This window comes from Vanellus vanellus (assembly GCF_965231255.1).
Source record: "Vanellus vanellus genome assembly, chromosome: 2".
In the NCBI taxonomy this organism is placed as follows: domain Eukaryota; kingdom Metazoa; phylum Chordata; class Aves; order Charadriiformes; family Charadriidae; genus Vanellus; species Vanellus vanellus.
The window spans coordinates 35,497,387-35,569,475 of NC_138906.1; the positions used below are offsets into that span (position 1 = coordinate 35,497,387).

Below are 72,089 nucleotides of genomic sequence, written 5' to 3' on the forward strand. Positions count from 1 at the left end.
GAACTCTTGTTTCTGTGAAAATGTCAGATTGTGCTAGTTTATTTTTTATTTAGGCGCAAATTAGTTAGCTAGACTACAAGGTCATGTTTCTCAGTAGGTTAAATCAGAAATCTTTTTCTAGGAGACTATTTCTTACTCCTTCTTTTATTCATTTTCTTTTTTAATCTGTTTGTTTATGGTTTTGGTTTGTTGTGTCCCCCATGCCTTGGAGATGCTCATTAACCTGCATAGAGTACAGCATCACTCCCAAAGGAAGAAAGGGGAAGGAAGGCAACAACTTTCTTCTCAACACCACACGCTTCCCTTTTCTGTGCTATCAGTTCTTTGCCCTGCTGATCTCGCACCCACTTTTTGGACGGTCTTTTCTATGCAAGGGAACTCTGAGACTTTTTCTTACCAGGCATGCAGTGCATAGAGCAACACGTCTGAATGCTTATTGGCACTTTATTTCTACTGTGTGTGAATAACTGATAATGAAGTTTTGAGAAGTGTACGTGTTTCAGAGGTATCAAACACTCCCTAGCTGCCAGTAATCCCAGTGAAGACGCTCAGGTACTTAACAGCTCTGAAAAGTGGTCCAAGAGGTTTTTGGGCACGTACTACCATCGTTCCTCCACTTTGCTATCTGTGTGCTCTGTCAGTCCCACACCAATCATAAAACCCAGGCATTTGCTTTCTAAGTGGGATGTCCCTATGTTTAGAGTTTTATATGTGATGATAGTTTCTTCTGAAAATAACTGTTAATCACCTGTTTTGAGGAAACCTGAGACACGGTGAGTTGTTGTTCTTGCTCCTGTTGAATAAGAACAAAACCTGTTGCCTTCAGTGAAGGAAATGCTGCACACAGCTGTGAACCTCGGGGCTGGGACAGTGAAGTACTTCAGCTTGCTCTTCTGTCTCCGCTAAAATCTGCAAATGCAGATTCTTCATTGCTGCAGAAGCCAAACCTCTGCATAAATTTTTCTGGAACAGGGAATGCAGCAGCTAATGTGCATTATGCAGGTTTAATGTTGAGTCTGTAATATAAACCCTGGGTAACGCTAATGGGATAAGAAAGTACTTAAAAAAAGAATAGGTCCATCATGTAGGAGTTTGAATTGAAGTGAGTGTATAGGGTCCCAGAGGGCAGGAGACAACGATGCTTAATAATGCCTTTTCTTCTGAGATTCTTTCAGAGCATCATAACCAATATGTAAAATGTAATCTGAATCCTGTGGGGAAGGCAGAAAAGGGAAGCTTAAATTAGGCTGAGTCCTGAACTTGTTACTTGAGAATAACTTCAGCTGAGTAACTGGTTCAATTACCCGGGACTTGGCTTTGGGATAATGGCATTTGAGTGGATGGGAAAATAACTAGGAGTTTATTTTTCATAAACACTTTTAAAGTGTTTAATAAAGGCATTACTGGAAGCAAATGATAGAGATGCCAATATGTGTGGGTGGGGAAGCTGACGAAATGTTATTTTTAGGGTTGTGCAGAAAATCTAATTTGTTTACCTGATTTCTTCGGGGGGGGGGGGGGGGGGGGGATAAAAACCCACCCTCTGAGCTAACCCAAAACAAGAAACAGTCTTACTTTTGCCAAAACAATACCCCACACGAATTGTGGGGAGGAGGTGAGAATTAAATGAGCAAAACGTGATGTTTAGCTTCTGCAAAATCAATAGTTTAGCTAGCCTTGAGCTTCACAACTACCTGAGGGGAGGTTGTAGCAAGGTGGGGGTCGGTCTCTTCTCCCGAGTAACAAGCCAAAGGACAAGAGGAAACGGCCTCAAGTTGCGCCAGGGGAGGTTTAGGATGGATATTAGGAAAATTTCTTCACTGAAAGGGTTATCAAACATTGGGACAGGCTGCCCAGGAAAGTGAGTGAGTCCCTATCCCCGGAGGTATTTTAAAAACAGGTAGACGTGGTGCTTAGGGATGTGGTTTAGTAGTGGTTTTGGCAGTGTTAGGTGGATGGTTGGATTCAACGATCCTGAAGATCCTTTCCAACCCAGATGATTCAATGATTCTATGTCATTTAGAAGTGGGAAATGAAAACACTTCTTTTAATAACATTTCTTAGTTCAAAATCACCAGTGTATCTTTACTTTCAGCTGAAATTCATCAAATGCAGCAAAGCAATTCCCCAAAGCCGTTATTATGACCTCGCAGATCCCTCTCACAAGCCTGCATTTTACACCGGGCAAGTGACGACTCTTCCAATCCCCCCTCACCTCTGCTTATCAGCAGAGCTTTCCAAACCAAAATTCTTCTCGTTTTTAGTAAAGGTGAGACTCAGGGCGGATAGCGATACTCCGATAAGGGGGGCCCGGGGCGGCTCTCCGTGTGCGGTTTCCGAGGGGATGCTGTTCGGGGGCGGGAGCCCACCGACCGAAATCGCCCACCCGAGGTCTCTCCGCGGGCCCCCGGGCTCCTGCCCGGCTGCGCCACCGACCTTCACCTGAAACCCGAGCCGAGGGAGGGAGGGAGGGACGGACGGACGGCGGGCGGGAGGCAGCCGCCGCTATAAAGCCGGTGCCGGTGCCGCGGCGGGGCCCGGGGGCAGCGCACCCGGTGGCCGTAGAGGGCCGTAGTCACCCACGCGTATGGGCACAGCGTGGGTTGTGAAGGTAAGCTGAAATAACACGAAAGGGAAAAAAAAAAAAAATGCAACCAGAAATCTATCGAAAAGGGCGCTTTAAAAAGGAAAAAAAAAAAAAAAACCCACAACTTTTTTTTGTGTTCAAGTTGACTATGCATTTTGTTATCGTTATTATTTTAGCCTACATCAATTCATGTGTGGGTTTTTTGCCTTTTTTTTCTTAAAACCTGTGTATGTGATACATCAAGAAGAAGAGCCTAGGGAAACGTGGAGCATCAGTCCTCTGAATCTTGCTTAGCTGGCGTATGGCATAATGCATACGTGTATCTTTAGGCTTTATTATAATTATGATCCTGTTACAACTGTTCAATAAGTTTTAATCAAATACAAGATCATAAGAGAAATCCTCTCTTCTGTCATAGGTCATCCATAATAGTTTGTGTATGAATGATCTAGGGATTTAGCAGAAATGACTACTAAAAAAGGCTACTCAGTTAGGTTCCATTGTTATAGTTTACACTGTTCTTAATATCTTATTCAAAGCAGTTCTTTGTCATGCTGTTACATATTTCTTTTAGTCATTATATTTAAGTAGGACAATGCTGAGATCAAAAATGTAATGACTCATGGAAAAACCCACAAATATTTTTATGTGAACTCTTTAAATATCGACTATTTCTAAATGTTTTGTTGTTTTTTTTAATGTAGGTTTTGATTAATGTGACTTTATCTCACAAGTGTACAACAAAGAACAATGAAGGATTGTTTTGTAAATTCCACAGAAAAGGACCTCTCCGATGCTGGTAAGCCACAGGCATGAAAGCGGTGTATGTGTTTGAGGAATATATTCCATGGCTCCAAATCTAAAGGTGCATTATAAGTCTTTCCTGATTGCTTTAATGGTTTTATAGGAGGTACCACAATGAGTTTCTAGTGAGATAAAGCCACCACCTAGAAAACATTTGTGTATGAATCATTCCACCAAGTTCAACAAAATTCATTCACATGGGTAAAACTATTTAGGTGGGTCCTAGCCTGGCCATGAAAATGTTCCTAAAATAAACTCAGTAAGGTGGAAGCACATTATTGCCTTCAAATGGTTATGTAAACCAGTCTCTATAGACTGACTTACATTAAAAACAGTGTGTGGATAATTCTATTCATAGCGAGTCAGCAGTTAAGGTAAATGTAAATTGGGGATGGCTGGTGTGTGGGGCCCTTTTATCCCTGTGCAATTCACAGCTGGCTCCCTACTGTGGTTGCTCATCAGTTTCTTTATCCATTTATTACATCTCACTTCATGGATTTAGAATCATAACCTTTCTGGGGTACGACTCCTCTTTTGTCTAGGTTTCTAAAGCCCCCAGCATAAAGGAATTGGGACGCATGGCAACTGCTGCCATACAAAGAAATAATGAAGATGGTTCTTACAGGCAAAGACATGATTCTTCGGTTAACTCGCATCTATTGTGTTACCTACAGCAATTATAACCTTCACTATAAGCAATTCTACTTACTTCAGTAGGGCTTCTCCTCTTTGCATTCAGTTGTGTAGGTGTTTGCAGAATGATTAATTCTGGCTTTTAGTTTTTGATAGCCTTTCTGGATAAATACATTTTAATTGTAAAAATGAAGTTGGTTTCCATCTTGGAAATGGAGCTGGAGGCTTTTTTTCTGGAGTAGAGGAGATGAACTGAATTGAAAGGAAGTTTCAAGAAAAACTCACCAGGCTGTTCCATGAACATGAGGAAAAACTAGTCTTTAAGCTTTGATGCGAAAGACTCAGCAGTGAGAGTTGCATGAAACCGGTTCAAAAGATGGGATATTATGTTTAAAAAGTCTGGGTTTTATTTCACAGACCCTGCAAGCAAGGGGTATGACAACCCTTCTTTCCAACATGATGAAAATCTTGAACAAAGTGACCAGTTAAAGCATGGGAAAAAAACGTAGGTATTTTTTGAACTTAACACATTGGCCACTGGTGTACTGGGGGTGGGGGAGGGGGTTAATACAGCATTGCTGGGAAAAGCTCATCCTAATTAGTCTCTTGTATTTTCCTCTAGGAAGGAAAATGTGAAGCCAGAGAAAAAGGTGGTTGGCATTTTTGAATTGGTTAGTGTCCAGTTTGATGGTCAGCTTTATATTTCCTTTTCCTTATTTGCGAGTTGTTTATTTATGAATTGCAATTGATAAGTAATCAAAACTGCGGAAGAAGCCTGAGACCTACGAAATACTACTGCTGGTGGTAGGCCTCTTTAAAATTTGACCTCTTAGGTCAGATTCCCACCTCGGTGTACCGGTAGCACTTAGAGCCATCCGACCTTAGTGCCATTGGAGGCTGAAGCTCACCCCTGCTGAGGCTGATCTAGGATGTATATACTGCGCAGGCCCTTGCTCTATTTATAATGAATTTATTCTGTTTTTGACCTCTGAGGCATCTGCTGTCTGACAGAAACACTGGTAGGGTTTTGTGTCAGTTTTCTATACAACAGCTATTCCCAAATAACTCGTACATGTGGACTTGCTTGTTCTGGAATAAGAACTTCTATTCTTCTCTGGCTTATTCCATGTCCATTTACACTTTGGAAGAGAGTTAGGACAACCAGGAATAAAATGTTCTGATTTCAGATTAACGACATCCAGAAATAGCTATGGCAGTTTAAATTCACATCCTTCTTTAAACCAAACAAATGTTCAAGAATAGACAAGCCTTAAGATACGATCTCTACTGCAAACATTTTCTACTGGTAGATATAACGCAGGTGCTCACTCTTGTTTACATTTCAAAGGCATTATCTTAGCAAATATGTAACTTACTGGAACACAAAATGCAATATATTGTACAGAGAAGGCCATCGCTTAGAAACAAGTAGGACATACGTTTTGGGGTTTTTTTCCTGCTGAGTTGGGGAAGAACCGTGTGTCCTGCCAATATTCCCTTAGCAGCCTTACTGAGTATTGATTTAAAGATGTATGGGGCCTACTACAAAATTCTTATGTTCTGAGTTTACCTTCAGTTAGAGTGTTGTTGCTACTTAGAACATATAGGTAGAAACAAAGTGTGTTCTGTAAGTAAAGCTTTTTTTTTTTTTCCCCCCCTCTCTTTTTTTTTTTTTTTTTTTTAATGCTCACATAGTTTTGCTATGCTGATTGGGTGGATGTTCTTTTGATGGTAGTTGGTTTGATGGCAGCTGTTGCAAATGGTACTGGATTGCCACTGATGATCATTGTCTTTGGAGAGATGACAAACAGCTTTGTGCTAAGCGGCGTGAAATCAAACATGTCAGAAGGTAAAAAGTTAAAATTAGCCTTCTCTACGTACCAGTTATGATTTGCTACTGGAGCTAAGATTTTATTCTTTATTTTTCCCCAGACTGTGCACTGGTGCACATCTGAACAAGTATATACAATGAGGACAATTCATCCTGCTGCAAACTAACCGATTGTTTTAATCAGTCTTTGATGGCTTGAACAGGACAAAAGCAGTGCATTGGCTGTGCTCTTTATGAATGAACATCAACTTTGGCGAGATAGTAAGGAGCATGACCGCCTTCCATGTTATCAGGCACTGTAATTACTAGAAGTTAAAAAAAAAACTAACCGTGTATTTGCCAAATTATTTTGTATTTTGCAAAACCCCTCTTGCAAAATACTAAACATTCCAAAAACTGATGACCCTAGATTGCCATGCTTTATTTGTGCAAGTATTATACGTAGAAGATATTACTGCTTTTTCCTTTTGCCTTCACAGATACTTCAGTAAATAGTTCCAGCTGCCTGCCAATTCCAGGCATAGATATAGAAGCTGAAATGACAAAGTAAGAGTCTTTGTAGTAATTTTCTTTTACTGTGTTATCCCTTTGAGCAGAAGCCAAACGTTTGCCTTCTCAAAAAGGCTTCCCAATAATGTATCACGGGCTTCAGTATTTACTTTGATGGGGTAAATGAAGACTAGTTGTTGCTCTGTGTGTTTAACTTCTCTCACAAGATGCAGTGGGGTCATACAGCCTTTTGTTCCCTTATCACAGGTTTGCTTACTACTACGTGGGAATTGGCTGTGCTGTGTTGATCCTGAGCACCATCCAAGTATGGACGTTTTTGATTGCTGCTACGAGGCAGACAGCCAGGATCCGGCAGAAGTTCTTTTTTGCAGTGCTCCATCAGGAGATGGCTTGGTTTGATACTACCCAGATAGGCACGCTGAACACCAGACTGACAGAGTGAGGGCTCTGTTCCTTTTTAACCCCCCTAAGTATGACATTTAAAAGAAAACTGTCATTTATCTTCTATGGAATAGCCTAGAGAGAGTTTAGAGGAGGGGGAAAAAAAAACCCACACAAACAAATCCAAACCTAAAGTGTGAAATATTACAACTCTGAGGGAGAAATTCATCATCCTTTCCAGCTTCATTTGTGCAGTTTCTGTGATACATGCATGGGAAGGATTTTTGCTGTGAAATGCCTGACATTGGCTTTCTAATGTCCATGAAGTACATGGCAGACAGTACTAGATAAACAGCTCTGCTGTCTCCAGCTAGTTTACAAACACTGAAAGCTCTGACACTTTATTGAATGGAAATGAGCTTGCATTTACATCCAGCCAGATCTTAGACTGGACTCCGTCCAGTCAGTTAGTCTTTGGAGCTTTTCCATAGACTTAAATAGATTTATGGATGAGGACTGTATGCCCCAAGATGCAATGGGACTATATGCATGAACACAGATTTTTTTTTTTTTTTTTTTTTTTTTTTTTCTGGATTTTAAGGTAGCTTTGGACAGAGCTGTGTCCTGAAAGGTGTAAAAGAAGCTTAAATGAGACCACTCTCAGCTCCAATGACTGTATGTGCTGGGAAGGGAAAATGGGGAAGGAAATTTTTATGAAAAACAGAGGTTCTTCCAAGTAATGTTTGTTCTGACAGAATGGAGATAACCCTTGATCTGAGTGGGACCGTAGCCAAAATTAAGAACATCAAATGCATCAGAAAGCTGAGCGGAAGGATTCGTTTGGAGATGGTCGCGGGAGGCGAGGAGGCTGTTTGGCTGTTTGCTGGTGTTGCTCCATTTGGAAGCTGGATAAAGAAACTAGGTCACTTGTGACCTAGTGACAGGGCATAGAAACAGCAGAGAACGATGGAAAGTACAGAAAATGAGTCCTAAAAAATAGGAGGTTTCTGCTGTGTTTTGGCCACACAAGAGACTAATGGTACCGTTCAGTAGCTGTGGTTAGAAATTTCACTGTGCCAGTTAGGAAATGGCAAAGCTTCTGACATTAGGCCACACAGCGTGAAATAGAGGGGGAGGGAGGCAGAATGAAAGGCATTCAAAGCTAACAAATCTTTTTTTTATTATTATTGTTATTTAAAGTGACATCAACACCATCCACGAAGGCATCGGAGACAAGATCTGTATATTTGTACAGTTTTTTGCCACATTTCTGGCAGGGATTATTATAGGATTCATCCACGGGTGGAAGCTGACACTGGTGATTTTGTCAGTCAGCCCTCTGCTTGCTGCATCAGCAGCAGTTTGGTCAACTGTAAGTGTGTGGGGATTAATAAACAAAGCAAACCAGAAAAAAACATTACAGCTCTTATGCGCAGGAAAGGAGGAGAGAATGGGAGAAACCTAGAGTGGTTTCTAAGTTGGGAGGTTGGCCCCGTGCTTACTTTATGATTTCCATTCCTCCTGTAGCTTTGCTCTGGGTTCCTCAGCACATAGTTCCATGTCATATTCCCTTCTGTCCACATACTCTGTCCTCGTGCCATGTGGCAGAGGATAATCTGCATCAGACCATCTTCCTCGCGCAGCGCTTTCCTCGTGCAGAGCACTGGGGAAGCCTGGGCACGCGCTCATGACCCTCGCTCTTAACACAAATGCCCTCCAAGCTCTTTCCATCTGCACGCAGACGATACCCCATCTCTTGCAAATAACTTACCAAGTCTCATGCTGCGCACGGAGTAGACACCAGGACACATCTACAGCTACTGCAGACCGGAGTGATACAAATTAGTGAAACAGCCAGAGAGGTTTTCCGTTCAGATAGGAAGATATTTTCCCCTGGTGATCTGTTGTAGCCACATTAATGGGTACGGCTTGTATTCCCACATGGTTACTTACATATGATGCTAAGGATTTATTTTCTACTTAAGACATTTAAAATAAGCTAGGAAGAAGAGCATTAGAAGCTGTAATGTGACAGCCTTTCTTACTTCAATGTCTACTCTTGCCTAAGCTTCTGAATACCTCAGAGACCCCCCAGCGCAGGCACTGCACACCTCCCTGAGCCCACAGGCATCATAGTGCCGTTCATAGGCTGTCCTCGGCTTGGGAGGAAAGTGGGTGAGTCACGAAGCTCATCTGACGTAGCCTTTCGCTTTAATGAGGATGCAATGAGAGAGACTGAGCTGAATTTGGGGGAAATTCCGGGTACAGTTGACCCTGTCTTTCCTGAAACCTCATCTCGTGCCTTGAACATTGATCATTCTTATTCACCAGTACAGTGTGCGTACCCTTTCAAGTAGGCTGCAATAACATCTGGTTTTCAACTTTCCAGCTCCTGGCATCCCTTACTGCTAAAGAGCTGTCTGCTTATGCCAAAGCAGGAGCTGTGGCAGAAGAAATTTTGACAGCAATCAGGACTGTTGTGGCTTTCAATGGCCAGCAAAAGGCATTAGCAAAGTAAGTTTTTGGAATAATAATAATATTCTAAATATGGAAAAGGAGTTTGGCTGTGGGTTGGGTTTTTGGTTTGTGGGGTGGTTCGTTGTTGGTTTTTGTTGTTTTGTTGTTGTTTTTTTTCTTGGAGGGGTGGGGGAAAGGGATTTTGCTCAGTGTCATTTTATCCTTCTATAAGTGGACAGCTGACCTGAAAATAAAGATCTGTAAATAGACCTAGTCAGTGAATATAGACTATTTTGTGTTATCACTCAGCATAGACTCAAATTTCTCCTCTGACTGAGATCTGGAGTTGAATTTAAAGAGAAAATGGTGAGAAGGTGATCTTTACCTAGTAGTCAAATGCAGAAAAGCATGTGATTAATTGCTTAACTTCTAGAACATGTGCATTGCTGTTCTGATCTTTGATTAATGAGCTTGTATTTAAGCTTCACTGGATAACAGCCTTAAGTAAAATCGCATCACTGGCTTTTATTACTTTAGTGATTGGCACGTAAGATTACTAGTCCACCTAATCCAGTCTTGGCCCTAGTCACATGTAAAAGGTGAGGTAGATATGGCTGACCACAAATTTATTCACATATCATAAACAATGACATTCGGTATACAAGTACAGGGCATCACCAATCCCGTGCAGTTGGGAAAGGCAAACCAGCAGACCTGATCCATGCGATCCATAAATCTCTTCTATCTTTTTCAAGTCTTAGGTGTGCCCTGGTCTTGTGCGAATTTTCAAAGGTGGCGTTAGCCTTAGATCAGGGTCCTACAGCCTGCTCCTGCATTTGTGTGCTTCCAAGGGCTGAGCTCTATCTTATAGCACTGTACTCTGCTTACTGGGGTTTGTCCTTAAGTTGAAACAATATTAAGACTCTGCTTACACAGTAAAGGTAAAAAAAGTCCTAAGATGGCCTAGATCAGTTGTCCCTCCTTCCTTCATCTTCTTCTTGATCCCTGCAAATACCAGTGTCTAAAAATCCAGTGGTAGGGGCTGCTTCAAACTACTTTTTCTTCTTTTTTTTTTTTTTTTTTTTTTTTTGAGGCCTAGAGACAAAATAACTGATACTCAGGTAACTACATGCCAATAAGACCTTTTCTTTCCTCCATGGCTCACCAGGCGGCCTCTTCCACAGCTCCATGTCCATTTAATGTAAAAAAAAAAAAAAAAGGCATGGAACTGTTTGTTGGCTCTCCTAGGAACATCTTCCACTAAGGACAAACGGCTCCCAGGGTCTGACTAGGGCACTTTGCAAACCACGGATTGTCACTCTTACACAGCTCTTGAAAGATGGCCTCAGAGTTAGGAAAAGCAACCTTTTGCTGCACAGTGCCTCCACTGACCCCAAGTGTTTCCACTTGCAAGGGACCTTCGGTCATCCGCTTCGGGCAGTGGCTTGGCTCTTCCTCTGTAGTTGGGTGATCCCGTGTACTTGCTACAATGCTTAAATCCAGTTCTCATTTCCCTGGAGGTCCTATGATGCTGCTGACTTGAAGGTAGGGCTTGGGTTTTAAGAACACAACCAAGCCAGAATGTTTAAATGTATTTGAGTGGCAAATACAACATTGGTAGCACGTACGAAACTCACACAAACAAAACTAATGCACGTTGTCTTAAGATTCCTACACAGCTGACTGAATTTCGTGTCTTCCTACTATGGGGAAGTTTTGTATAGAAAATATGTATTAGGAAAAAAGTGCAAGCTGCTCAGTGTGTTGCTAACAAGTAAACAGATACACTGTTCCTAGTCTATACTTTCCATAATGAGCTTGAGTAAGGGCAAGCTATTAGCTGGAAACTGTAGATGAATGAATGTGAACTATCCTTAGAAGGAATAATTCTCTCCTTGAACTCGTGAGACTTTATACTGGTCTTCTGTATTCACTTGTTTGCTATATTGCCATATTAATCAGTAAACTAAGGGAAAGATTCCTGACTTCCCAGAACGGCCAGTAAGAGAATAACTCTGATGTCAGAGGAAGCTCTGGCTTTTGTTCATTTACCAGCCTTCATCCATAGTTCAGTTTTGGTTTTGCCTTTTTTTAAATGTGGAAGACTAAACCTTGCCTTTGATAGGTAACGTTTGTAAAACTTTTTCAAGGTTTCCTTTCTGGACTAAGGCAAACAAATGGCTCAAGAGTGGTATCTTGTCTTACATGATGACAATGAAGTTATGCTAACTCAATTGTTTTCTAAATATGTCTTCCATAGTGATATGAGAATATTGTCAGCATATGTCAGAGCATATTTATTCAAATGAATTCTATCCTTACTAGTCCTCTGTTTAAAAAAAAAAAAAAAATCTATTCTCTTTGTGAGACTTGAATTGTGTTTAAGGCAAAAAAAAATTTAATTAAAAGAGGGTACTGGGAAATATCAAAAAGAATGGCATGTGGTACCTGTCAAATTAATGGTTTCCTTATCTACTTTCAGATATGATGCTAACTTAGAGATGGCTAGAAGTGTTGGAGTGAAAAAATCCATTACCACCAACACATCTCTAGGTGTTTCACAATTTCTTATCTTTGGATCCTATGCACTTGCATTCTGGTATGGAACTAAGCTCACTGCTGAGGAAGAAAATTATGACATTGGCCGTGTGTTAATTGTAAGTACAGCAGTGCAGCTTTGAAAAACGCTCTGTAATTTCAAGAAAATAATTATGTAAGTGGTGTATACAATTATCTCTATTTTCTGCCCAGTGCTTGCGAAATCAGCTGTTGAAGACTTGTTTGGTATAAAAGAACAGAAAAGAAGGCATTCGCGTACTCTAGTTTTTGATATAACAAGTTTGAACAGGGCACCTTGAATTCCCACTCTCATCAATGCAGAGGCAAAAGTATCTGCAGAGGATTACTTTCCTCACTTGTCTTGGACCCTCTTGTAGGGCAGGATGAATAACCTAGAGCTGGAGCTTAGGGAGCAAAGACAAGTAAGCTGGACTGCCAGCAAAATTCTAGCTAGCCACTAGGATTAATGAATCCCACTGGTGTGCTGAATATGTCCTGGGAAGTCCTCAACATCTCATTTAGCCGCAACATCATCTCTGCAATTTTTTTGTTTATTTGCAAACATTTACTGTACATTACCAATATGTCTAAGCTGGTGTTGGTTTGAGGATATTCTGCTATCTTGCTGTGAAAAGTTTGGCTACATGCTTAACTTTCGTACTCGAGTGACTTCTGATGTCTGACTCCTCAGTATAGTTCCTCACAGCGTGTCAAGTTAATTGTGTGTTGGTCCCACTGGAGGGATTTCAGCTGAGAAACTCTGGACTAAGTTTTGCAAGCCTCTTAACTTTGGGAACATCTGGAAAGCAATAGAGAAAGATTTTTGTTCTATTTGTAGATGATAGAATATGCAAAAACATCAAAAAGAAAAGCCATTCATGCCACAAAAGCACATGTCAGTAGTTACCACTCACCTCAGGAAAATGGGGAGAGGATGGGAGTGACTTGGAACTGTATCTTTCGCTTCTGTATTTAATTCTCCTGGGAAGGGTGCGCATTTAACAGACGGGCACTGGTGGCTCTGTAATCACTGTTAACTGTGATGCTTCCCTCTGTCTCCCACAGGTCTTCTTCTCTGTGCTCATCGGAGCCTTCTCCCTGGGCCAGGCAGCTCCCAACCTGGAGAGTGTGGCTAATGCACGTGGGGCTGCCTATGAAGTATATCAGATTATCAATAAGGTAAGTATCTAAGTAAGTATAAAAGAAGCCTTTCTACCACACTTAATTTCCCCCCCTTCTTTTTTTTCCTCGAGAGATATAACAAAACCACTCAAAAGACCCTAAACCATAAAATCTATAGATGTCTATCGCTGAAACCCATAATATTTCCAAGAAAACTGCCTCTTTATTCGTTACAATGAATGTTGGGAAACCTGGCATGTGTATCTGAGATTTATGGATGAGGTCTTTCTCTAATATTAGACTTGCAATTCCGGAGGGAAAGCAGTAAGGCATTACGCTATTTTTTTTTAAAAATGCACGTATGCACAATTTGAGCTGAGCTGTTTTTTAGGGGGCGGGGGGAGTTGGTGAGAAGGTGATTAAAAGTGCTATTGAAAGCTATAATAATATACATCTATAGTGCTGATGTTGCTATGAAAAAGAGTTTCCACATTGTTATTATCTTGGTCATGCTGTGTTATGGAGCAATTGGATATCTGTGTATATAAAATATTCTAAACAAGTAGGACTAGAAAGACCACGCAGAAACGGTTATATCGTTCTTCTTGATGCAAGTATGAAATCCTCCTATATGGATATGAGGGCTGTGTTTTTGCTGCAAGACAGTACAATTAAGTTCTGCAATTACACATTTTCTGCTGTGGATTTTGTTGCGTTTGAAAACGTATTCAACTTGTCAAAGTAGAATTCTGAGTTAGATGTTCCCCCACATTCAGTATCCTGCGAGTAAAATGCAGCAGCTCTGCAATGGTGTACTGCGGTGTAAACCAGCAGCTCAGAAAGTAAAGGAGAGAACAATGTACCTAGCTGAGTTAACAATTTCAAAAGTGTAATAACCAGCAATATATTTCAAAAACCTCTTTCCAGAAACGGCTCATAGACAGCAGTTCTAAAGAAGGCTACAAACCAGACAAACTCATAGGAGAAATTGAATTCAGAAACATCCATTTCAGTTACCCATCCAGACCTGATGTTAAAGTAAGTGTTCGTTTTAATCTACTGCGCTGAAATTCTGCTGCCTAGGTCTATATTTTTTGTCTAATCTTGTTCTTTAATGCAAAATGCATTCCTGTCTTGGGAGATGAGACATTATTTTTTCCCCCCAATATTGCACAAAGACAAAGCTCTAGACCTTCTGCTACCTGCTCACCATTCTCCTCCGCTAGAGAAAGCTGAGTATGTGTTGCTCCTAGTGTAAATTGCTGTGAACAAGAGCTCTGATAAACCAAATCAGATTTTTTTTTTTTTTTTCAAGATCTGTCGTTAAAACTTCTAGACTTTACGCAGTTAAACCAGGAAGTTTCTCTTTCCAGCCCCTTGGTTGTTCTGAGTTGCTGTGATATCCCTTGTGAAAAATGACCAGTGAGATAGGCTTTACAGCAATGTGCCATCAAATGGATTGAAGCATGTCATCCTAAATATACATTTGGAAGTCAAATGTTATTTCGGGTAGATGTTAAAACTGCTGTTCAACAAAGAGATGTCCCTATTCTTTGCCAGTTGAACTTCCTTTAGTACCCTTATGGTGCAGTGTTCTGTACGTCATGTCGTGGTGATTATTTTTGTGGTGATACAGTTGGTTTGACCTCTACCATATTCAACAGTTCATAATCTTCTGAAGACCTTCATAAAGGGGAAAGGAAAAAGGGATTTGCTGATCTTGTTGCTTGAGGAAGAAAAAGGTAGAAACAGAGATTTCAAATGTCAACAATTAAAAGCTGGACGCGCCAATTAAGTGGTGAGAATGGGAAAGTGGCTCTTTCTTCAGACAGCTCTTCCCACCTCAGTCATCTGATGTCCTTCCCATCATGCATCAAAGCTGCTTCTAGGACACTGGGGCTGCTGAGGGACAGACCAAGCCAGGCTTTCTGCCTCACTGAAGTCAGTGCAATGCACCTTCTTTCACTCTTGGCTCAGCAATCACAAGTGACAAAGCTGACTCTTCATCCTTCTTCCTAAAAATGCTATTCAGGCTGATGAGCTATGTTATGGGTCTGCACGCCAAATGGGAGGGAAATAAGAAATATTTTGTCATGCTTCCCTAATCTACTGAGTCAGCAGCTCTCCCTACTGAGAGTATCAATGCTATTTTATAGAGCCAAAAAGGAGTCAGCAAAGATATGTAGAAGTTACCCCCAGTCTCTCAAGCAATTGATGTAACACAGTGTAATCTCCTCTGTCTAGCCTAAACCAAATCAAAGAGATCTAACAAGTCTAGTTATTGTCAGTTTTAATCTTGACAACACCTTGCCCTATAAAAGAGAGTTAGAAATAGCCTATTAGGTGGTTGTGACTATTTGCATCTGGAGAAGTTACGGTATCCAGAATATAGTTCTTGCTTGATAATGCAGGCACCAGGATATCAGCTTCTTGGAGATACAAAGCCTGCTGGATGTAACACATGGAGAGGAGAGCAATATTGCAACTATTTTAATCTCTCATTGCAAAAACATGTGTAGGCAAAATTATAAATCAGCCTGGTATAAACAAGAAGAGTTCCCATAGCAGCCAAATATCTTGGCAACTATGCAGCATTACTCGGATATGACATGAACATCTTTTGAGGTAAAATGTTCCTAAATGTGAAAATGGTAACAAAGATACCATTAATCTGTAACTACCCCCCAAGTTGCTGAGGCTGGTAACAATAAGGATTGGGATTTATTAAGGGCTTTCCAGCAGTTACATTGTCAAAACAGCCATTTATATTCTAAAAATAGAAGCAAGCAAGCTTGTTTCTCAGCAATAATATTTAGCACCGTAGAAGTGTTTTTCTGTGAGATTTCATGACTAAGTGTTACGCCGTTGTCTAAGCAGTGGAAAACAGAGGACAGCAGGAGAACTTAAAACCCTGAGCCTGCTACCACATCAGACAAATTGGAGAAAATGAGCTATCAAGTTTAGAGTACTGTGGCTGTGTCTATATTAGCTGATCTGAGCGTGCTGGGGAATTTTCCCAGGCACTGGAATGCGATGGCCTATGCAAGGGAACTCTTAAAATGTTTCTTGGCATGAACTTGGCCTGTTCCAGTTATCAATCTTCTCAAATAATTCCCAGGCTTGGTTTGGTAGCCAGAAGGATCCAGGGACCATTCCCAAAAGGCAGGTTGCATGTAGCCATCCTGTTTCCAAAGCCTAATACACTTCACAAGCATGGATGCAGTATCATCATATCATCATTTTGTATCAGTGCCCCAGAATGTTCCCAGGTACCCTTAACTTACTACCATACCTTCAGAGTGCGCCCCTTACTATTGCCTTGATTATGGCTACAGTTACCTTGACAGACTGTTCTCTAATCAAACTTGTCAAACTAAGATTATTAATTTTTATTATTTTTTTTTTCCTCCAGATCCTCAAAGGTCTGAATTTGAAAGTTCAAACCGGGAAGACCATTGCTTTAGTTGGTGCCAGTGGCTGTGGAAAAAGCACTACTGTTCAGTTGCTGCAGAGATTCTATGATCCTGTCCAGGGAGAAGTGAGTGTCTGCAAGTGAACTGTAAAAACTGAGAGCTTTTAGGATAAGCACAAGTTTCCCATATTGACTGAACCTTGATTTTTATTTCCTATTGAATTTGAGCATACCTCTGCATAGTTCAGTATTTCCACAATTTAAATTTCAAATGAACTATCTTCTCCTGTTGGCTTGACTTCATTATTCTCCCTCTTGCAGTACTATGCCAGAAGTAGTAAATACCACAAATCTTTGAATAGATGCAAAATCTGAATTTGAAATTATTTTCATTAACAGTTGGCTTTTAAGGTTTTGTAAACTTTTTAAATCAAACAGTGCTCTGCTGTATTTTGCTTCATTTTCACTGAATGTAAACGAAAACCTGGAGAGTGTTTTCTTATTTTAAACGGTTGTTTTCTTGGCTTATTTTTCTCTATCTGCTAACCTGCAGCAAAAGTTTCCTTTGTTACACATTGTATGTCTGCTCTACTACTAAACGCTTGATCCAGTCAGTAAATGGTAAATACTTCTCACAAGAAATTTCCAAAGGAAAACAGGAGGAAAATAAACAATTTTTAAGGAAAAAGAAAAAATTTTTAAGGAAAATAATATTTTTATGCTTAATATTTGAAGATTGCTACTTAGTAGTTGTTACTACTAGTTGGAACTAGATAAGCATTTCAAATATTAAACACTGAACTATCACTACGTAATGTATCAAGGTGGTTATCCATTATCAACACAGTTGTTTCTTAAATTTCTTGTTTCTGTGGCTGTTCATCCCTGCCCCCCTCCTTCAGTTTGCTGTTCCTCTCCTGTGATGATGTCAGTGTTCATAGGACCACGTTGCAAATTATCTAGGTTAAAAATAACTTTCCCTTCCTTTTTAGTCATCCTGGATTATTGCTTTGATCTGGTGTGAAGCGCAGCCATAGATGCAATTGTGTAGCTGCAATTGTGAGGGCAGCAAACTGGCACAGGGGCATGAGAACAGGGTAAAAAGTATGCATGGCTATTGAAGGAGGGGGGGAACCAACAAAAAAAACCTCCTGATGTCTTGTCTGTTTATGCTGCTTCTTGCCATTTCCTAGCTTATGCAGTGGATGGAAAAACTGCAGTTGTAACTTCTCCCCCAACATAGTTTTCTACTAAAGACAACACATTTTTCTTCTTTTCTTTTTTTTTTTTTTTGTTTTTGTCCTTGTAGCTGATACTTAAGTCAAGTAATAGTAATTAATTGATCTATTACTAACAGAATGCATTTCCTCAGTTTTGATATACGTTTTTCCTCTCAGATTACCTTAGATGGTCGGGATATTCGGACACTTAATGTAAAGTGGCTACGAGAAAATATCGGTATTGTGAGCCAGGAGCCTGTCTTGTTTGCAACGACAATAGCTGAGAACATTCGCTACGGCCGAGAAGATATTTCTGATGCTGAAATTGAGCAAGCAGCCAAGGAAGCCAATGCTCTCGACTTCATATCTAGACTGCCTGATGTGAGTTCATGAACTTCTTTTGAGTGGAAGAACGAAAGGTCCATTTAGTCTGGTGTCCTGTTTCTGAGAGGGAGAGCATGGGAATTCAAGTTGTACTATAACTTCCCAAAATACTCTTATAGCCTCCAGCAGCTTTCAGTTCAGGGACTTTCGGGACTAGATATTGTGCCTTTGTTTGGTTGCCCTCAAAGGATTTTTGCCTAAGTCTAGAAAAAATGTCAATGCCTTAACTCAGCAGAAAGGAAGCTTCAAAGCTGTATTACCATCCCTACCCATCTTATGAGGCATAGGAAGAGTTGGGCTTTTAAAGAGAAGATCCAGAAATCCAAAATCCTTTCTCAGGAGCTGTCTGCACATTCAATAGGAAATGCAGGGTGGAAGTAAATAAGTATGCCCTAAACCAAAGCCATTTTTAGCAGCTGGGAGCTTGAGGTTTCCCTCTGCCTTAGGTTCACAGCTTTGAGCCCTCTCCTAGTAGTAGATGTCTTACTCCTTTCAGGGTGGGGGTGGGAAGTGAGACAAGTCATTCAAAACACATCCTCAGGAATGGATGATGATACATCCTTCCACTTGGTTCTGCAGTTAAAAAGATGTGGACAAAGTGCCCACCTGGGATTTGATTTCAAATTCTTCTACTACCGCAGAGAACTCGACCCCCACCTCACACGTGTGCCATTTCTAGCATGTCAGTATTTTCCAAGGTTCCTTCTTCTCAGGAAGAGTTATTTGATCATATTTACTCTTAAACAGCTATATAATAAAAGACTACAGTAGACTGAGGCTTGCCACTTTGGAGTGCGTGACATAGTCAGTAAGAACCAAGCCATGGCTCCAAGGAGGGTGTCTCTGGTTTAGAGGAGGCAACATTAGAGGTCCTGGTGGATCCCTATGATCACAACCCTGTTGAAAAGCTAGGTAGTCATCAGTAAATACAGAGATGTCTTTTGCGGATTTGTCTTGAGAAAATCCAGCGTTTGGAGCACTCTCTGAGCCAGCAGTAAAGATTTCAAAGAACCGTACATTCAAAGTTAGGCATGTAAAGTACGTAATGGGGGTAGGAGGGCTTCGCTAAGGACTAGATGGATGGACGTAGTTGCATGTTTGCTCTGCCCATGCTCAATTCAGTCAGATAAATCTACCTTTTGTCTGGAAGCTGAGTACTTACGATCTCATAGAGAAGCAAGGATTTCATTTGAGGTATTCCACAACTTCAGTTTTGTGTTCTCCTTTCTCAGAAATTTAACACCATGGTAGGGGAAAGAGGGGCTCAGCTGAGTGGGGGACAGAAGCAGCGAATAGCTATTGCCCGTGCCCTGGCAAGAAATCCCAAGATTCTTCTTCTGGATGAAGCTACATCTGCACTAGATACGCAGAGTGAATCCATAGTGCAAGCAGCTCTCGATAAGGTAGGAGTCATGTTATTCAAGCTACCAGTCACCATGAAAAGATGCACCAGCACTTAAGGAAAATTAACATACAATTTTCAGTGCAGGTTTTCATTGGAATAAAGAGCACTGGAAAATAAAATTTGGATGGATGCTTCAATATCGGTGATTTAACAAGGAGTTCAAATAATCAAAATCTTACTTTATCTGTTTGGTTGGTTTAGTGTTATTACTAACTACCAAGGTACTTACAGTCATGTGTAACTGTAATTTGGGTCTCCTGCACTCTCTTCCTATAATCATAATTGTTCATTTGCTGGTGAAACATGGGTGGTATCTTATCAAGGCAAGGTATGAGAACTGAATGGTCTTTTTCAGGTAGTTTAATAGGAAAATATAGCATAAAATTCCTAGCACTTGTTCTTCATTGAACAGTTGGTTCAAGGTTTTCAGAAATCTCCTGGGATTTAGCTGTTTTCTTTCTTTACAGAGACTGAATGCAAATCACAAAACAAAAGCAGTGTCAGTTACAAATACTGAGTCTCTGCCCCTCTCGTGTTTTTCATCAGCCCCACAGCTCTAGAGTGGGCACTGCTGAGGAGCAGAGCTGTCGGAGCTCGTACCCATGCTTCTGTCCCACCAGCTTACGGTCCCTTCCTCGCAGCCTTCCTTTGTCAGCAGTTTCCACCAAGATGTAGTGGAGCCTAGAGGCGGCTTTGATTAAAAAAGAAATTCATGGTTGGGCTGGAATGTTTTCTCATTTATCTAATATTTATTTTAATGTATTTTTAAAAGCTAAGTGAAAAATCCCGCCTTTCATTTCAGTAGTTATGCACAGAGAGATATGAGTTACAAGTATGGCTCCGGGGAAATACAAAATTTACCACCTTCATTGCCAGTCAGTTTAAATCTGAGGCAAAATGTAGCTGTGGGTTATATTCACATGACTGTACTGATATTATTAGTATTGAGGTAGCATGTGGATGCAAAAATAATAATCATCTAATCTAATTTGTGTATAAATGATATTATTGCTGCAAAGTTAAGCACTAAAAGATTGCCACTTCAGCCATAATTTAGCCTTCTTCTGCATGTTCTTTAATTCCATGATCAAATACTAACCTTTTCCAGAAGCTTATTGCTTCATTTAGTGTATAACATAGAGGGAAATCGCTCAATTAAGCGGACTGTTCTATATACTCTTCCTCATCCTTCAGCATGTTCCCACAACACACCAAAATTTGAATCATAATTTATTCATCTTTTCACAGCTTTTTGATGTCCGTCAATATAGTCCCCAAATGGAATTTACAAATTTCCTCTCAACATCCCTGAGTGGAAAAAGCAGTGCTAATAGGGCTGGTTATTTTCGCAGCTGAGGAGCAGAGATATTAACCTCACAGATGCACCCTGTTTCTGAGCAGTGATACGCAGATGCTTGTAGTCTGCTGTTTTTCAGATAACTTTGCGTCTTTTAAAGCATTTGGCTTGTTCTGATCTCAGCTCTCAGCTGCAGTGGCGAAGGCCCTGCACCTCTGCGCGTCAGGGCACAGGCATGAAAATGGCACTGAGACAGACCACCTGTGACAAGCTTTGAGTGACTCCGATCTGTGAGAACATGATGGCAAGCGTAGGGGAAGAATCCAAATCCCCATGGAAGCATTCATCTACTGAAACGGTCCTCATCTTCTCCGCGCCCCTGTTCCTGTGCCCATATGATGTACAACTTCTCTAGCAAGTAGCTTCCAGCAGGCTCCTTGACTGAAGAAAGTATAGGCTGTGTGAGGTCCCCTTGGATTTCTCCTCCTGTCCCCAAGCCACCGTCTGCTCCAGGTGCCAGCAAGGAGGCAAGCAGCTCCCTCCAGCAGCTGCAAGCCTGCGTGTGCCTATTTGCTGCATGAGGACGATGCGCGCCACTGCTCTGCGTGTGGGAGCTGGGGAAGGATGCAGCATGCAACCTGCAGACTGAGGCTTTGGCGGCTCTCGCTGCTAAATCCCAGCAGGCCCCTGCGAAGAATGTATTCGTTCACAATTTGAGTTGTAGCTTATTGCAAAAAAAACTGGGAGAGAGCGTCAGGGAGTGGCTAAAACCCATTTCTGATCCCAGATGTGCTCCACTGCTCGACGCTTTCCTGCTAAGTCTTGTCAGAAGTCGTGCTAATGTTGTATTTCCAAAAATATGCAGGGACAGCGTATAAAGGAAAATATCCTTTCTTTATATACTTGCTATGCTAGCTTTATTTTGAGAGAGATCTAACTAGGCTCGCTGCATTTCCCTCCCATGCGTGGATACACATGGAAATATTTTCTGGCCAACTTCAGCTCAAACGGTTCAAGTTCGGTAAAATGTCAAGTAACCTTAATTATAGACTGTAATACCTGCGTTGCCTGTCTAATAAGATTAATGTGGTATACTCTGCCTAAATTATGCACGTGAAAGTGTCCTTAGAGTGGTAAACAAGAGATGTGAAACCAGGAAAAAAGAAAACTTTGCTTTTAGAGAAAGAACTCTTTTTAAGGTTTGGATTGATTTTCTGTTATAAACGCCTACAATAACTTTGTTTTATTTCTGTGCTGGTTTCTCGCCCATTTTAATGTAAACTGCTTTTGTTGTTTTTCCATAAGGCTCGGACTGGACGTACCACCATTGTGATTGCTCACAGACTGTCTACCATCAGGACTGCTGACACTATTGCTGGATTTGAGAAAGGCGTCGTGGTTGAACAAGGAACACACAGTGAACTCATGTTGCAGAAGGGAGTCTACTATTCTCTTGTAATGCAGCAGGTAAGAGCAAATGTCTTTCTTTCCTTTCTCTGTTTCACGAATTTGTGACGTGCTGGTGCGTGGAGCCATTCTCTCTCTGTAGTTCCTGCGTGTTGTCCAGCTGGCAGCTGCTCAGTCGCTCTAGTCTGGGCAGGGACACAGCCTTGGAATTCTTGGGGGTTTTACCCGTAAAAGTGTTTCACATGTACGCAATCCAATATGTCAAAAACATAACGGAGTTGAAGGCACAAGCTACGTAATTATGGCATAACCACAGAATTGTTAGATTCCAGGTGGATTCCATAGACTGCTTAAAGAAAAAGAGGGGGAATCAGGACCAAATAGTCTACTGCTCTGCCATTACAGACTGAAATAAGTGACCTATAGGCAACAGTGATCGTATGATTGAAACAGTAATACTCACAAGAAAAAAATTTTACTTACTTCTCCCCGCTCAAAACGCCTTGTGATTGTATGTCCTGAATTCTCACTAGGGATGTAGCAATAATGTTCAAGACGATGGGACATCAGAAGAAAGCGAAGACACAGGGGCTGAGGAATATGAGGAAAACAGCAGGAATGATCTTGTGGAGGAGCTGACTCTTCAAGATCATTTTGAAGAATCAGTGATCTCTGGGAGGGGCAGAGTTCGAAGAAGATCCAGCAGATATAAGAGCAAGAGAAGTTCTTCTAAGAAAAAGTCCTCAGGGAAAAAGAAAAAAAAAGAGCTGGAGGTTTGTATTAAAACTTTAGTTTAGAATTTTAGTGAAAACATTATAAGCATAAACACAAAGTACATAATTTTAACTACTTTTACATAGCTGGCTGCCATGCAAACTTTACTCTGGTGCTATTACAGTCAGTATTCACCAGGCTGAGTATTTGTCCTAGGAATACGGGGACAATCATATATGTCTTACCAAAAAACTTCTTTTTAACACTATTGACTTAGTGTGGAGCTGGAAAAAACTTGTGCTGTTGATTTGTCGTGCTTCATAAAATTAAGTGTATTATTTCAGTGTTACTGTCGTTTTAATTCTAATTAAAACGAGTTGTGAGATTTCATTTGTAGGATTCTTTACTTCCTGGTACTCACTGTTGCAAATACTGGTGGATAATGTAATCCCTGGGGTGTGCGTACAAAGTTTTAAGGCACTTTGGAATATCGTAGGACAAACAAAAATAATATATTGAAACCCTAACATTTTAAAGTGTATTCTAAATAAAAGAACCATTATATTCTCTCTCCCTGCCTTAGTATAGGCTTTAAAACATCCACTTCTGGAGGTTTTTTATTCAGATAAAACACTTCAGTTGACAAATGTCATGTTAGAAATAAAAGTCATACAGGAAGTTCAGGTTTTAGAAACAGAACTTTGTCAAAGTTGAGTAAAACGTGCTCATGGCAATCAATAAGAGCAGATTTCTAGTGGGCTGTGGATCAGACTTCGGATATGCAGCTCAATAGAAACTTGATTTTTTTATTTTTTTTTTTTCCTATTTTGTGCTGCTTGAACTTCAGCATTTTTTGCATGAAATGTATTGGAAGAGTTGTTTGGCATTGTTTGGGTTTGGTTTGGTTTTTTAGCTGACTTCAGGACCCATGAAGTGAAGAAATAAAATGCAAATTCTGAAGTAAAACCAGAGATCTTTTTAAATCCATGGAAGTTAGGATCTCATCTTATGGAAGCTTTAGCGTAACTTGTATCTATTGATACTCCTTCTCACTAAAATATAGCTTCCAGCTAATACATATTTCAAATAGTATGAAGGAGCTGGATCCATTGCTATTATCACAAAAAAGTTACGCAACTTCAAAAGATACTTTTTGTCTGTATATTAATACTGCCTAAGACCTCAGAGGAAGTGGTGGGTGTTCGTGCTCAAGACTTCAGTGTTCATCGCATTCACAAAAAATTAAGAAATCAAGCATTCAGCAGTTGTAGATATTTCGGAAAGCTCAGGCCACTTTTATGGTTGAGGCTTAGCCACCCTTATTCTTCATCTGAAACATGGGATAAAATAACCAGGAAGCAAGAGCAATTTACTCTTAATCCTGCCTAATATGTTGTCTCATTTCCAGTGTTTTCATTTTTTGCTTTTCCAGAACTCCCCCCGTGGAAGCATAGGCACTCGAATAAATTAGTAAAGCAGAACAGGGCATTTTTTGTACTTTCAAAGGAGGCGCAGGCTCACTGACTGTTACATATGCTTATTTCACGCTCTTGGTAATGATGCATAGGCTATAGTTTGCCAAAGAGAAAGATGACCTCTCTACCCAGTTGTATCACTGCCAGCCCACTCGCATTTAGCTGAACCGGAGGGATCTTTTCTGTGCTTTGAACAGTGAGACTTTTAGTTCTTAATAAAGATTCAAGTGTTAGTTGACATCCATGGTGACCAGTCCTATCTGACTCTCAATGAACTGTCCTGGCCCTTCTCCCCTCATGACTTAGCCTTTTGTTAAGTTTTCTGCCCCCAAACTTTTACAGGGCGGTTGAAGTTCTAGGATGCGAAACAGCAAAGCTGCAGATGCCCAGCATGATCGCTCACTCCGAGTGCACAGAGAGGGCTTTCAGTAGTTTACCAAGACAGTTCACTACTCAAAGCCTAATGAACACCCACTGTCTGGGGAATTTCATGATCTGCAACTTTCCAAGGAAAACTTGCAGCTTTCCCTTTCCTGTAGGAAGAAAATCTCCCTGCTGTGCCTTACTCAAGAATCTTGGCTCTGAACAAACCTGAGTGGCTGTATGTACTGCTGGGAGTGATTGCTGCTGCCATCTCAGGTGGGGTCCATCCTGCATTCGCTGTTATATTTGGAAAAATCATTGGGGTAAGGTTTCTCTAGGTTGTGGGGTTTTTTTTGGTTTGTTTGCGAATGGACGCTGCAGTCATGAGCCTCCCTCGTTCTCAGACAGTTCTCCCCATGTAAGACTCCAGGTAGGACTTACTTGTATAAATGGATCCAATAAAAAATGGATAAAAGTTGGTGAAGTGACCCTCTAGAGGCAGAGCCCAGTGGAACTGCATCTGACCAGCAGAGGAAAAAAGGAACAATAGTTGGAGCCAGGGGAACAAACTAGCAAGATGTAGGTTAAATGGAAAGCTGGACTATAACTTCTGGCCCTCAACAAAAAGTTGACTGCAGATTTATTTGGGGATCCAGGATGCTTGCTAAGAGAAATTGAAGTAGACAAACTTGTTGAGATGAAGGCTGGTTTATGTAACTGGCACTTATTGTCTACGTACTCATTTTTGTGTTTTTTCTTGCATAGGCTTTTCAAGAAACAGATCCAGAGAAGAGGAATAAAAACACTTTGGTGCTTTCTTTAATGTTTCTTTTACTTGGAGTGATTGCCTTAGCAGCATATATAATCCAAGTAAGTGTCACTACACTGAAATGTTAGAAGTTCTTAACTCCCGGCAGGCTGCAGGTGTAACTTGTATCAATGCAGTCCGGGAAGCAAAACATCAGTCAGTGCTTACAAAAACACACAGAAGTGCCAGTGTTCTTCCTGTGATACGTCAGGTTTATGGATGCTTTTGCTCAAAGACATAGGTCCATATTTGTCGTTGGTTTAAAAACACCACTGAAAGCAATGCGGATTCAGCGTGGTTGAAATGAAATTTCAGGGTCTGGCCTTAAAAGTCAAAGTTGAGACTGACATTTCTCATTGACAGTCTATAGGCTCTTGCCAAAGTAAGTATAAAATAGACTCTTTCCGTGGCAGACGATGTTTTTCACACCATCAAGCAAACTCCATCGTCTGCTGTCCCCTTGTGACTGCTCCAAAGCTGGCAGGAGACGGTTACTGCACATTGTCCATATCGTGAAATCCATTGATGCGACTGCTGTGAGTGAACATCTCTTGTAGCAGTCAGATTAGGGAGGCCAATGACTAGATACGTTGATTGATCTTATAGTGCTGCTGAGGCATACGAATAAAGCCTTACAACGAAGCTCCTGCCTTCTTTGCTATGTTGCTTCCTTTCCCAGGGAAAATAGAGCTTCAGGTTCCAGGAACGAGAACGGCATTTTTCCCCAGACTTATATATGCACCCGGGGTTGTAGGAGACTTTTTTTTTTTTTTTTTGGTGTTGTTGCCTTTGTTGTGCAGCTTTGAAAACAGAGTTAAAGCATCAGTTGAGAATGTGACTCTCTTTCCTCCCCCAGGGATTCATGTTTGGGAAGTCTGGGGAAATACTAACAATGAGACTGCGCTCTTTGTCCTTCAGAGCATTACTTCAGCAGGTATGAATTATGCATCTAGGGTATCATGAGAGCCAGATGGCTTTTGCAGACTGTTACAAGGTACACATTGGGTTTTAATTGTGTGGTCTGGAGAAAAGAAAACAAAATATGTCTTTTCTACCGCTAGTTTAGGAAAAAGTACAACTTTTCTGAAAATCTCTTAATCCATGTGCAATTTGGCTTAATGCTGCTCCTGCAAATAGTCTAATTTCGAAGGGGTGTCATTGCGAATGTGCATATTTCTGGCATGTTATAATATGCGCACACTTTGCAGCTGTCTGTGGGTGCAAGGATGACCAAAAAAGTTTAATCTCCTCCTGCTTGGGTGGCCATGATGTAAGTATGTAATATATAGATTTAAGTCTAATCGGTTAAGATACCTGTAGATTTAAATCCAGATACTGCAATCCATAGCAAATAGACCATCTGATAATTTTTTTACTGCAAAATTGCCCTATTGCATCAAGAATTACCCATGAGAAGAATAAAGTTACTTATATTAAACCATTTCTGTTAATTTGTGTGACTTCACGTTACTTGCACAGGAGTTTTGAGAATGCATAACTCGGCACCCCCACACCCAATGGGGACAAGAACCTGTGTGTTCATAGAAACATCTGAAAGGAACTAGGAGAGGGAAAATTAGAGATTTAAAAAAAAAAAAAAAAAAAAAAAACATAGCCTTTGGATGTAAAAGGGCCTAATTTCCTTTCTGTATGTACAAACATAGATAAGCAATTGTTCTTCTATTGTTAATGGAATAGATAACTTGTAAGAAGAGAATAGTTAAACTCTTCAGGCCCAAGGAAGAAATGAGTAAAAGGAGTTTATAACAAAAGTTTCTAAATAGGCGTGCTCAGAAGAACACCAGAGCTCATAACACTTTGGTTGTGAACAATTAGATGTTCACAACGGCATAATACTTTTTAAGCTTTTTCTTTTAGTTTACTTGAAAGACACTGACTATAGAGGAAGAATATTGCAGTTACCCATCATGACTTGTACTTCCATTTCCCCATATGCCACCTGAGCTGGAAATGTTTGTTCGTTTTATTAGTAACCCTGATAAATCTGCAATAGGGTAAGAATATGTAATTGTTTGGAACAGAAATTAGCAGAAATTAGTGTCTTTTCTTGCAGGAGATTGGATGGTACGATGACCAGAAAAATGCTGTTGGTGTTCTGCTAACTCGGCTTGCTACAGATGCTTCCCAAGTCAAAGGGGTATGCAGATTCCTTTTCATGTGCTTTTTAAATATTTTTTTTTTCCTTACAAGTATTAATTGCCATTGGTGAGGGACACTGAGATTATTTCAGGACACCAGGTATCAAATCTAACCCACAAACTGGCAGATGCGTTTACGTAGCATGCTGTTGTCACCTTGGAAACAGCTTCCCAGCTGATAATTTATGAGAACTAGCAAACATTCAGCAAGTCTTTAAGATAAGTATATAATAACTTTAGGCCACTTCACTTTGCAAAGTGAAATCTGCATATGTGCTGGGAACCTGAATTGGTGGACCCCAGGTTTTTACACCCTATGATGGGTGTCCCTGGAGTACCAGGAAAAAGTTGTATCTGCAGATGATACAAACCCTTACAGACCTTAGTGAGGATCCCATTACAATCAAATGTGCTTCACACGCAAGCAGACCGAAGAGCAAGGAATGGCCCGGCATTAATAGAGAACACCAGGGAGGGAGAGGGCCAAGGGAGGGAATGACTCAAGGTGCCAGTATGGGAGAGGTGGCTGCTGGACACTGGCAGGAGAATATGGCAATTTATGCACAATTCCTCCTACTGCTCACCTCATCAGCAATCCCTGACGATCTGCTGGGAGAAGGGAGGGAGGAGGGGTGGAGGGGGAAGAAAGAAAAAAATCACTGCAGGACTTGCGGGGGAAAAGTTTACTGGTTTGTTTTAAGATGTCTTTGTTTCCTTCAAATTTTTACATCAAAAACTCTTTAATCCCTACATTTTTCAGTCTCAGTAGGCTTTTATTTCTCTCTGCTGTCCCCCTTCCTTATGGGCTAGTAGTAAGAAAATAGTCTTTGACAAAACTTAGCCATTTTCATCTTTTTAAAGATCCAGTTTGTTTCAGTGGCATTGAACTAGATCACCCTGTTAGGGCAGTAGAAAGGAGGGGCGCACAGGGTCCCCTAACTACAAAAGCCAGCTAAGGGCCTGAATGGCTCTCCAAAGCTATTGTGTTCTCTGGAGCTCTACAGAGTGTCAGTAAGTAAGTACCGTGCTTCATGCTGCGCTGGCTGAAGTTTCCAAATCCATCTTTATGTGCAGCCCCTAGAACATATGGCAACAATTCACCTTGGCATTGGTTTAATTATTACTTTTTTAAACTTTATTGAACAAGAAAAGTCTTTTCAGGGCAGGAAAGTCTTTGGCAAAAGAGAGAATTTTTGCTTCCCACCCAAGGATTTTTGTTTTTTCCATCAAGCCAAATTTTGGAAGATGAACTATTTCCACAGGGCTGTTTTCAGACCTTTCTTCTGCAGATCAGAGCCCACCCGGATGCTGGATGCTAATCATCTCTCATTTTGAAAGTTCTTGATGAAAAGGTTACACAGGCTGGGAGGAGACAAGAGTTCTTCAGTATGAGTTCATCTTTCCCACTGAGATATCCCTGCTGAGATAAAGCATTTCTGCAGGGTGGCCAAATTCAGAGGGTTTTTTACTGAGAACACAACTCCAGGTGCAGCAGTGTGAGAACCTGAGGAGGAGTAGTTTCCACCACTGTTAGTAGGAAGGGTCAATGGATGACTGTTGCTAGAAAGAAGCCCCTCTGGCCTAATGCTGGGCACCCAACAGCCAACCTGCCCTACTGTGACAGTGGCCACAGTCTTCTGTGCCTCAGGTAGTGCGGGAAGTCCCAGACATTTCACTAAACAACTGCACGACCAACTGTTGAGATTCCTTTAACCTTGCTTGAAGGCCTGAATGCTGGCAGGTAAGAGGGACATCTAGGAACAGTTGCATAAGTAAGTGCATAACATCCAGGCACGTCGCCGCGCAGGGTTTTGCTTTCCAGCTGAAGAGCTGGCCTTGCCTCTGTAGTGATTTCAAGTGGTGCTATAAGTAACAAAAATAAAGTGTAATGATGGATATTTGGGGGTTTCTGGGGTTTTCTTAGGCAACCGGGAGCCGACTTGGACTGATGACTATGACTGTCTTTACCCTTCTGACTGCCATCGTTATTGCTTTTGTATACGGCTGGCAGTTAACTTTGCTTATCCTGGCCTGCATTCCTTTCGTTATTGCTACCAACGCTGCAAGAGTTAGCTCTGTGTCTGGTCATGCTGCAAAAGATCAAAAAGCTTTGGAAGAGGCTGGAAGAGTAAGTTCTCCAATTTTAACTACAGGGTTATGGTGCGAGATCACTTTTAAGGACAACACTCTAGCTGTATTAAGGCTGACACAATTATCCGAGATAAATGAAGGGGGGAAGAGGAGGGGACAGGACAGGGTGGGAGACAAAGTGGATGTTTATATATCCCCAAGAAAAGCAAAACATAGATAACACAAAACATCTGTAAATTAGGCTATAAAAGCGCGTTTGAAAGCCTACATGGTGGACTTCTGGGCAGGGACAGCTGTAACAGCAGCAGCCCCGGCGCTGGTGCACCTTGTGCCCAGGGCAGCAGCGGAGCTCTGCACCGCTCTGTGCGGCGGCCAGAGGCGTCGCAGGGCTGAGCCACCGAGCACTGACATTGCTACCTTCTTGTTCCATCATAAAACGCAGACCATTAACGTGCTCACGGGTTTTGGGGTACTGCCTTCGTTCACTTGATGGCACTCTTCTAGGAGACAGAAGTAGTCCGTGCGAAAGTGCAAGCCCTGTGCAGATGACTGGGGTTTGTTCCTATTTTATGAAATAGGGTTTAAGTCATTGGGGTCACAACCCACGGGTTAGGGTAGGGGCTGCTGAGGCTTCCTGCGTGCTGGCCCAAGCTTCTGAACTCAAACGCTTTGTTGGCTTCAGCCCCACCTTGCCTTGTGACCCTGGGGTGAATAATCTCGTTGCTTTGGGCTTTCCTTCACCTGGTAATAGACCTCGATCTCCTCTCTTAGGCAAGCACTTTCTGATCTAAAATAATAAATGCTAGAGAAGAGATCGAGTGTTTAGGAGATAACGTTGTAGATTGCAGTCGTAAGGAATTGCCTCTTATGTGTTGTATCTCCCAATTTAGATTTCAACCGAGTCAGTTGAAAACATAAGAACTGTAGCTTCGCTGACCAGGGAAGAAGCATTTTATGAAAGATACGTTACAAGTTTGAATGGTCCATATAGGTGGGATTTTTTTCTTTATTATTTCCTTCTTTGCACATTTTAGTCTTTTAGATTTCTTGTAAATACATATCTTGCAAGCTGCCCAATACCCAAAAGATTGGGAAGGATTTCAATAGCCATTTACATAGTTTTGAAATTTGTTCACTTGGTATGTTTTAATATACGTTCTTAAACTCAGGGTGAAAATACATTTGCAGGATTTGCCTTTTCATTATGCAAACATTTTATAAACTGCATTCTCTCCATATGTGTTGCAGTATATTGTTTTCTTGTGTATGCCTAGAATATAGGACTTATGTTCACTCTGTTTCTGTATATTGGATTGATACTAGTTAAATCAGGAACTGACTGCTAACTCCCATACCGCACCCTTTATAACAAAACCCAGATTTATTCCCCTCAGATGACTTTGAAACCTTGAAATAAACTTCATATGTTTCCCTTGTTTGACCCGCTATATCCCACTGAAACCCATCCGAATCATCAGGGATGCCAGATTTTTCTAGCTCCATTTTATTTAAACAATAGTCCAAAATCGCATTTGTTTCTTTCCTCCTTCAAGGTAACTAATATAGAAGAAGAAATTGAAGCATTGTATAATCTGTCCTCAGCCAAAAGAGTGTTAAAATTCAGTGTCTGGTGAACCGTTAATACCCCAGATATGGGCAGGATGCTCACCTGGGCTGTCAAAGGTCTCTGATTTACAGCTCGGACTAGAAAGACTTCCATTTCCTCAGAAAGCATCCTAAACCATGAGGGCAGAGAGTCCTCCAGACTCTGATTCAGTGTGCATTCAATTAGCTACACAAAATGAAACTTCTCCAGAAGGATGGATTGAGAAATAGAGGCTTTACTCTAAATCCCTGGGGGGATACCCAGCAATACCTCCCTGCTCCGAATGGGGATGAGAGCTCACTGCTCGCATGGGAAGACCTGGTGGAAACCCACAGGCGGCTGTCAGCCCAGGCTGGAGCCTGCTTGTTTTTTTATTAAAATGGGTCATATGTGGTAGTTATTGAATTTTTTTTTTTTTTTTTTAACTGCTCTGCTGACCGGACCTGCTACAGAAAAGCAAAGGAAGAGATTCAAGATGGCATAACTGAGGATCTCATTGCTCTAACTAAGCAGTTCCATGTCAGGGTGCAGGATGCTTTTAGGGTCTGGAGGAGGTTGTTTGTGAATGTGCACATCTTCTGAGCTGATTCGTTGTGTTTTCAGGGGGTGAAGTGTATTGCTTGAAAGCTGTAACCCAGACATCTGGCCGTCCCCCAGCCAGCATCTGCTGTTTCTGTTTTACGAGTCATTTATGGAAAGTCTCTTCCTTTACCAGAGATTCTCTGACAAAAGCCCCTTTCTATGGATTTACCTACGGAGTAGCTCAGTGTGCAAACTACTTCATTAATGCGGCAGTCTTCAGATTTGGGGCATGGCTCATTGCCCATTGTCTGAGCAACTTTGAAAATGTATTTATGTGAGTATACTCTATAAAATGTTAAAAAAAAAAAAAAAAAAAAAAAAGCCATACACATGATAGTGATTTCAATGCACAATGCATGCAGATTATTTCATCTAATTACGGAGGTAATGGGACGTAGAGATTCAAGAATTCAGTCCGGTTGGGAGTGCAGTTTGGGCACAAGGGTTGTTTTGGGGAAAGGTGTGTATTCGGGCAGCGAAGCAGCAAGTATCTGGCCATGCTCAGTGCACCTACACTGGAGAAGTCTTTCTTTGACATCCCCTCCGGGCAGAGGGTATTGCGTAGAGAAGTGATGTGATACCGCTGCTCATCTACAAAGTAGTTATAGGAATAAACAGAACTTCCTAATACTGGATGACATTTTGAGGGGTGAGGAGCTCCAGAAATGTCATAATCTAAACATGCTAAAAAACTTTATTCTGAGGGCTTGTTTTACACATGAGGAAAAAAAAAAATGCATTGTTCTGTCTGAAATGAATGATGCTTTATCTTTTGGTTTTTAGAGTCTTCTCTTCCGTCATATTTGCAGCTATGAATGTTGGTCAGTCTGCTTCCCTGGCACCAGATTATGGCAAAGCTAGAATGTCGGCTCAAAGAATCTTTCAACTTTTGGACAGAAAACCTCTAATTGACAGTTATAGTGAAGAAGGTGAAAAATTGGTAAGGTTTTTTGCAGAAAAACCTTGAAACAAACTAAATTAGTAATGCTTTATTGTCTAAAACTATTCATAGTTTCTCTTTTTTAGGGTGTTGCAAAAGACAGACATTATATAAGATAGTGGTACTGCCCCCTTATTTTTAATGGGCCATATTATTTTCAGTCACATGTGTATACCTTTAAATGTAGTTTTGCTCTGAATGAGCTAAAAAAAAATAATTACTTTTCATTCAACTGCCCCACATCTTAAATGGCTTCAGGAAAACACTGACAATGGCAGTTCCACTTACAGTCGCATTGCCTTTGTAAGAGTTTGCAGGAGAAATAAAATTCAAGTGGATTTTCGTACTGTTTTTGTAGATAAGAGACAGTAGTTCCTTCACTGACAGAGCAGTTTTGCCAAAATTTGCCCTTCTACAACTGTGGAAACTCTTACAAGTAAAAATGTGCTCTTGTGAAGTCAAAACTAACTTAATGAATAATCTATATTGCTCTAAAGTTGGGGGGGGAAGAAAACAAAGAAAAAGAAAAAAAAAAAAAAAAGAACAAAAACTAAAAAACCAAAACACACTTAAAATCCTCCAAAAATCACCTCTAAACAAAAATTGTCATTAAGGAAACTGACCTCAGCACTTGCCAAATTTCTCCATGAGGTGCTTTCAGTTTGCACGATCTGGAAGGATTACATTTGTACATCCATCTAAGTTTAAAATGAACTTCCCATGTAGGTTTTATATGGTTTTAGCCCCTACTCAGGAAGCCATAATCCAGTTTCTATAACTTTAAGTTTATACACAGGATTTTCAGCCCTTAAAGTTATGAGCACGCTTTATGTACCTTCTTGAACCAGAACCCTCTGGCACAGACGCTGAAAGATTTGGCAGAAGATCCCTGGTAAGATAAAACTTAAATGAAAATAGTTCTAGTATAGGCTGGACTCGAATACCAGTGATGCATGTGACTTCTGCAAAGCAAAGCTTTGATCCCGTTAAATGAGATCACCAGCTGCCGTGAGAGCACTGTACTGGGTGGTGCCACTAGTACGTACGTACGTAGGGCTGTCTCCTGCCCCGAACCATAGGAGAGGCAACAGTCTTAATGTGTGCCCCTTTTCTTCCACTTGTGTTTAGAAATCAGGCTGGCTAGAATGGCTAATTAACAACTACCGTTGCTGTTTAAAACACAGCTTGTCCTACACTCTACCTACCGAAGAATTCAGCCCTGCTGTCTTAACAGCTGATCTTGGCCTTGTGTTGCATTCGTTCAAATTGTGCGACCTGCAGTTTGAGACCAGGACAGCAAATGTTATGGATTATACCAAGAGTACATGTGCCTCAATTACATGTGCCAGAGACGAAAAATATTAATGTTGTTGTTTATTTGTCTAAAGATATTAATTCCAAAGGTGAAGTGAGAAATAGATACGAGAAGCAGAAAACTGTTTCTCCAGAAGGACCTAGCAACTTACATCTGCAGATCATCCCATAAATAACGAGATATATATATTGGATATACTCAATCCAATATGTAATTTAAAAGAACTTCAAAAGCAGTTTTGAAAACACTCTCCTAAGCTTTCTTGTCAGTTCTCTCATTTTAATAACAGTCTTACAAGTGTCACTATAGTTAAAGCTAATAAATGCTAATCTAAGCGTGTGAACTCTGTGTTGCTTTTCAGAGCAATTTTGAAGGAAACATTGAATTCAGAAACATCCATTTTGTATATCCATCGAGGCCAGAAGTTCAAGTTTTGCAAGGACTCAACGTGAAGGTTAACAAAGGGCAGACCCTGGCATTAGTAGGAAGCAGCGGCTGTGGCAAAAGCACATCCATTCAGCTCCTGGAGAGATTTTATGACCCTGTGGAAGGACAAGTGGTAAAAATAGATTTGTGTGGCTATTAATAACAATTAAATCTACAGAACACTCTATCTTCCAAGGTTTCAGAGGCTTTAAACAATACTGGAAATATCTCTGATGAGATGCCTCTTTTAGAGGTGTGGGTTACTGAGGTTGTGGCTCCAGTGGAGCTGTAGACAATCTCAAGGCCCCTGTCGTTGCCTGCCCGTGCGTTGGCCACAGGTACCAGCACTGGCAGCCATGTTGGCACGGTGGGCTGGCTCAGGGCGCAGATCTCGCCGGGGAAGAGAATGAGAGTCTCAGACTGCGTTGCCTCCCCGAAGCTGCTCACAGCCTGGTCACAGGGGGGCATAATGTTGATGTCACTTGCTTGTCAGTGCATAAGTCATCTCATTAATATGAATTCACGCATCAGAGGCAGATATGTGCTTCAGATAATACAAATGTAATCCCCCAGGGATGCTACTATGTCATCGTCAGAAGGTTGCAATGGGCTTTTTGCTGCAATCCCCATTAATGGGTATAGAAAGTCCAAAGAAACCTCCTTGGAGGTTTTAAGATTGAGTCGAAGGCCTACAGCTGTGAAAATTCATTGTTGCGCTCAGCTTCTTAGGGGTAGGCTTTCCCGTGAGGTTCCCAGTGCTTGTGGTCAGTAGGGCTGGAAGGACCGCAGGAACAGCCTGTGGTCTGCACTCTGTGTTTCTGTCTGCTGGGAAATGGAAGCAAAAACACGCACAAAATTAAAAACTAATGAAAGGAAATATTTCATCTATACTTCCGGTTCTTTTCCATTTTGCACGCAAAACTTACTCGATCTCAGCAGGGATTCCACCACGTAACGGGCTTCCTCTTACAGTTCATGTTTCCTGTTCACAGTGTGTATCTGTGGATGAGCTCTGGAGTCAACTTGGCATCATTTTTCTGTTGTTTTTTCTAGTTAGCAGATGGATTTGATACCAGATCTTTGCATTTACAATGGCTGAGGTCCAGACTGGGCCTGGTGTCACAGGAGCCCATTTTGTTTGACTGCAGCATTGCAGAAAATATTCGGTATGGAGACAACAGTAGGGTGGTTAGTCAGGAGGAAATTGAAGAAGCAGCTAAAGCAGCAAATATTCATACCTTCATTGAAAAACTGCCAGAGGTAAGACACAGTGATCTTCTCTTCACAGTGAAATTAGATATTTGCAATGATATTGAGAAATCTAGGTAACGCTCATTTACATAGATCAAATTAAAAATAAACATTTTTGCTTCCCTTAATAGGAAAAAGTATAGAATTTTATGTTTAAAAACGTCAGCATGTTTCAAGCTTTAAATCATTCTTAGTTTGCTCAAAAACAAAATAAATCCGATATTCCAGCTAGTATAGGGGTAGACAAAGCAGACTATGAAAGGGGGAAAAATAGGAGGATGCTCTATGTACAAATAAGTCCTCATATTTTTTTTTTAGATTTTTTTCCTTTGACAGCCAAAACGTCTCAAGTTACTCTGAGAAAGACAATATTTTTTTCTAAAATAATTCTATTTCTAATTGGATGGGCAGGCACAGGGAGTGCTTCTTAACAAATACGGACGGGCAATAAATCAAAAGTGAACGACATGGCATTTGACCTTCATGCCTGCCAAGAATTTGGTTCTAACAAGGAAAAATGCTTTGAAAGTTTGTTTTCATTGTAGTTCTGTGTAACTTGAAAATGATGTAGTGATGTTGAAAAATATTTCGTCTTCATTACTGCTTATGACGTTTGGGATTCTTTATTTGAAAGTAATGCAGAATCAAGTTCTGCATGTATATGTCAGTAAGCATTAAATCTGTAGTCACTCTTATGATCATATGCTCATGGGCAGATGTCTGTGGACACCTCACGGCTATATCACTGGTGGTACCATTCAAGACCTATTCCAGTCTTTGGGGAAGGAAATTTTCAGACCAGTTATAAATATGCGTGGCTGTATATATAACTGGTTATACTAGAGGTGTTTATAAAACCTTAACTTTATTAAAACCACTTGCACTATTCTTTTCTTTCAAGATGGAAATACCTAATCATTTTTATAGCCATGCATAAAAGTTAACTTTTCTAATCTTCTTTCTCTAAGAGTATTCACAGGCCGCTTTCTTTAATTTTTAACATACAGAAATATAATACCCGGGTAGGTGAGAAAGGAACACAACTTTCTGGAGGTCAAAAACAAAGAATCGCAATTGCCCGTGCTCTGGTTCGTAATCCTGCCATTCTGCTTCTGGATGAAGCTACATCTGCTCTTGACACAGAAAGTGAAAAGGTGAGTAATGATTACGTGAAATATATATGTGTACGTACATGGCTAGTTGCTTTCTGTAGAATAAAATCAATGCAAACACGTTGCAGATGCTCAGCTGTGAAACAACAGGGCGGGTCTATCGTGGTAGCTTTTCCAGCTGTAAGCTGTGAATTCAATGACACTAGGATCTCTACTAAACAAACAAGTAGAAACCCCCAAAACTTTAAGTAGAAAACACCGTGGGGAGCTGATACTCTTCAGCTGCCTTCCTATTAGCTGTATTTGATGGTAAATACTGATTTTGTGTTCTGACCCTAACTGGATGCCCAAGAACCCACTTCTCAGTGTCTCATGCTCATTTGCACAGTCTCACCGACCTCAGTGAGAAACCCTATTGAGTAATGGTCTCGTGTAAGCACTGACTTGTATATCTATGGGAGACCTATTCAGGTGATAACAAAGACTAAGAAAACAAATGTGGTTGGTATGACAAGTGAAGGCTTTCCAGGTGCTAATAGCATTTTCATGACGTATATGTGCAGATCGTCCAGAAAGCTCTCGATAATGCCCGGCAAGGTCGAACCTGCATCGTCATTGCTCACCGCCTGACGACAGTACAGACTGCAGACATCATTGCAGTGATCCAGAACGGCAGGGTGGTTGAGCAGGGCACCCACAGCCAGTTACTGGCAAAGGAAGGACACTACTATGCCCTTGTAAATGCACAAGTCTCTAATTAGTACTGTTTGCTGGGGGAGGGGGGGGGTAATTGTTTTTTGGTTTGTTTTTTTTTTTTTTCTGGGAAGACATGAAAAAATTACAGAGAATTAATGTTGTTTGTGCTGATGGAGCAGGGACCGTATGTTGCAGCCTGGTTGCTGTACCCAGTGTAGCCCTTGCCCCACACATTCTTGGGGATGAGCAGTACATGCCCTGGGGTGGCTCATGGAGGGTGCACGAAGAAGGCCCAGGGGCTGAATCTGCTGACCAGTTGTGATCACGTGATCTGGAAGGAGCCAGACCTGGAGTAGTTTCATCCACCCCATGGCTTAGGTGAGGCACCCTGCTCCTACTGTCCCCCCAAACCCTGGACCATACCAGGCACCATAGACCAACGCTGTACCAGAGTATGGCAGTGTAACCATGGATCATGGATGAGCAGTGAGCTGATGCTTGTGTTTGTCTGTTGGGTTCCTTCACCAGTCAGGTGCAGCCGTAAATTCTTCTTAATTAAAGATGACTTTCAATTCTTACTGACTGCTGAGATTCCAAATAAAGGCATTTGTATTAAATTTAGAGAGAAGAGGTTGGATGTATGGGTTGGTTGGGTTTTTTTCCCCACTTCATGCCACATTTCTAATATTGCTGTGCTTCTCATGGTTCTTGGAGATTCAGTGTTCTATTTCAGACAATAATTGTAATAGAAGCTTTCCATATAGAGATAAACTGACACAAGAGATACCATTGTTTTGTTTAGTATTTTTCAGTTGCTGACCTAACAGAGTTTAATCGCTCTTTGCATCCATCAGGGTAATTTCAAAGATCTTTGGGGGGGAGCTAGGATGGCTTCTTTTGGAGCAGACTCGTGTCAGCCACATAAATAACTTTTTGTTGTTCTTGTTGTTTTAAAGAAAAAACCTACCCAAAAGTGCTTTTTACTATGAGATCCTTTATTTTGAATAGACATGGTGCTTAGGGGCACGTTTTAGTGGTGGACTTAATAGCGGTAGGTTAACAGTTGGACTTGATGATCTTAAGGGTCTTTTCCAACGTAAAGGATTCTGTGATTCTATGAACAATTTTTAAGGTTGTTTGAAGTGTTGGCAAAATTCATTTACACATGTGCTTTAATAATTGCTTATTCCTCTGATATATTCCTTGGGGTGCAGCAATACATCCTTCAACAGCTGAAGAATGTGTACTGTGTAGTCAGAGTGACTCAGCAGCTGGGGTTTTTTGGCTGGTTAAACCCAATTGCAGCATTTTAATTTTCCAAGGCTTTGCACGTGGCTTTGGGTTAGGATTTATGGCCTGGAGCAACCTGCAGTACTTTATGATTTCCAGATAACTCTGCTCAATTGTAGCAGACAAAACTTACAGTAATGACTATCTCCTTTGCTCGTTTCAATTGTTTTCCGGTATCAGGATCCATGAGGGGAATAAAACACACAAAAGAAAACAAATTCTGGTCTCAGCTTTGCCAAAATAAATACAGTCGCTCTCACAGAGTTTTTCTCAGGGATTTTTAGAAGAGGAGTTATCGCTCATTCAGGCACCCCTCTTGTGTGACCTCTTCACTTTCTCATGATAGGCAGATACTACAGGAGCTGCTGCCCTCATTACATTCCCAATTATCCAATGTGGGCTCCAATTAATTCCCTTTTCCCTGTTTTCTTTCTGCACTGGAGTTACAATTAAAAGCAGTAGAGTTTGAGTCTCACTTTTGAAAGTAAAATATCTTCCTTCTTAATCCAGAAACCTTTGGGGGGAAGAAAGAATTGGTTTTCTACTTTTGGGTTAGATGTATATGTGGTTTTCGTTACAATTGTAATGATGAATAAATTTTTGTAATATTACAATTCACTACGATCTATTGCAGTAACAATTAAGTAAAAATGGGAAATTTATTTAAATATACAAATAGAGGAGATAACAGTCACTAAGCTAAGGCTCTGTAACATAATGAATCATCTAACATCTGGGGCTAGTTAATGGACCATCTTTATGGAAAATACTGCGTTCACATCCATGCAGATTATGGAGAAGATACAAAGGTGCTTCCTTCCCACCAGCTTGGAATTATTTACTAGCACAGGGGCAAGAGGAGTGAGGTAATATGCACTGTTTGACCTGGAAGGTGCTGAAAGAACTGCAGCATGTTCAGCCTAGAAAAATAAGTTCTGCGACTTGTGTTTCCCTTTATTTGCTCTTTTAGAGGTCAACATTACCTACCATGGAAAGAAAAGTGGCTACACTCGCATCCCTTTCGGCATGTTCCTCACCCTTGCTTACATAGAGCGTTCTCATGTTGCAATAGCTGGACAGAGTCAGTACCAGCTATGTGGGTTAAGGATAAACACATAAAGGTCTCGAAGTAAGATGCTGGGCAGCACTGTGTCATGTCATCCCTTATGGAAGGGTAGGCACGGGTTTTGGTCAGGACCAGAGGGAGCAGGTGCTGATGTCGTGATGGAGGCAGCATGCGTGCAGCGCTCTGGGTTGTGGCAGCCACATGGGAAAAGAGCAGTGCCCGACAGCTGTGCCTCGGGAGCATCCTCTGCTCTTACGCAGGGGAAATAGAAAACAAAACTGAAGTAAATATTGTTGATTTACTTAAGTTTACGACTGAGATATTATGTAACATAGGAACACACTTCACTGATTTATCTCAATACAAACATGCTAAAAGCCACTCATATCGCAGCCCTGTTTAAAAGATCAGCTGTCGATCTGAGAAAAACACCAAACGCAAGTCCTACCCAACACAAAAGAAGTGGTGAGCAAGGAAACAGAGCAAAATCCCTGCCACCTGTAAGAATGGCAAAAAAAAAGCACACTACTGCATGCCTGCTAAAAGATGGACTGAGCTGGATGAGATATAAATAGATTAATACGCTCAGCTTGTAGGCACTAATAACAAGCTCTGATGGTTTAGTTCAGACCATCTAAGTCACCATTCCAGCTACATATACCCATAAATCTTGCAGGCTGGCTCCGATTTAAAAGCAGACCTGAGTTCAGAGACAAATGCATGTCAAAAGCACCTCTTCAGCACCAAATGTTAGACTGAAATAGAAATCAAAAGAATTAGCCCTGACAGAAAAGAAAAGCCTATGAGGACACTTCTTAAGAGCAGAGGATTTGTTGGCCCCAACACTCTCTGTCCTCTGCTGCCATCTACCCCAGCTGTCAGACTTAAAAAAAAAAAAAAAAAAAAAAAAAAAAAGACTTCCCTTACCCCTGCCCAAGCAAGGGGCTGGTGTTCTCCAAACATGCCCACAATGTAGTAAGTCCCTGCTGGTTTCACTGGGGACCTCATCCCTAAAATGACTGCCACAAGGATAGTGATGAAGGAAACACTTCAGGCCAGGCTTGTTAAGGAACACCAAGGCCTTGTTCATGACAAGAAGCACTTAGCCCAGGCAGGTGCTTTATGCCAGCACTGATCTAAGCCTCCTATGGAATTATTAAGGTATGATGTCCCGAAAAAGAGAGTGAAGATGTCAGAGAATGCATTCATAGGGGATTTTGGAGAAAGAACTGAGTGGTTTTTAACCACTTGACTCATTGTAGTATCATACATAGCTGTTAAATTTGGATAAAACTTTGCAATTGTTAGTCTAGTTACAATGTTAATTACTAATGCAGACTGAAGCCCCAGAGATGGGATAAGTAGCTGGCAGAAGCATGTGAACTAGAGGGCACAGGACCCGACTGTCTTTATGGCCTCAAAGAGTTAATTGTCCTCTTGTTTTTATGAGCATTGGAGTGCACCAGTCCCAGTGGGTGTGGAAGTTTCCCATTCCCAGATGTGCTATTTCAGTTTGAAATACCTGTTGGCAGTTCAGGAATAATGCTGTTTGCAAAACAGTAAATTAATATAATGTTTATCATCACGCGTTTTTTCCCAAATGCCTACTTTCATCTGCAGCCTATAAAATTTCAATTTGTATTCATCTAAAACATGTAAACTGCGCATTGTCATGAAGTTATTTAATAACTCTGATTGTATGGCAAAAAGGAAAGTTTCCATTAAAATTGCAATTCACAACCCTTGTACTTTTAGAAACCATGTTCTTTATTTGAAAAGTGGGGAGAAAAAAACAACTGGAGTATTTTTAGGGTCAGCTGAAATACCAGTACATCAACGTGTACCTGGATCAGATTTATGAGTTTAATTAAAACTCGAAGAGTTTGCAAAATTCTGCTCAACAACTTGTGGCAGGCAACACCTAACCTGTCCTTTCTTGGCCACCACCGACGGATATTGTACCGCTGACTTTTCACATATGTGTTTGCAAGTGGGAATGCGTCGCAGGGCTCTTGTCATACTGAGCTGTAGGAAAATTCCTGTCACACCTGGGAGCAGGCCTATTTGAATGTTAATGGTCAGTGATTTCACCTAATGAGTAAGGGAAATGTTAAGAAAATATGCGGGACCATTAAGGTCTGCTCACCTGACATTGCTGGAGGGTTTGAAGTGAAACTGCTCTCCTGGACTGTGTCTGCTCTAGGACACCTTGTAACACCGGTTAAAAAAAAAAAAAAAAAGCCAGATCTTGACCTGCTAGTTCCTACCATGCAGACATCAGCAAGACAGCTGATAGCCTAGTGCCGAAGGAGTTTGGATTTCAAGGGTTAAATATCTTCTCTGGATGAGGCTTGTGCCTCCCCTTCCATGAAGAAGCATTTTGTTACAGCCATGCTCCAGCTCTGCCTGCGTTTAGGGCTCACCCACCGCCTGCTGCCAGGGGCACTCTGCCCAGGGAAATCCTTTTTCCCAAGGAGAAACAACCAGAAGCAGAAGAGTTCATACAGTTTATCTGGAGCCGTGGTTGTGTCTTGCTGAAGAAGGAAATAAAGTGACGGCTTTTTCAAGGTATTTCCAAGCTCTTCTGTTTGCAAATGAACTTGGATTATACTGGAGAAATGTGGCTTGGCAGACACTACAGCTATATTCAAACTGTACGTGAACTGGTCAAGACAGTGGATGAAAGTCAGTACGTGACTTGACCTCCACTATCCATACTGCTGCATGTAGGACAAACCTGACTTCCGTAAAACACTTCTCCATGTCTGAGACAGTAAAGTGTGTCTAAGATCTTCAGCATAGTTAAGTGAGAAAAAAAATAGCTAGGCAACAGGGCCACAAACAGCACATACGTATTTTCTTCTTGTAAAACATACCTGAGGGGCTTATTTTGCCAAGTCCTCACCCTTAGGTACTTGTAAAGGACTGATCGTTTTCTATACAAAGGTAGAAGAATCCAGTTGCCTTGCTGTTCTTTACCAGCCTCCAGCTGCCCTATATATAAACCTTACCACAGATTGCCCATCACCCTGGTATTTTCCAGGGTTATAGCTCTCCCTGACTGTTCTCTTCCAGTTGCCTGGGCCGCTTTTCCTCCTCAAGCACCTTCCCTAGCACACACAGCAGATGCTTCACCATGTGGTTGGATGCAAAAGGACAGACAGAGATGAGAGGGGAAGTGCCAAAAGCAATGGTGATGCAAAAGGATCGCTGTCTAAAATTAACAAAAAATTTCTCAGCAGAAGACTGGTCATTGCTCTCAGTAAGTGAATCATTTACACTGCATTGCTTCCATCTGCCTCTGTGCATTGTCATCTAGACCGCAGGCAGCTCTTATCTACCTGAGACCTGAGACCCTAGCAGTCATCTTCTCATTTTAGCATTTATTGCCTACCTGGCTCAGCAGCAGTTATGTCCAGAAACTATTTTCTGAAGCATGTCTTTCCGTCTGGAAGTAATAATTTGCTGTGCCCTTAGGGAAGCTCACACATCCGCTCGAGTTATCCCCAGCCTGTCCAACGACATCAGTATCACACGCTCCAAAGCAAACTCGCTAAGCCTTCCTGTAATTCTCCTGAAGATGCCAATCTTTATTTTACTGAATGCTTTCACAGAAAGATATTTTAAAGTTGTGTTAGCTCAACAAATAGATTTTGTGGACTTGTTTGAATTGACCATTATGTATTTCCTTGCTCTGCTGTTGCCACAAGAGTAACATCCCCATTTCTTTCTAATCGTTATGAACGTCATCTGTGACTACTGCCTTCTCCTGTGTAGTCCAAAGCAAAACCGTCTTGCAGCTAATCACCACTAGAATAGCTCCTTTTGGTATGGTCCTTGAGGTTTGAAAGAATGACCTGAATATGGCTATTTTTCTATGCAAATAATTGTTCAAGCTCACCCCTGGTTGCAAAAGGCTGTCCTCAGTATTTGATCCACCACGGGCAGCATTCGCGGAGAACACACATGGTATTCAACCAAGAGGGAAACGAGGAGGAAACAGGCACTGCCGTGGGACACTTACCACTCAACTGCAGACATTTAGGGCTGAAGCAACCAATCAGATTGCCTTTAAAGGCGCCTCTAGGATATGACTCATCTGTTTCCACATATCTGTCTCAGCATACAGTGACCTACACCCGGGGCGTGCTTATTTCTTACCATAAATCTAAATGGGGAGTCTCAGGTTTTTTGTACCGATTATACATTTACCGTAGGTGAAGGGACTTCCGTTCTGAATGTTTGATCTTTCTTAAAGAGATTGCTCAGCTTATCAGGCCTGAAGATAATTTTTGGAGGTCCTGACCAGAAAGGCAGTGGGGAGCTCACTCTTGCAGACAAGGAGTCCTTCGAGGAAGAGGAAGAGGAAGAGGAAGAGGAAGAGGAAGAGGAAGAGGAAGAGGAAGAGGAAGAGGAAGAGGAAGAGCCTCTGCAGTGCAGGAGGATAAAGTTTCTTCTACCTACAGTTAGCAGTGCAAGAAGGTTGCAGTGAAGGACAAAAGTTCAGGAAACAGGAATTCTTTTTTTTGAATGTGTAAGATGGAAAAGAAAATTACAGATTGCAGAAGCATCCAAAACAGCTTATAATAATGAGTGAATTAGCAGAATACGGATTTCTTTTTCCTTCTTGGATGGCATGAGGGGAATTTTAAACAAGGAGTTAACATTTTCAGGGATCAAAATAAACGGTGTCTCTGACAATCCCATATATTGCCTGTTTTTTACAAAACTACGCTAAAAATGGTAAGTGGAGTTCCCATTTTCACATCTGCCATTCATATGAACAAACACCTGGCAATGTAGTGTATGTGTTGCTTCAGAGGAAACTCAACCAAACAACTATCACTTTATACAATACTAACATTCTCAGTTATAAACCCAGTACACGTGTTTTATTTACTGTAAATGAAGTGTATATTAGCAACACTGAATATGAAAATGAAATTTTAATGGGCCACTTTTATGATGCTAGAGCAACGTGAAGAGACATCTGTAATGTGATTTACTTTTTCATATTCAGTAATGTAGTTTTAGTTGGACTAAATAGGTTTTCCAATAAAGACTCACATGACTATTTTCTTCAATTTCTTATTTCACACATACTTTGAGACCTGGAGCAACTTTTTCCATGAATTTATGCCAATCCTTTTGGGACTCTTCCAGTGTTATGTTTTAAAGTTTTCTTTCGCTCTCTTTTTTTTTTTTTTTTTGATATATCTTAGTACCTTGCTATAATTATTCTACTTTTATACATCTAGGTGCACAGTGTGATTATCTATATTGATTCTGATAAATTCATCTGCATCCACAATCATTAAATAATCTTTGCATCTAACACTTCTTAATTGTTTCTCACAAATAAACAGTTATGGACGTGCTTTTTCTGAGAGAGAAAATGTCTAACCTGCCCCACTTATGGAAGAGAGGAAATCATACACTTTGCAATATATGAGTATACTTAAATGGATATATAATATTATATTTATAAAATATATATTTGTATATATTTAAATACATCAGAGATTGCTTCATGATGAGAAGTTTGGAAAGAATCCAAGCAAAAATTCGAATTAATCATGGGAAAATTCCATTTGCTTTCAGCATTTTAGTTCAATCTTGCGGAGTCGAAAGTAGCTTTTTCTTCTGACAGTCATCAAGCTTTGATGATGCAATTTCTCTTTTCAGCTTAGTCAGACACAGGCCATCGCTCTTGACTCACATGCTGCACTTGCCCACATGAAGTTAGTTACTCACGCAGATTTATTCTATTTTTCAGCAGATAAACCTTTCTTAACTTTTATGTTTAGGCCTTTTAGCCATACCTCCTGGGAAAGCAATTAAAGTCCTTGCACTTGAAAAGCCCAGACAGCTCTCACTATGAAAGCAGCAGCAGGTCCGTCTGGACCCCAAAAGCTGCCTCCTGGCTTCCATGAGAGATGGTATATGAAAAGCTACGCCACCCAAACCAGCTTCCCTGAAAGCGCTTCTTACAGCAAATTTAAACCTCTCCTCATCTCGCTGCTTTGCCAGAGGCTTGCTTTCTTCCAGAAAGTAAAGCTTTCCTGTGAAGGCTTCATATTTTCATCCTCCCTCCCCACCCCCAGCCATCCCACAATTGCCCATCGTTCTCAGAAAAACACAGGGGCAGCGGTGCCCCACCACTGCTCTGAACCCCAGTAAGCGCTCAGAAAACGCTCCCCACAGACGGGGACTGGAAGTGCCACTTGCCGTGGGCCAACAGCCCCACATTGAGTGTCCTTAAAAACTATCTCAAGCCAACAGGAGCACAGCTTATACCCACCCTAGTCATCATTACATAGTTACTGCCAAGCATCAGTAAACAACTGCATCGCGTGGGTGACATTTAAAACGCATTTCGTTAAAGTCCAGCTTTTGCCACGACTTCTTCAGCTTGTTTCCAGCTTTACGGGAAGTATAATACATCTAAAAATGTATTTTATCCTCTTTTCTGTTAGGTACACTCAATCATAATGCCGCCAGGGCTGGCATATTCGCATGTGTTAGTAATAAACTTGTGTTAACACAAGTCATATTTAAGCTGAGTCTCGGATTTTTTAATAAAAAAAAAGCACAAGAAAAAGAAAACAGGCACTGATAAGTGCTTTTTAATGTTGCATATAACAGGTTGTGTTATTTGATTATGTGTGATTCGTGAATACCAGAATATTGTTAAAAACAATCTACCGCATAACATATATACATTTTTTGTATCAGTAGTTCTGTTTGTTTTCTCAAAAATCTGATGGAATTTCCTTCACATCCCCCCCCATTTCTTCTCTCATTGCCCCACGTATTAGTCAATGTCTCAGCTGCAAACACTGCCACAAAGAAACTACACCACCCTGCTAGCTCCATCCTTCACTAAGGCTAGAAAGGGTCTACTTGGTGAGACCGTATTACTCAAGATGATGTTTCCCTGGAATCAGAGGTACACAAAAAGTGGCTTGCTTCACTTACAGGGGTGGTATGTGGGTCGGTAGATAAAGATGGCCAGATCCAGTGCTGGAACTGGAAATGTCCAGGAACTTCAAGTACTGAGGCAGGTACCGCATGTAACCCCAGTTTGACGGCAAGTCAAAATCAGAAGGGGCTTTACTATAACTGTTACCATAGTTACTGTTTAGACAATTACCTCTAAAATGTGCCAGCTCCTTTCTGAGAAGGCAGGGAGAACCGTGTCCCCAGACGAGATCAGTCCAGGAAAAAAACAAAACAGGAAAAAACCCAAACCTTTAACACTTGAAGTATATGGTTAGATGAATACACAGAAACAGAAACATCTCCAAATCTTTCCCCAGGACTCTGCACTATTTTAACCTTCGGAAACACTTGGCAACCATTAAAGGTTGAATTGAATGTTAGTCAGTTGTGTGTGTTTTCTGGGAATATTTCACAAGGTTCAAGGGGTGAATGATGTTCTACAAGGACATTAGTCACACAACTTTCATGTGGCCTTCCCTCTTTCAGCTCATCACATTCACTTGTCCTATCTTGCTTCAGATTAAATAGCAAACCTGTCAAGAGAGAGGGAGGTGTTTCCCCATGTTGTTCATGAAATGACCAGCACTGTTCAGCTTCGATCCTGCCTGAATACTTTGGAGCACATGAAACACAATAATGAAATGTCTCAAACAAAGAAGTTCCACAGATGAAAAGGGTAAGCAAACTCCAGAAGCGGTGAGTAATGATGCTACAGGAAACTAACAAAAGACAGAGGATTTCTGTCGGGTATGGTTGCTCCCTGGGTGATTAGTAGTAGAGATTTCAAAAGGTCGTATTTTTCTAAGAAGCCTCATTATGCTCAGATCACAAGACTGGGGATTTTGTCCATCCAGCGACAGCTGAGATAGGCAATCTGTCCACCCAGTCCCAAGTTTCTGAGCATGAGGGTCTGTCACAGCCCCCAAGACTGCACCAAGAGAGCCCTGAGGAGGCAACACGGAGGTGAGTTATGACTGCAGGACCAGTTGCTTTGTTAGATATGCCAGGATCAGTGCCAGGATGTGTATCAGAAGGTTTCCAAAATCAGCTCAGGGTCTTACCTGACACAGCTAATTCTGCCATGGCAATTTTTTCCCTAGAAAATTGCAATTGCAAAGCCATTGCAAAGATGTTCTCCCCCAAATTGTTTTGGGGGAAGCCAGAATGAAAATGCATTCACTTAAAAATTATTTCAGCTAAACCAAATATTTTTAACATTCTGTTCAAGCAGAAACTGAAAGTTTTGTTTCTGTTTTTAAAATTCTTTATTAGAAACAATTTCTCCAGTTAAAAATATTTTCTTGTTGCTCTAGAAATGTTGACATGAAGAGCTTCAACCTTCTCAGTAACTTTTCATGGCTAACACCATTTTCCATATTTAGCTGTGAATAGTTTTAGCTAACCTCTGCTGCCCATTTTGCCAGATAAAGTATATATCCAAAGCCGATCACCCAGTCCTGTTTCTAACAAACTGGCGATGCAACTCTGGCATCTGTGACAAGGGGAACCTTTTGGGGAAGGGAGGCTGAGGAGATGAAAACCAGATTAATAAAAAAAAAAAAAAAAAAAAAAAAAGTTGTTCGTGTTCTGGTTATGCTCTGTAGTGCATCGCATAGCGCCATCTCACACCCTGAGCGAGACTGCTCTGTCCCCGGCTGTGCCTGTCTCAGCCAGGGAAAAGGGTTTGGCTTAATAACCTGGGCCAGGGAGGAAAGTGCTTGAAAAGCCCCCCTGGCACTGGGGAGGCCGGGCTGGGGCCACAGCATCTGAAGTTGGCCACAGCACCCTGCAGAGCCCCTCTCGTTGAACTGAGCTGCAGAGCACCCAGCACCCTGACGGTCACCCCACCTACACTCACCGGGTTGCTGAGGCAGGACCGGAAAGAAAGATTTATGGAAAATGGAAGGTGGAAGGAGACAGATGTGTGGAAGAGGAAAGGGAGGACAATGACAGGAAGCCACAGCTTCTGCTCCCCTGTGCTTTGTCCTGCACTACCCCGACCTCTGGCTGTGGTGGCTTGACAGCCGCTGCCCATCCTCGCTGTGCCTCTCCCAGCGCTCGCCACACAAGCACTCATTTCGGTGTGATGAGGGTGGCCATGCCGCTTGGCACCTGCCCAGCGCGGCCACCACCTGCACCACCCCAGCTGACCTCCTGAAGCACTCTCCTAGGTGGGACACCTCTTCCACCTCCCTTCTCCCGCAGGAGACAGTTGAGGTCCAGAGCTGCTGGTAGTGAGTGTCCTGTTTGGGCCTTCTGAGCAAGCCTTGCCCCTCTGACATTCTCACTCACGGGACAAATTGAGAAACAAGAGGTGTCACCTACGTTTGTATCCATATTTGGTTTGATTACCTGATTTTAATATTTTTTACTATTAAAAAACCCCAACACTCAACTTGCTAGTATTAAATAAAAAGCCACTCTTCTTCCTTAATTCATGTGCAGAAAACTCTCAGTGCTTTTGAATGCTTCAACAGACAGTCAAATTTTTTTAAGTCGCCATAAATCAAGATGGTTTTAGCCAAAATAGGTCTTGAGCAATGTTTTCATGAGAAATTCTCTGGATCCCCAATGCAGGAAATGTCTGAGATTCCTGAGGAAGAGCAGGGCAAGGTGATGATACTCAGTCTGTACCTCCAGCTTTTGTTACTGGGATGACAAAGGTTTCAAGGCGGCTTAAGTTTGAGGGATTTTGGCTTTTGACATAAGTTTAGTAGCTCATATGCTTCAAGAATCAAATTCTAATATTTACCAGAAATGTTTTTTAATTAGGACAGAGTAAAGGGGGATTGGAAATAACAGCCCTGACTTAAATTCTCATTATTTTTTCCCCTTTGCTTTTTAAGTATATACTTTATAAGTTGGATATGATGTGATATGATATGATATGATATGATATGATATGATATGATATGATATGATATGATATGATATGATATGTTCAGGGAGGAGAGGAAATGAAGAAAGAATGCAGGACAAACCAAAACCCTCTCACCAGTTGGACCTTTCTGTGTAATTTATGAGGCAAATTCCTCAGGTCAGAGTCTCATCTGCAGGGATTTTCCACTTCCCCACTCTGGAGGACCACAAAGGCTATTGCACATCGGCACACACTAACACCCACGGAGAACCGAACTGTCTGATAAGAGATTGCTTTTGTTTCCCTCAAGCTCCCACAAAGGTACTCAGTGCACAGACCAGTATTTGCATTACGCCATGAAGGGAAGGATTTAGGCCAAAAGAAGCTGGCAGCCGTGGCTTTTTAATGAGCCATGTGCTGACGGGCCTGGTTGTGAGCTGTTACAGATGTGCGCCGGACAGTCTAATGAGATGCAGGAAATTCAGGAAGCCAAAAAAACCTCCTTGGATTTTCTGGTTACGCTGGTAGGATCAAAACCGCTTGTGTTCTACCTGGCATTGCCGAGCAAGGGATAGGCTTGATGTCCTTACTGAAAACATTACCATTTGGGGTAAAGGCACTGATGCAAGTTGATTGCCATAAGGGGGAATAAAAGAGGGGCTGAGTCATTAGCCAAGAACGAGAGCACAAGCAGGGCAGGATCCTGCAGTGGCGCATTAATTATAGTAACATTTTCTGTGATTCCCCTGCAACGTAACCAGAGATAGGGGAGCACGAGCGGGGGTTGCAGCGTGAAAGGAGATGGCCAGGATGAACAATCTGGATGAAACAACCAGGATGAAAGCAAACCACTGGTGAGAGAATAAAAACCCCTGAAAAATTCTTCTCTCCACAGAGCAGAGTCTCCAGCTGATGCGTCCGGTGCGGAAGAGGTGCCTTTTCCCGGTGCTTTAGCAGAGGAGTGTTCTGGTATTTCTCTCAGAGCGTGAGTCAGACGCAGGGGTTGCCAAAAAGCCGTGCCAAGTCCTGCGCTCCAGTTACATGTGCCCACAACAACACGGCACGTGAGCAGATGTTATCTCAGCGCCAACTGAGACATCGGAGGGGCTGTGGGCTGCTATGTGCGGCTCTGCGGCTCCTCCGTTTCACCTCTGTTATCTCTGTGAAGTCTGATTATCAACTGTATTGCAGATGGTATTGCTAATTGCCAGGCCTGCAAATTCAAATGATAAATGGTAAAGGTCTGCTTTTACTGTTATGTGACAGATAAAACTTATTTTTAACTGCCTAACTGATGTAGCACTAGCCAGCAGATGCCTCCGTTTCTTGCTCTTTGCCATGTGGACAGGCTTATATCTAAAAAAGCATAGACGAGAGCCTATGAAACAAAATAAGACACACAGACAGACCTTTCCCCGCTCAGCGAGGTGGGATGGCATTTGCCATAACTGTAAAAACGCATAAGATATGCAACAGTGACATCTATTGGCACACAACCTTTGCACAGATCCCCCCTTGTTTATTCGCCTGCAATACTCTTAGCTGCGTTGGCGATGCCACAAGTGCGCATGGCACGCTGTTGCGATAGCGCACTGGTGCTCTCGGGCACAGGCCCTGCAAGCTGACAGGGCTGCTAGGTAAAGAGCTTCTTGGACAACTTGCCCTTAAGATGCAAATAAATTTAGCTTTAACTATGAAGGGTCTTTTTTCTTTGCACAGGAAAAACTGCAGATAGTCCACGCTTCTGCAGTCCCCACTGACTGTGGACTCCCTTCTTCTCTTTTTCTTTTCAAAGACATTTCCACTTGTGTAAACCTTCATTTATAGCAAAAACATTGTCTTGTGACATGTTAGCTTGGGGGGGAGAGGGGAAAGAGACTTCACTGCAAGAATTTCTACTCTTTTGGGAACCCAGTGGTTCTCCAAGGCAAAAAAAAACCAGGTAGAAGCGAGACTGCTAGTAACACTATTTCTTCTTTTTGGCTGTAAAGTCCTTGAGGCTGTTTTAAGTCCAGCCTCAGGGAACTACAGGCATCTTCAAGCTCCAGATTTCCCAGGCCATGAGGCAATCGCAGAGTTATGGCTTTTGGAAGTCCTGGGTTAGCTTCTTTAGATCACTTGACTTGCCCGACCCATCTCTTTCAATGTGACAAAATTTACGCTTCAGGAGTAACTTTCCCAAGGAAGATAACTAATTCTCCTCAGAGCCCCGGCGAGTTTTGGAGTCAGATCCTCTGCCGCACCTATTTTTCAATAAGCCTGGGCTTTGGGAGGGCAAGTGAGATGCTGTCGAGGAAATAGTTAACATGTGAGCATTAGAGACTTTATCACCTTCGCCTTGCCTGGCTGTGAACAATAAGCAGGTGGGTTTACTCCTTTTCTAATTGGCCATTACATTGCACTCTCACCTTTTCCGATTTGGGGTGGCACGGTTTCACTGTTTTGAGGTTTGCTTCTAAATAAAGCTGCCTGCTTATTGCTTGGCCAAAATAATGGTTCTAGCTGAGTATGTAGTTCAATAACTATTATTAAGTCATGGAATCACAGAGTTTCAGAGTTGGAAGGGACCTCTAGAGATCATCTAGCCCAACTCCCCTGCTAAAGCAGGATTGCCCAGAGCACGTTACTCAGGACTGCATCCAGGCGGGTCTTGAAAATCTCCAGAGAAGGGAACCTCCCTGGGCAGCCTGTTCCAGTGCTCTGTCACCCTCATGGTAAAGAAGTTTTTCCGTGTATTTGAACGGAACTTCCTATGTTCTAACTTGTGGCCGTTACCCCTCGTCCTGTCACTGGGAACCATTGAAAAGAGCCTGGCTCCATCCTCCTTCAACCCACCCTTCAGATACTTGTACGCCATAATAAGGTCTCCCCTCAGCCTTCTCTTCTCCAGGCTAAAGAGTCCCAGCTCTCTCAGCCTTTCCTCAGAAGGGAGATGCTCCAAGCCCTTAATCATCTTAGTTGCCCTTCGCTGGACTCGCTCCAGCAGTTCCCTGTCCCTCTTGAACTGGGGAGCCCAAAACTGGACACAGTATTCCAGTTGTGGTCTCACCAGTGCAGAATAGAGGGGAAGAATTACCTCCTTCGACCTACTGGCCACACTCTTCCCTATGCAGTCCAGGATTCCATTGGCCTTTTTGGCAAAGAGGGCACATTGCTGGCTTATGGATAATTTACTATCTTCTGGGACCCCCATATCCTTCTCCTCAGAACTGCTTCCCAGCAGGTCCGCCCCTAACCTATACTGGTGCTTTGCATTCTTCCTCCCCAGGTGCAGGACCTTGCACTTGGTTTTGTTGAACCTCATTAGGTTCTTCTCTGCCCAGCTCTCCAGCCTGTCCAGGTCATGCTGGATGGCAGCACGGCCCTCTGGGGTGTCAGCCACCCCACCCAGTTTGGTATCATCAGTTAAATTGCTGAGGATACACTCTGTCCCCTCATCCAGGTCATTAATGAATATATTGAACAAAATTGGACCAAGTATTGACCGCTGGGGGACACCACTGGTTACAGGCCTCCAACTAGACTCTGTGCCGCTGATCACAACCCTCTGAGTTCTGTCACAAGTCCCATTGATCCTTTCCTATTTCCATAATCGTACCCGAAACTGTGCAGATCAATGCAAGAGGATAAACTGTGTTCCTGGAATACAGTGTGCTCAGGGATTTTAGGAACATTGTTATGTCAAGTTGACTCTCTAATTTTGTTAGTTTTGTTAGCTTTTTAAAGCTTTCTTTCAGTGAAACTATTTTTGATTATTTCAGTTGCAAGCAATTTACCTAGCATCATGTGGTTCTGAAGAGATGTAGGGAAAAGCTTAAAGAATGAGGTATTTTAACCAAGAGACACTGGTCTGCTTTCCTTACCCCATCAGAGAAGCCTGAGAAAAAACAGAAGACATCCTATAAAATTGATTTTAAAGGGGATTTTAATTTCTATTTTACCCATTTCCTGTAATAAAGTGGTGTCTAGTCAAGCTTTATTGTATGAGTGAGTTTTGAACCTTCTCACATCTAAATCAGCAATCTGTAAAGAAACATAAGCTGAGGAAGATCACACATCATGAACATTACGAAATCTTGTGTAAAAAAAAAGCAGAGAAGGAAGGGACCACGAGGAGACTGGATTTCCTATGTGGTCGCAGTCGTTGCTGTTGCCCAGGGAGAAGTGGGAGCTGATGCACTCACTGCTGATGACTAAGAAAACAGAGCGCAACCAGAGATAAATACTGCCTCTAGAAGAAGAGTTTTCCTACTGCAAGAAAATTAGCTTTCCTAATGCAAGAAAATCCCCAGTGGGCAGCCAGGTCAGTAAACCTGTGGCATCAGAGCTATCCTGGGTGAAGAGTTTTATGCACGCAGTACATGATAATGACCCTGGGGTTACAAGATTGTCCCTTTTTCATGAGTAATCATCCTGCTAGTTGTCATTCTCACTAAGGACTCCTTGGAGCCAGAGCTGAAGACAAGGGAAAGCAAATTCACAGGTGTTTTCACAAAGCTTCATTCCCTTCTTCCTTTTTTTTTTCTTTTTAAAATTCAAATATTGCTTTTATCTGAGTGTTTTCTACAGCTTTCATATATTGGTTGTATTTGTGAATCCACACAAGTGGGTTTAAAAGGTAACTCCAAGATGGAGACACTTAATCCTGATTATAAACTGAGTCACCGTTTTAGGAGCTAAAATGACACATGCAGCTTAGATGGTCAACCATCAAGAATCAGAAGGAAGAAGCCAAAGTCAGGAGGGTACATTGCAAATGACCTATACTTCTGTATAAAATGCCAGTCTAATTGCAATACTTTCTTCATCGGTTCTGCAGATAAGCTTGGCTTTTTAAAGTCTCTGCAACCATCCGGCTGCAGAGACAAGTTGCTGGGGTTCAGAAAAACACCGAATGTCTCCTCCCTGGCTTCTTTCTCACATGTGTGTCCGTCCTTGATAATGCTGCACAGCTCTGCTTGGAGATCCATCAACCAAAGCATCCAGTCACTGGCATATGGGGTGGGGGGGGCAGTGAGTAAAAGAATTGTTAAAGCAATATTAACATGGAGACAAAGCTGAGGGAAAAAAATAACAAACACAAAAAAAAAAAAAAACCACAATAAAAGGGTTGTCCAACAGCTTTTCTGCTTTGCTCCAAACTCAGCTTGGTGTCTTTTACTGGAGTATCAAAACTAGCTTGACCTTCAACTTGGGAAGAAGTCCTTACCTGTGATTTTGTCCCTAAAACAAAGTCCCGACAGATACTGACACTTGTGATGAATTAGGAGAGCTGGCATGGACACCCACGGCTTAAAGAGGGACAACGTTATTGCAAGGAGACACAGACATGCACAGTTGGTGGTTTTTTTAATTCCTTTGGTTTTTTCCCAGTATGTTCTGCAAAGAATGTACTTTGATAAGACTGAAACCCAAGGTCCCCCTCTAGCAATGCTCACCCATGTGTTTTGCTGAGATCAAAGCAAATTGCAGAAGAAATACCCTAAATAAAAAGCCTCATAAAATGCATCATGTCTTTCCTCAATCCAAGTACAACAACTTTCATAATTCTGGAAAGAAAACACTTGTCACTTAAAAATAAATTATCGTATTGTTTCAGAAAAACATCTTCCTGGTCCAAGCTCCGTGCTGTCCTCAGGCACATTTTCTGCCTCGTCTGAAACTTTCCGTTAAAGTAGGAAGCTGATTTTTATGGCTGTAAGCTTTATATTCACTTTTGGCAGCAGGGGAATGTTTATTTCCGTCAGAATTCTCTTGTAAATTCACTAAGTCATAGAAAAAAAAGTGTGAATCCAGAAAAGCTTCTGTACAAAATTGAGAAGCTATCCCACTGAACTTATGATTTGGCAAACTATTGATTATATGCCCGGGGCCAAACATCTTACCAAGAAACACAGATCAGATGTTAATAAGAAAATCCTTTCAACATATTGACTGGAGAGTTGCCAGAATTTTCAAATGCTGTAGGAGTCAAGAATATTAATCTTGGGGAAAGGAAAAGCCCAGGTGGAATCTGTTCAGAAAAGAAATACCATTTGTTGGTATTTTAAAGGAAAAATACAAAAAGACAATAATGTTCATAAGCCTAAAGCATGTCTGTAAGCATGCGATTACACAGCACAGAAAAATTGATCACAGCTCTTTTTTTTTTAAACAAGTTATACTCTTAAAGCAAGGATTTAAATGAATTAATGAAGAAAATACCATATACTGACCCAAATTTCTCTACTCTTTTTGCAGAAACATATATATATCCAGACAGAAAAATATATGAATTTTATAACACATACACACTGTATAAGTATATATAACGTGCAATGATGCATTTAATATGTTTAATATATCACATGTGATATAAGTATATATTATATAAATATGTAGTAGTATTTATTTTATTACAAACGTATAAAACTGTGTAAGTAGGTCCATCACTTTTTAAACTCATTTAGAGAATTTTGCTGCACATGGCAGACTTTGCTCTGTGTAAGGAGTCATTAATCCCCATAAAGTTGACAGACATTAGTCTTGAGTTGAGTATAGTTAGTATATTTTGTGTAAAAAAGAGGGGGGGGGGGGTCTCTCAGTTTTCTTGTTTCTCATTTATCTTTTTAACTGTCAGCTTCTCCCTGGGTGGAGGGTAAAGATTCAGTTGCAGAAGGAATTCATGAGAAACTTCCTTGTTTCAGACGACTGCTATTTTTTAGTGGTTTGAATGGATGGAAGGTTGCAGAGCTGTTGCCACTATTATTTGCTGCTTGGACATCTATACCCTTCCTCTGTGAATACAGAGAGCAGCACTTTGCACAAAGCCAGCTCGCATCCCTGCTAGTTGAAATAAGAGGAGACAGCAACCATCTTAGGTGGAAGAACCTAAAATAAGTAATACCAAAGATACTAGCCTTAGAGAGTGTTTATAAGACCTATATGTTATATCAAATCCACTGAGTGGAGCTACAGAGGAAAGTAAAGTGAAAGGTATCTGTCAAAAAGAAGCATTTTTCAGAGGAGCGTATTTCTAACCATAGCTCAAACTTTGCAATTCAAGTTCAGTGCTCTGCACCTCGTGTGTGTAGTGTCACTGTCCTGGTTTGAGGTAAAACAGAACCAGTTTTGGTTCTGTCGGTCCCATCTGGGGTCCCCCAGGTCCCCAGTAACCAATTTGGCCTAAACCATGACAGTCACTTATGATGACGTATTTACATACGCGTAATTTATAAATTAACAATCCCAAAAGTGCTCCGACACCATGTAAAGGCAGCAATGAAATAATAACTTCTGGTCTACGCTTCTGCTTTATGTGCAATAACAGCAACATGAATCACCAGGCTTAAACACAAACTTCATACACTGTAATACGCTATCTGAATTTAAAGGAGTTACGGATTTAAGTCTGCAATGTCTTGTAAACACAATATTCTGGTGGAGGTCACCCTGTATAACACCAGTTAAAATGTATTTTTTTCTGGATTTCCAGGTCTTATTAATCCCTGGGGTAACAGGAAAAATTTGCACCAGGAACTGTAAACAAGTCCTCAGTTATGTATTGAAAGGTTCTCTTTATTTAACCCAGTGATTTAAAATTCAATTTTTGCTGATGTCGGAAGAGTTCATTAAATTAAATATCTGATTATCAACGTGAATACAAATTATACTTTTCCCTGATTCCTCTTACACATACCATCGATTCAATAAAATAAATTGAATATCGCCTAAACTGTTCACAGAAGTATACAAGATGATAGAGTCGTTTCTAATCAGTTTCTTCACATCCAAAAATATTAATAATATCCTTTTTCTGCCAAGTAAACTATGTGACATGCCTCCGATGCATCCAGAACTTCTCAGACTGGCTGCCTTTGGGCAGAAATGCAGATGCCATTTCCTTTCCGGAACAGAGATTATCCGAGCTGAGCCCACGAGCTCCCTCACCGAGCTCCCTCACTGTGGTCATTTCCATTTCCATGCCGTCTGCAGCCTTTGTGATTCTGCCTTTCCCCACACATGACATCATTGGCTTCCTGGAAAGCTGAAACAAGGTATTGACTTAGTAGTTTAGGTCATGCCTACATTATGCAGTCGTGGTGGAGGCAAATATACACGATGGCCTTGCTGCTTCTTTCATTTTCTATCCATGTGTCTTGAGAATTACCTGATATTAGTCTTTTTTTTTTTTTTGCAGCAACCCAATCTGCTTTATTTGAGGTTATTCTCACTCCATCCTTATGCTTCTTGACATCTAAAATACAACTAAATTTTGTGACAAATTTATTTTTCCTTTTTTGTAGGTTCTTTGCTCACTCATAGAATCTTTTTTGAGATGAGTATTTGCCCTAAGGCTGTTCCCGGTAGCTTTTGCTCCTTCGAAATAGAAGACTCTTTCAGGTGTCCTCCATATTCAGTCCCTGAGTTCTACAGCCCAATTGACTGCACTGGATATTCAATCCAGCAAAATAATATTCATACTAAACATTTTCAGTTAACCTGGTGAGTAGTAATCTCAGTGGAAGGATGGACTGTGATGGCTGGTAAAAGGTTTTTTTTGTCTTTCAATTTTAGAAACGTACCCCGTCTGTTGCTAACTGCATGTTGATAATCATCCTAAAATTGGTTCAGTTGAGTTTTTCCAAGACTAAAATCTTTGCTCTGGTGTTACGGCTTTGCGGTATTTAGACAGTGAAATTCATGGGTTAGTTGTGCTCATACATTTTTAAAAGCCTCTTCAACCACTTTTTGAATACTGCCTTGGCGATTTCATTCCATCCCCCTTTTCCTCCATCATAACTGAAAGCAAATAAGTGCACCAGGTTTTCTTACTCTGTATTGCTTGCTCATTTTTTATACTGTCATCTTTTCCTTCTCCCATACCTCTGACTGTTCTTGTCAGAAGTCTGGGAAGCTCTTTGTGAAAGCTGTGGTTGCTACTGGTGTTCATACAGGTGTATCAGCCGGGGCATCACCTGGCCTCCTAGCGTGGTTTGGATAAACGTACTCTTTGAAACAATGCTGTATGGTTGTGTTGCGGTTTTAGTTGCTTCTACAGGCAAAACACAGAGGTAAGAAACAGAAGATCTGAAGGTGCGAGAGGTCTCAAGAGGTTGGTTTCAGAGGATTCTTCAATCCCCAAACTTACAATGTCAGAGGACAGCTTCAGCGGTGCTCCTGGGACCCTCGACAACTGTCAGCACTTTGGTTTGTCAGCCACCCGCAGTGTCAGTGGCTTGGCTGGAGGACTTTAAGCTGGGAGTTCCTGAAGTGGTTAACACACCAGGCTGTATCTTCCACAGAAGCTGGCAGGCAGATGGTCTTGCTCTGTGTTTTTCTTATCGGTCCCCGAGGCCTTAATTTCATAATGTTTTGCACCAGTGCTTTCAACATTTCAATCCGTTTTCAATTTTCAAAATTTCAATCTTTTGCTATGATTTTTGCCTCTAAAATAAAGGGCGGAAGTATTGTTTCTGCCTTCACATGCTATCTGAGTAAGTCCATTTTTCCAGGTTAATATTTGCTTTGATAAACTGCAAACAGGACTCCTGTAGCTATCACAACATAGTAAAGAAATAATAACCCAAGTTAAAAATAGGCTCATGCAAAATAGTCTCCCATGGCAAAGGGCAGGAAATTGGTTGCAGTTGAACTAATATTTCTCTTGAAATCGTCTGTAGCTGCTATTTGCTTTAGCTTCTGCACCCCCCCAGGCAATTCCGGACGCCTTTGGAAAACCCTCTGAAGCTGCGCTGTCCTGCCTATATATGGAGAGGCGGTGTGATTTCTCATGCTTGTAGCTCTTTGGTACAGAAGAAACGTTTGGCTTTTACAGGAGTGCTGCAGAAAGCCTATGTTGTATCAGATTACTCATTTACAGTTATTTCCCCTTTCCGAGTAAAGAATAAAGGAAGTGCATCCCAAAAACAGGGAACTTGCATCCAGACTTGTAAATTCTTCTGTCTTGGATGTTTTAAATAGATAAACTAAGGCAAAGTCACACAAAAGGACACGTACGGTCCAGCACAGTGTAAGTTACTATATTGGGCATAAGGCTTGTAACAATTTTTGGAAATAGATATAACATTCTTGTCGCATTCCAGATGGACAGTTATTTTGTTCCCAGATATTGAAATGATGCTATTGCTCTTGCACAGGGAGGTACTAAGACATTTGCAGTCTCTCTTCTGTGTAGCCTATATACAAATCATGTCCTTTCCAGCCTCTTCCAGGTGAAATATTCCCAATCTTTTTTTCATCTGTTTCTGTGACAGATTCCCTCATCCCCTGGTTTTCAACAATTGTTCCTTTCACTCCACGTGTTGCTGGGAGTAGGAACACTACAAACACTGAGGATGTCAGAACTGGTATAATACAAGAGCTTGTAGGATATTACATGTGAAGTTGTATTTTTTAATGATTTCTTATAGCTGCCACACTAACAGAAAATGTGCTCTTTACCAATTAAAAGAATTTCCAGTAAATAATAATCTCAACATTATTATATTTTTGCAGGATAAATAGCCTATAGACACAATGACAGGGGAAAAAAAAAACAACACTAACACAAAAATATTCAAGGCTCATATGGATACCTGTGGTAAGTAGGTTTATTATTATCTTGTCCTGATTGACTTTTTTTCTTCAATAGCTCAGCTCTCTGAAAAGCACTCCCTAACACTTTCGGACTAAATCTTCAGAGTTGATACTGAGATCAGCTAAAGGTATTAGTATTTTCTTTTCTGCTGCAGCCAGATTTATTCCACTGCAATTACTCCCTCTCCAGTTTAAATGAGGACAGGGAAGGGCCCCACCAGCACCGCCGGCACTCCACCTTTAGCTGTCCTTACCTCAGTCAGCTAACAAACAGAATTGAAGTATGACGGGAAAGAAAAGCAATCTTAGCCACATCAAAATGTATATTTTCCTGTTCAGCATAAATATGGTGCTAGTAGAACTGAAATGGCTTGAAATGTGTGAGAGGTGACAGTCAAATTCACTTTCTAGACCCACTAAAGCCAAAAATATGACTTGTGAGGTATTTATTTAACTGGGGAACATAGGCAATATTATGTGACTTTATGAAAAATTCAATTTCTAGTTTCAAATACCTAAATAGAGAACATGATAAGCCATATAGGGACATCCCAATAGCAGAAGAGGAGAATATTCTTGGAGTATTCGTCACAAAATACTGACTCACCTAAACATCACGTGGTTCCTGAAACCTAAGCAAAGCTCGGGTTGCCTTTCCTCTGAATAGCATTCTGCTGGGTAGAGCTGAAGATTTTGAATACAGAGATAACTGAAGCTTGATTTGCTACTCACCGTGAGATTATAGATGAAATAGTGATGTTTACAACACAGTCAGATAAAAGGTTCTCCCTGTGCAGACTACAGGAGGGTGCAAGTTTTCTGTAAAACCTGATAGAATAATAACTACTTATGCTAAGCCAACGAATATTTGAGAAATACCTTGTTGTTGTCTTTTTGTGATAATCATTGTTTCTCCATGAGAGATGAGTAACATTAAAAATCACCTATTCATCAGTTTCTAACATTTCAGCCTCTAAAGCATTATAAGTTTAAACTTAATCAAAACTTAATCATCTTTACATTTCATGTGGTCATTATTTTACCCAGTTTTAACCATTCAGAATTTTGATGTCTCGCCTAAGCTAATCATCTAGGCACCCTTTGTAATCAATTGAGGGAAGGCAAAGATGCCTCCAGAAAGGCTAAATGCAAGAATGGAAAATGTTGTCAGTTGGGGTAACGCTTATGTAGGTGGAATTAAGCATGAGACCAGTTAATAGAGTTGAAACCATTAAGTCATGTACATTATCTCTCCAGATCAACCTGTAATGTGGCAAAATATGTTCAAGCTGAACTCCAGTGCCTCGCACTCTTCCATGAAAATGCATGAGGCTTTGTGACCTCTTGATGTATACATATATGTATGTGTATACGTATATGTATGGATATAATCACTTTCTAGTCGTTACCCAAAGAATCTGCAGACATATCTGCACACCCACCTAAAGCAGACAAACCCTTACCTGATGACTCGTTAATCTGCTACCAGATTGCCCAATACGCCAGTCTGATTCAGAGATGAAAGGCCGTAAAATGCAATCTTGCACTCTGATAGAGTGATGTTTTCTGTAGATCAGCTTGGAGCAACATGACATAAAAGTCACTTCAGAGGTTTCTGAGAACTCATGGGCACGGTCAGCCAGGCAGCCAGCCTTTTAGGATGGCAATTAGAACCGGTGTAAGGCATAGCAGAGAAAATGTAACTGATGAAGAAATTGTAACTGCAACAAAGGAAGAAAACATTTAAGTTACCCTAGTGGATTTCCTGTTATGATATTCAAATATCTTTCTTCCTTGGAAATGAATTGACACAAAGTTCAGTATTGAATAAAACCTGCTTTTTTCATGTATGTGGTGGAGTTTTGTGCGTGTATCTAGAAAACAGCTTATCTCAAAAATTTGACTTATATCTAAACTCACTGAAATGAAAAGCAGGGGACGCAGAAACACACTGAGAAGAGGGAACGAGAGATCAACAGGGTAATGAGTACAAAGTCCAAAGCTACAAGGCGGCTGACTGAATGTAAATGCAGTTGAAAAGTCAGACTGACATCTCGGGGCGAGGGGGGGGGGATGTTTTCTATTCCAGTCTCAAGTGGGTCACATCTGGCCCTCTGCAAAATCGATGTGGGGGAGGTGAGGGGGGGTGAGGGGGGAAGGTGCAACTTAAACCGAACACTGATTTTCTGCAGCCACCTTGTGTCGAAAATGGAAATCGCAGCTTTCAAAACCGGTGTGAGGTTCGGAAGCACGGCGCCCTGCTCCAGCGGGATGCTTGGCGCAAGTGTAACTCGGGGGTCATCAGTGTCGCTGCTGTGGCCAGGGGACCTGCTCACGTGTGCTGAGTTACATCAGTGGGTAAACACTCTGGGCTAGGGTGGATTTGCACCGATACTTCGTTTCTAGGAGGAAATACCACATTGCAAGAAAACGTTCTTTTTAAATCCCATCTCTTTGCAGTTTGAACTCTGCAGAAAGCAGAGGGAATCTTTCCAATTATCTCTATGCTGAGGCAGGTCCTATTAAAAATTGTTCCTTCAAATATGATCGATCATATATTTTATGTTCAAAAATGATAGATTTTATATTCTTCTTTCCAAAAAACGCTACCATTGTTGTTGAAAGGGGAAATGCGCAGAAATCGGGGGTCAGAAACCAGGAATGGCTGTTGACTGAGCTTTAGAGTGCAGTCCTAAAATTCTCTAATTAGATGACACTGCATCAGCTCTAGACAGAGAAAACAAGACACTAGTTCACATTGGACTAGGAAAAGTAAGTGCTTTGTCATTGATATAACCCTTTCTCTTTTCTCAAATCATGCATTTGATTTAAATTCAGGGAGAAGCCACAAGTGACAAGTTGTCATTTTCCATGACAGATTTGTAACAAGGAGAAGGACTATTTCCCTATTCCTGGTAAAAAGCTGCCCACTGGTTTTCTGGGGGAATATTCTCATATCTTCCGCCTCACCACCACCGAAGCAATGATTTCCACCTGACTCATCTAACCAGGGGCTGGCACCACACAACGGCCATCTGAGCAGACGAGCCCTTGCCGTAATACTCCAGACAGCTTAACTGTTCTGAATGTTTAACTGGCAACAGTTAACTCAGAAGGAAGCTGAGTCAGAGGCTTTTTGGAAGAAGTCTCCGTCTCTCTTCTTTGGTTATACAGGCAGGCTGCAGGTACTAAACTGTATGTTTGTTTATTCCTGGAAATTGGGCATCTGCACTTAGGTGATATGAATAGCTTTCCTCCATAAATTACCAAATTATAAACCCTATGGCTTTTTTTGTGGCAGCGGAGGCCCAAAGCTGCCTATTTAAGGCAAACACATTGCCTTCAGCTAGACAATGCTGAGTGATGTTTACTGGTGGCAAATAACTGGTGTCACGCTGTTAGAATTGGTGGGACCGAGGGAGCAAAAGAGAGACACGTGTCCTCTGCCAATGATCCAGTCTCTATGGAAATGCTCCCAACTTTGTACTTCATGGCTGGGATTTTCAATAGCATTAAAAAAAAAAAAAAAACAGAAGATACTCCAAGAAAAGCAGAAGCAGCAAAATAAGCCAAACCAGAAAGCCAGTTACAAGTCCAGCCTGCCAGGGAAAGGAACAGGTTGTAGTTTGTGTCTGTTGCAGGCGAATCGTGGGTTATACGGCTGTTCAGCAAATGAGATCAATGGGAAGTAGCAGCAGTATCAATATGACAAATTAGAGGAATTACTCTAAACCACCAAGCAACAGGGGACATGAATTGCAGTTTGGTATTTTGTTTACAGGCCAGGCAAGGTCAAACTACTATTATTATTGCTCATCAGCTTTCCACCGCTCAGACTGCAGAGGTAATAGTGGGCATTGTGGATGACGCAGTGGTTGAAATGGGAACACAGACAGAGCTGATGAAGAAAAAGGAGCCATATCATTCCCTTCCAACCTCACAGGTACGTGTAGTAGTAGTAGTAGTAGTAGTAGTAGTAGTAGTAGTAGTAGTAGTAGTATAATTGCAGTATGCAGGATGATATATCATGGATCAAATCCCCACTGAGCACAGTTTTAGAGGTGAGAGCTGGCAATATGACCATGAATAGATGTGTGGAGGAATTCCTGAGGGTGAGAGGTCATGATCTGATCCCTATGAGCAACCCAGGATTTTAGCCAGGTGGAGAGGCCTACGCGTGCTGTCCTTGAAATCTATTCTGAACAACGTGGGAACAAATTTGGTCTGGGAGCGAAACTGCAGAAGGGAAAACAATCAGCGTGTGCTATGTCCACGGGCATAACACATCGCTGATCAGGTTGGGGGGTGTTACGTGTAAGCAAGAGGGTTAAACCAATCACCATGTTGCTTATGTGTGCTATTTCTGTAAACATATATATATTCACCATATTGTTTGTGTGTGCTATTTTTGTAAGCCTTTATATACTCTGCTACTAGCAAGCTTATATATACTCTGCTAAAACACCTAATAAACGAGAACGACCATACTCACATTGAGGCTACGTCGTTACTCCGGGACACAATCCCACTCTGACATAGATGCATTTGTTACTCAGCAATTCTACAAATGCTGGTTTCTTTTACGCAGCATAGTGAGTTTGTTTATTTGTGAATGCCTCAGATGATCTTTAAAAGACCTCTTAGCTCATGACTCACGCCTAATCTGGCATATGCTTTAAAGTGACACTTAAGTACAGATGCAGAAGCACCTAAGAGCCAGACCGTGGCCTCCAGTGGGAAAACCCTTTGGTCTTGTGCTGTCGGTGCTGCCAGGCACTGAGCTCTCCAAAATCAACTCACCTCCAAATAAGGACACACCTTTCCATATTGCTCTTCTGCAATCTCCTGGCAGCAGCTGTGCCTGTGTTCCCAGACAGAAGTGTAGGTGAAGGTTTCCACAGTTCAGAGCAGGCTGTAAAAGACAAGAGCAGTAGCTTAGGCTGTAACTCTGGGGCCTACCTGTCCTGTTGGAGACAAATTAAAAACAAAAGCAATAGAAGGACACAAAAATCCCCAGCGCTGCCAACCAGCACTTTTTTGTGCAGATGTATTAACAGCTTAGACCATTTTTCCCACCCTGGCCTACCTCCATCAGCAAAATGAAAAGTACAAATGAAAGCACAGGAAAGGCAGAGGGAGGCCAAGTGTGGGCAGGTTCTCCACCATGACATCTAACCAGGCTTGAGCGATTGTCAACACTGACAAGCAGAAAAACGCTGGCAGCATGATAAGAGAGGCAAAGTCTTGACCTAGCGTATTGTCAGTTCACATACCATTTGTAGCAGTACAACTTGAGGCACTCCTGCTTAACACAACCAAGTTGAAATGTACAGTAAAAGCACATTTTACTGGATTTCCAGGGGGTACTAAAGCAAAATTTAAAAGCTATGTCCTGGAAAATGTTTTTAAAACATATACTTACCTGACCCTGCCTGGGAATGCCGTGTAAGCCAGTTGGTAGTTGTGGTTCTGCCGTGACCGGCAGTATGCTGCGGCCAGGGAGTCTTTCAGGTGTACGATCTCGAATTAGCTAACTTAGCTATTTGCATGGAGAGGAGGTGGCTGGAACTAGGAGAAGTCACAAAGGAAACGACTGAAAAATTTTAAGGGTGAAATCTTGCCCTACCTGCCCTTAATGGTAGCTTTGTTGAACTGTAGACACTGACAAAGATGCACCCACAAATTGCGGCAGCCACCAAACACATTTCCTCAAGAGTTTGCCAAAGCATTCCAAAAAATGGAATTAGAAGTTGTCAGTGCATGTAGGAATCTGTTGTTTGCTTGCAAACTTTGCCGTTTGAAGAGATGCTGAGTAATTACATCTGTCATTGTAGTCAATGGGTGCTTGCAGGAACCTTTCAAAATTGCATAGAATTGACCCCTCTGAGGGAAAACAAGTATAGTTTTCCCAGGGCTTGCAACAACATGTTCACCCTTTTTTATACAGTAGACTTGTATATAGATTTCCTAATGACTAAGGGAAATGTTTATAACCTCACATAGCAATAGATTTGAGAAATGTAGTTAATTTGGTCAGATTAATAAATCTAAAACAGAATACTTATGTGAAACTACAAACAGAAAATGTTCTACTTTTCTCAGCCACAGTGACCAACACAATATATTTGTGACTGAATTTTTTTCTTGTCTTGTGTTGTCTGAATTAGTTTTAATGAGTGATACTAGAGGAAATAATGACAGAAGATCCTAAGGATGCATTCAGCAGCAACAGCTTGAAGCCCAGTACAGCAAATAGTAAATCATGCACCATAATGAGAAGATGAAGAAGAAGAATCGCCCACTCAAAAGGTAATGATTTACACTAGCTAAATAGGTGCAGAGGCCTCACTGAATTCTAAAATACCTGGCATGAAGAGAGTAAACGTTTGTCAAACAGTGGAGCTATGGAATCTCCATCCTTGGAGTCAGTGAAGACTCAAGCAGCCAGACCCTGAGTGGCTGGCTCTGAGCACAGGTTGGACTGGATGACCTCGGGAGATCCCTTCCAGCTGATGAGGTTCTGTGAATCTATGAAAGCTAATGGTAGCTCCCGCACATCCCTTCCCCTTTCATACTGACATCACTTCTTCGGAAGAATGCATCAAAGACTATTTCTGTAGTAGTCAGGAGGACAGCCTCTATTTTCTAAAATTAGTGTCATGGATTCAGCAGTTATTAAGGTGGTTTTCCTTGTTGCCTGTGGGCCTGGGGGAGTACTACGGAATGGCTCAGATCCATTTCCTCGCTCTACCAACTACCTTATTCTCTGCTGTTTCAGAATTCTTCTGTTTGATTCTTCCTGAACGTGCTGAAGACAACATTCAGATTAGTTTTCCTTTAAAAATAATGGAAAGGATTGCAATTTCAATTGTTTTAATTTCTTATTTCTGTTTTATAGGAATCCCTGTCCCAAATTTATTGCCCAAAGATATTGAAATTAGACAAGTATGAATGATTATTTATTGTGCTGTGAGCACTGACCCCACTGAAGGGTTTTGGTCCCTTGTTTTCCATCATGCTTGCTGGAACTGTAGGGATAAGCAAATAAGTGATTTTTCTCTGAGTCCTGCTATTCAAAACAGTTGTTCTTGACATAGCTTTTCCAAGGTACAGTGGTCCCTAACACTTTACAAAGCTAGGCATTTACAAAGCATGTAGAATTATTGACTGAGCATTCACAGTACATTTATTTGTGAAGAAATTTTCCCAGGAGTACACTTTGTTGTGTTTCAGGAACCTGTGAGGCTTTTGCTTATTTTATTTACTCCTACAGATGAATCCTTGAAGTCTCTGACTCTGTTCTGGTGTTTACATTACTAAATTATGTCTTTTTCTATCACCCCCTGGTGCAAACTGAAGTATTTCTGAACAGAAACAGGCTCATAGCCCCAACCTAAACTATTCTGTGATCCTGATCCAAACTCTGCTCAAAACAGAGCTAACTGTGAAGCCAGGTCAGGTTGCTCAGGGTCTTGTCCAATTCTGAATATTCTGAATAACCTCAGGGATGGTGAACCCACGGCCTCTCTGAGCAGCCTGTGCTAGTGCTTGGCCACCTCACTGTGAAGAATATATTCCCAATATTCAGACAGAATTTCCTTTCTGTCGCTAATGTATTTTGCCCCTCATCCTTTTGCCGTGCACTTCTGACAAGAATCTGGCTCCATCTTCTCTATATCTTCCCATTACGTAGTTGTAGACGTGAATTATTACAGTTCTTTTCTCCAAACTGAACAAACCCATTTCTCTCAGTATCTCAGCAGCTTCTCATACACAATGTGCTCCAGAGCCTTCTTTGTCTTCATAGCCTTCTGTTCGGCTCATTTCAGTATTTCAATGTCTTTTTTGTAGCACAAAGGGCAGAATTAGACACAGTGCTCCTGACACAGTCTCCATTTCTGAAGAGAGGAGAATAATCGCTTCCTTCCACCTGCTGGCTACACTCCTTCTCCAACAGCCCCCCGTGCTGCTGTCCTTCTTTGCTGCAAGGGCACACTGCTCATCATGTCCACCATGTTGCCCACCGGGATCCTCAGGTACTTATAGAATAGCACGTATAGAATAAGGAAGACAGTAGCCAGAATCTGAAAACTGTCCTTAAACCAATCTTGCATTGGACAATTAAAGACAAAGTCAAGAAATCATACAAGCATATTAAAAAAAAAAATATCTGCATAATCATTTTTTTCTGTGTGTGGCTGAAATATGTACCTCTAGGTCCATTTTAAATACATGTACTAAGGGTAGACAAGCACAAGATAGACTTAGATTTCTATAGTGGAAATACTACCGACAGATTTAAGCAAACCTATAATGACCATGTATTTTAAGCAACGCTACGTATAATTTCTTATTTCTATTACTTTTTTTCTGTGGAAACATTGTATGTAAGCATAATCTGTTTCCAAAACCCATATCCTAACTTCATCAGAACATCCTACCTTAATACTCATATCAGCAAGAGTGAATTTATTTTATTGAGCAGTCTGTTAGGAAAAAGTCAAGTTAATATTAATATGAACTTTAAAAAAAAAAATCAGCAATACTTATTGTACATGGTCTGGAAAAGTCCTTTTTGTTTCCATTCTTATTTAATTTGTGCTTCCTTTTCAACATTTCATCTAAATATTGATTTGTGGGAAACAATTTCCGTAAAAGTACTATATATAAATGTTTAATTCAAATTGCAAGTTTCTCCATTTTTCTAATGCAGCAAACAGCCAAACCCTATTACACTGAACAGTTTGATATCATAAATATTTATCCGGCCCAGTGGTGATTTGTTATAGTGAGGTTAGACTGTGTCTTCAACACAAATTTATTTCCACAGTTGCAGTTGGAACTAACGAAGTCCATGTTGTCACACTGATGGTGTTCTTTCAAAATGCGCATTAAATCCCAATGACTTTTACAGAGCTTACAACACAACTGCTCTGGAAAATTTTGCACTGAATCCTCATTCTCAGTCTGGAAATAATTGTTCGTACAGTATTTTCCTCCCTTCTCTATTCCATCTTAAAGACTGTGACTATGAACTGTATAAAATTCAACTACAGCACTCTGTAGTGAGTTACTAAATAAGTATTAATTTTTCTTCCCTTTTTACTTTTTTTTTTTTTTAATAAAGAATGATAATCAGGGGACTCAGAATGAATCCTATGTCTTTTCCATTACATTGGTGATATTGAGCTAATCACTAAAATATTACAGGTAATTCTTAGTTTAATAGAATAGCTTGTCGAAGACGTGGTTTCTATTCATATTTCTATTCTTGTTTAAACTGTGATTGATTTAGTGTTCACAGCCAAGGGATCATGGCATGAGAGGTGAGGAATTGTTTGCCTGTGCAGCAGTCTTGATCCAATCCCTTTAGTATTTACCTGTAATACTTTATTCTTACAGACTACTGCAATAATCTATACACAGCGTATACGTGTAGAAGTGAAATAGAGTATGTAAACAGCGGGTTTTTGCAAGGATTTCATTATAGAAAAGTGGGTGAAATGCTAAGAACAATGTTCAGGTGTATAGCGTTTAAAGCCTTACTTTAGTAGTTGTTGGGCACACTAATGAACACAAAATTTCTTTATTTTATTACAAAAAAAATAGGAAATAGCTTGATTCACATTTTACTCCTGCCCAGCTCAATTTTATTATATCAACTTCTACAGGAAAAAAAAAAAAAAGAATTAATACTTGAAGCATTTGCTAATTACCTATCTTTTGGTTCACCTATCAATTTCAGAGAAGAGCTTTGCTAAGTACATCCACAACTAAACATGGTCTTTTCACACAATTTCCCTGACGAATCATGGCACTAAAATGCAGTGGGAAAGGAGTTCAGCTTCCTTTTAATAATTGGCTCGACTAACCAAGCATGTTGCAGTGAGTGTTTGTACGTTTATCTCCAACACACATCATACACATATGTGCACAGAAAGTTTGCAAGAATCTCCTCTGTTTGGCCACCATCCCCATTTCACTGATTAAGACACGAGACATTGTTTCTTATTCTTAGCAGTCATAACTCTGCCTGCCAAGAGCAAATGATTAATCAGGTCCTTAAAATGACTTAACAGCTGTAAATCAAGTAGTAATTTTAAGAAGCAGAGCTCATGGTCAAAATAGCTGTTTCGTTTGCCAGGGAGCAGAAAGATATATTTAGTCCCCTCTGGGTGCTAAAATTGCCTCCCCATCAGATCTTTTAGAAGGTCAAGCTGATTATTCCACAGGCCTTGTCTGCATGTTGCTGCTGACAGATCTCACTGCAACATGCATAGTTTCCCATTTCTTCTCAGGATTCCCCAGTATCACAGCCACAAGTCTCTCTGAATCTGGACCTTGCTTGAGAAAACAAGTGTTTCCACACCTTGCTGTCCTCCACGTCTCCCTGAGGCTCCTGTCGTTGCCTGCTTTTCGTGCTGCTCCTTGCATCCTTACTTCTGCCGGGTCCGTCAGCTAAGACCAATCAAGCAAATCTGACTGAAAGCAATCATTTTTTCCAGAACCACCCATACGTCTCCTCAGTTTGTATCCCAGCACTCATGATTATTCTGGGAGCTCGGTTCTGGCCATTCTCAGTGTCAGGTTCAGCAGTTTATTTCAAAGACACTTTACTGAAAGCCATTTATGAGGTGTTCGTGGTACACCAGTGGCATGCGTTTCCCTAGATGGGAATGACCACGCTTACAAATGTGGCCGGGGCAGCAATGTAGGCTGCAGACTCGGAATGATGAATGTTTGAAGTTGGAGAAGTGTTCCTGTGCATCTACTGCCCAGCAGTATTTGCCATAACCAAATTACCTGCTACAACTGCTTCTGGAAGCAGAGCTTAAATCATCTTCTGGTTACTTTGCAGCCAACTTCTGTTTAAAAGGTCTGTTCCTCCACCCAGTGGTGGCAACGAAGAACCTCTGTAGTCTTTGGGGTCAGACCAATCTTTTCTGACATCAAGAAAATAGGGATTCTGTATTTCATGAGCTCTTCAATACGTCCACTGAAAAGTTTTTAGTAATGATTTTTAAATTCTTTCTTCAAACCCCTAGAAGGACTTCTAGTTTTATATAAAGCCTTTTTTTTTTCAGACCATGTTGAAGTCATTTTGACTACAGCATTCCCTGAACAAGTGTAGTATGGATTGTAGTGACACAATGAATGTACTCTCAGCTGGAAACAACACCTACATCAAAACAGCCTGCTCGCTGTTATCGCAAAGTTTAAGTTGGAGAAATGTTTGAATAATGAAGCCTTTCCCAGATTTTCATTTTGCACTTACCTTTACTCTACTCCAGCCTTGGAATGAGCCTTACCCAGATACTAACAGACCAGCAGGCTACCTAGTTTCTCGTTGTATCCCATAATAGATCTTCAATTGATCAGTAACTAAAAGTCAATCTGATATATAGGACCACCCAAAGCCCTTACACTAACATGTCATCATTTTGAAAAGGCTAATTGCTGACCTCCTTTCCTTTCAGACAGCAGGTTGTAGGGCATAATAAGATTTATAGAGGGGGCAGAGCTCATAGGGAGAAAGAGGAGGTTCAGTGTATAGAACTTGAGGAAAATGCAAAATCCAGACCGTCATTAGAGTCAGATACTGCCTTCACTAGGAATGCAAAGGTCAACTTTTTAAAGCAAGTCTATAACTGCATCTATAATACTGCCAAGAATGAAAATTGGCCGCGAAAATACCATGGAATAATTCTATAGCAAATATAAATCAGAATAGTTAGACTGAAGTCAG

The 72,089-nt window shown here is 41.2% G+C and overlaps 1 protein-coding gene across 1 annotated transcript; it reads left to right on the plus strand.

The window, feature by feature from the left end:
* Nucleotides 1–3,337: 3,337 nt before the first annotated feature.
* Nucleotides 3,338–59,001, plus strand: ABCB5 (ATP binding cassette subfamily B member 5; the record flags this gene model as incomplete). Its single annotated transcript, XM_082499152.1, has 28 exons — nucleotides 3,338–3,386; nucleotides 4,442–4,529; nucleotides 4,647–4,695; nucleotides 5,720–5,873; nucleotides 6,335–6,401; nucleotides 6,612–6,803; nucleotides 7,947–8,118; nucleotides 9,136–9,260; nucleotides 11,686–11,860; nucleotides 12,828–12,941; nucleotides 13,812–13,922; nucleotides 16,297–16,422; nucleotides 17,694–17,897; nucleotides 19,133–19,303; nucleotides 21,908–22,069; nucleotides 22,543–22,782; nucleotides 24,738–24,884; nucleotides 25,327–25,431; nucleotides 26,226–26,303; nucleotides 27,444–27,527; nucleotides 29,453–29,656; nucleotides 30,510–30,610; nucleotides 31,941–32,081; nucleotides 32,591–32,747; nucleotides 34,424–34,621; nucleotides 35,542–35,748; nucleotides 36,747–36,893; nucleotides 58,804–59,001. 28 exons carry the CDS (start codon nucleotides 3,338–3,340, stop codon nucleotides 58,999–59,001), a joined length of 3,966 nt encoding a protein of 1,321 aa, XP_082355278.1.
* Between the last annotated feature and the right edge of the window lie 13,088 nt (nucleotides 59,002–72,089).